A 72,089-nucleotide genomic window follows, 5' to 3' on the forward strand; every position below is an offset into this window, starting at 1 on the left:
TGAGGTGACTTATAAATAAGGCGAAGAAAAATCTTCTCTCTACTTTATAAATCATATAAGAATTCTTTAAATAGAAATGGCTTATTTTTGCTTATAAGAGACACTAATAATCTTTTTGGATGTGGGTGTTTGGAAAGGTCCACAATCACTTAAAAAATACTTTTACATAAATCGAGAAAAAATTAGAGCCAGGAAAATAGACCAGCCTATTTAATCCTGTTTAAGTTGAGAGTCAGGCTTGTAATTTGGGGTATTCAAAGGAAACTTGGACTTAAAAGGGCCAATCCTGTAGGGCTCAAAAATAAAAGGGTCGGCCTGTTTAGGCCTGCCAATAGTAATTTTTTTTCCTTGACCCTAACTTAAATTCCTAACATTTTTTTCTTTTAAAAACAAAAGATCATCTAATTCAAAGTAAAAGAGGAAACAAAATTACAGTTCACTCTTCTCTAGCCCATCTTTCGCCGATGGACGTAATGGTTTTTTCTGTGGCCAAGTCAATGGGTGAATCAATCAATTTGCTTAGCTGAGCTGAGGCAATATGTGAATCAAATGGATGAGCTTTCTCTTGCTTCTTGTATGAGCCTTCTATTATGCTTTAATTTGTAGTTCTTCCTCCGGAATATAGTTTATTCTTGCACTGATTACTAGAAAAATCAAATGGATGAGCTTTTCTCCTGCGTCTTGTTAGAGTACCTAATTAGTGGCGGTATAGAGATCTTTCAATGATTTAAACTCGAGTGGGGGTAGAAGATTGAACCCTGATTTTGTTTGCTATCTTGCTCTGAATCAATCCATCTTTGGCTTTAAAAGGAAAGGGGGGAAAAATTAAATTCAAAGTAATCAAAAAATGACACCAGCTGCTTACGTAATATGCCAAATAGGATTTTATATGCTCAAATTTGAGCTGAGTCATGGCATTAATGGTGAGCACAGAGCTTTTGTTAGCCTGGAATTTGGGTGTGCCATTTTAATTATTTCAGGATATTGGGTGTTGCACAAATAACTTGGGAAAATAACATTAAGGTCTCATAGAAGGAAAATACTGCAGAAAGGTCCCCACAAATCTAGTAACTACTTAGAAGTCCCAAAAGGACTTGGTTGCAATAAGACAATTGTGAAAAGACTATGTTGTCCCTGCTAAAATGAAATCTGATTTTGAACTTATTCCTATTTGTACATTGCTATCTCACTCTCCTCTCAAAAACTGACGCTAAATCAACCCTCATCAAAAGCAAAGAAAACCCTCATCAATATTCACGTTTGCCGTAATCATTGAAGATTGTCCAATTAAGGGCATCATTGAAGCTTTTTTGGTCAAAACAAAGAGGTTGTTGTCAGCATCTTTGTGTTCGTCTGTGTTCTTCATTTATTGCAATTTATTCCTCTTGTTTCTTTGCAAACTTTTTGGGTTAAAATGCTTCATTAGGTTTGGTTGGTGATTTAAGTTAGGGTTTCATTATGGGTGGGTAGGATGATAATGGGTGCTCTATTTTTTGTTACATTATGGGTGATTGCTTTGTTTTAGCATGGTTTAGTGTGAAAGGCTAAAGAAGATGAAAGTTGGCGTGGGTAAAAACCTTTTCTATGAAATGGGATATTATGTTGTCAATATAGGCTGCGAAAGTTGTCAATGGATGCCGCCATAGTTGTCAATAGTGTTGCTTCACTTGTCAATAACAACTAGATGATTGTTGATGTAGGTTTATATTAATGATGGCTAGTATATCTGGGAAGCATTTATTTTCCTTTGTTCATATAGGGGGTAAGTTTATAAATGATGGAGAAGATTATATGAGATATATTGGAGGTAGTACAAGAATAAAAGTATACAAGTACGGCATATCACAAAAGTTTTTGTACATATTTATCAAGAATAATCAACAAAAGATCATTGTGAAGTGCAAGCTTGATGGTGTCTATGGTATATGGGTGCATACTCAATGAGAGTACATCAAGATATTGAGTTTTTAACCATCGGAACATATAGAAGTGAACACATTCATCATGCACAGGACAACTTGCTTGTTTCTCACTCGAGAAGGTCAAATTAGCTTCTTCAATTGTGATTGATGACTTGAGGTACAATATTGACAAGATTCCAAATCCCAATTGAGAACATATGAAATCAGTTATTTTTGTATATGGATATGAAAGGAATATGTTGTAAATGGGTGTGAACAGATTTTTTTGTAAATGAATACATGCCAACAGTTTGTTTAGTAATTACATGCAACCATATGGTTCTTTTAGATGGGTTGTGAAATAGGTGTAGTTTCATGTATAGAAGGTGTAAATGAAAGTTGGCTATAAATTGATGCGTTAGATTCTACTATCATTTGAGTTGTAATTACTGCACCTTGTATTGTCAATATACTTGTTTTGACTTGTCACTAATTGTATTATGACTTGTCAATCAATCTACTGATGTAAGTTATCTACAATGTGAATTCAAGTTACATAATAGGTTTTAGCATCATAAAATGTTTTCAATTACTCGGACATATTACATTTTGGTTATAATGTTATATATAATCATTATTGAAAGTATACCATTACTGATATAAAATTATAAAATGAATTGTCAATAGAGACAATTGCAAATAAAAACCCTACAATATATAAAAATTGCGATTAGAGACCCTAAATTTGGAAAATAGCTTTATATGACCCGATCCCAAATTGCAAATATGAAATGGTGGTGAAATATCCAAAATGCCCTCCTTCTTCTTCTTTTTTTCTCTTTCTTCCTCTCCAGATTTCCTTCTCTTTCCTTATTCTTTTCTCTCTCTCTTCGTTCTTTCTTTCCTCTGATCTTTCCTCTCCAAATTTCCTTCCTTCTCCTCACTCCTTCCCAAAGTATATGGAACTCACAATGTCTTTTGGTAGTCCTCTCTTCATTTTCATCCCCCGTCACTCTTCTTATCTTGCTTAGTGGTCCTTTAATCAACAATAAAACCTCTTCCATTATTCTCTCTGTTGCTGTCGAAGGAGAAGAGGGTTGGGGAGTTTGAGGGAGAGTGACAGTTATTTACAATGCTTGTGATGTTTGCTTACAATGTGTGATGATTGCTTGGGGTACTGAGAATACCTAACAAATCTAGATTTTATTCTTCATTTCTATTTTGATTTTCAGCTTGTGTTCATAATTGAAAATAACAAGTTTGGTAAGTTGTTGAAAATAACGAATTGCTAAATTCTGATACCCACTTCATGAGAAATTCAGTAAGGCGGATGACAAGTTTAGCACGGCAAATAACAACTTCTAGTAAGCAATTCATAGAAATTTGATCTTCTATATTAAAATAACAGAATTTTCAGATTTCTTTGACAGATGATAAGTTCTAATAAGCAAGTCGTGACAAGTTTAGTAAGGCGAATGATGATAAGCAATTCATAAGAATTTGAGATTCTGTGTTAAAATGACAATGTACACAATTTCTGGGGAATGATAAGCTTAATAAGGCGAATGACAACTTCTGATAAACAATTAATAGGAATTTAAATTTATGTGTTAAAATGACAGCATTTTCAGATTTCTTAGCAAGTGACAAGTTCTGATAAGCAATTCATGACAAGTTCAGTAAGGCAAATGACAAGTGTAATAAGACGAATGACAACTTCTAAAAAGCAATTCATAGAAATTGAGTTTTTGTATTAAAATGATAGAATTTCCAAATTCTTTAGCAGATGATAGGTTTTGATAAGCAATTCATGACAAGTTTAGTAAAGCGAATACTAAGTTTAGTAAGGTGAATGACAATTTGTGATAAGCAATTCATAGGACTTTAAGATTATGTGTTAAAATGACAATGTGCACAATTCCTTGGCGAATGACAACTTCTGATAAGCAATTCATAGGAATTTAAATTTATGTGTTTTTGACAGAATTTTTAGATTTCTTTAGTAGATGATAAGTTCTGATAAGCAATTCATGACAAGTTCAGTAAGGCGAATGACAAGTTTACTAAGGCAAATGACACCTTCTGATAAGCTATTCATAGAAATTTGAGTTTCTGTGTTAAAATGATAGAATTTCAGATTTCTTTAGCAGATAATAGGTTTTGATAAGCATTCGTGACAAGTTTAGTAAGGCAAATGACAAGTTTAGTAACGTGAATGACAATTTGTGATAAGCAATTCATGGGAATTTAAAATTCTATGTTAAAATGACAGCAACTAGTTTTTGCAATTAGCCATTTGAATTCAAAAGAGTGGTAGAAAATCATGTTTAAAAAATATTATAAAGCTATCAGTAAAAGATACAACAATCATATTTGCATTCAATATAATTTTATTCCATCCCGTGAAACTTCATACTCAAATTAACAACTATTAACTCCTTACATTTTGAATGATAGCATTTAATTTTCATATGTAAACGATTGAGCTAATGGAATAAAATTATATTGAATGCAAACGTGATTTTCCTATCTTTTGCTGGTAGCTTCATAATATTTTTTTAAACATGATTTTATACCATTCTTTTGAATTCATTTTACCACAATCTTAAATTTCTATGAATTACTTATCATAAGTTGTCATTTGTTTTACTAAACTTGTCATTCACCTTACTGAACTTGTCATGAATTGCTTATTAAAACTTGTTATTTGCTAAAGAAATCTTAAAATTCTATCATTTTAACACATAAATTTAAATTCCTATGAATTGCTTATCAGAAGTTGTCATTCACCTTATTAAACTTGTCATTTGCTAAGGAATTATGCACATTGTCATTTTAACGCAGAATCTTAAACTCTTATGAATTGGTTATGAGAAATTGTTATTCGCCTTACTAAAATTGTCATTCATCTTACTAAACTTGTCATGAATTGCTTATCAGAACTTGTCATCTGCTAAAGAAATATGAAAATTCTATCATTTTAACATAGAAACTCAAATTTCTATGAATTGTTTATCAGATGTTGTCATTCGCCTTGCTAAACTTGTCATTCACCTTATTGAACTTGTCATGAAGTGGGTATCAGAACTTGTCAACTTGTTGTTTTCAACAACTTACCAAACTTGTTATTTTCAATTATAAACACAAGCTGAAAATCAAAATAGAAATAAAGAATAAAAATCCAAATTTGTTGGGCAATGTCTCAGCACCAAGTAAGCACACATTGCAAGCAAACATCACAAGCATTGCAAATGACTGTCACTCTCCCTCAAAACTCCCCTACTCTCCTCTCCTTCCACAGCAATAGAGAGAATGATGGAAGATGTTTCATTGTTGACAAAAGAACAGCCAAGCAAGATAAGAAGAAAGTGACGAGAGATGATAATGAAGAGAGGACTACTGAAGGACATAGTGAGTTCTATATACTCTGGGAAGGAGTAGGGAGAGGGAAGGAAATCTGGAGAGGAAAAGATCCAGAGGAAAGAGAGAGACGAAGAGAGAGAGGAAAAGGATAAGGAAAGAGAAGGAAATCTAGAGAGGAAGAAAGAGAGAAAAAGGAGGGTATTTTGGATATTTCACCATCATTTCATATTTGCAATTTGGGATCGGGTCCTCTGAAGCTATTTTCTAAATTAAGGGTCCCTAATTGTAATTTTATATATTAGGGGGTCTTTATTTGTAATTATCCCTTGTCAATAACTACATCATCGCTTGTTAACGGTGATAGTATCACTTGTCATCGGCTACACTATCACTTGTCAATGTAACTGCAGATATAAGTTTGAGAAAAATGTGATTTCAAGTGACATAGTGTCATTTAATGTTGGCATATCCTCTGGACTAATGTGACATTTGTTAACTTAAAAAAAATTAATAAATCGCAATTACCATTTGATTTGTTAATGGTAGCAATGTGACTTGTCAATAGTGGCACTATAACTTGTCAATGGTGATATTGTGACTTGTCAATTGTCATACTATGGCTTGTTAACTATGAAATCAATAGTATAGAACTTCATCCAGGGACCGCAACGCCTATTACAGAATGTCTCTCCTTTCTTTCTACTTCAGAGGCCGCAGTCAATTGGGTGTTATCGACTTGTTAACAAATGCATTGTGACTTGTTAATTGTGGCATTGTCACTTGTCAAGTTTTGAAAAATTGTTATCCAATTAACATAAATTTTGGTTATACCTTCTGGTTAATATTTTTATTTTAAGTTACATACAACTTAATTGAACATTGTAAATAAATGACACCTTCAATTTGAAAATTTTTAATATCAGTTGTTAATATCCACATGTCATCTTGTTAATAAGGCCATTGTAACTTGTTAAATTTTCTGCTGTTTAATGTCATTTTCAGAATTACTCTGTTAAACATAATTTAATTGAAATTTCAAATAAATAACACCTTCACACTAAGTAATAGGCTGCATGGAATTAGATTATCCATGAATTTGATATAAAACAATAATACTACTTGTGCACTAGTCCATGGATATTAACTACATAACTTACTTGTCAATACAACCATATTAAATTGTCAAAAGTAGCACTATAAATTGTAAGTATAGTCTCATCAACTATTTTTATCATAGCATTTAATGACTTCAATACAAAATGCTACTTTACAAGCATAATCGATATACCTAGCTTCAGTTGCACTCTTCATAACTTGTCCCTTCTTTTATACCTGTTGTTCTTGCACTACCTCCAATATATCTCACATCATCTTCTCCAGCATTTATAAGCTTAGCCCCTATATGAACAAAGCAAAATAAATGCTTCCTAAATGTACTGGCCATCATTAATGTAAAACTGTATCAACAATCATCTAGCTATTATTGACAAGTGAAGCAATACTATTGACAACTATCGCGGCATCCATTCAAAACTTTTGCAGCCTTCATTGACAACACAATATCTCAATTTGTAGAAAAGGTTTCTACCCATACTAACTTTCATCTTCTTCAGCCTTTCATACTAAACCATGCTAAAATAGAGCAAAACCACCCACAATATACCAAAAACAGAGCATCCATCATCATCCTACCCACCCATAATAAAACCCCAACTTAAATCACCAACTCTCCCAATGTAGCATTTTAAACCCAAAAAATTTGCAAAGAAACAAGAGGAATATATTGCTATAAATGAAGAACACGGATGACCACAGAGATGATAACGACAACAGCTTTGTTTCAACCACAAATAGCTTCAATGATGCCCTATACCTGGATGATCTTCAATGATTACGGTGAAGGTGAACAGATTTGAGGCTCCTTGCTTCCAATGAGGGTTGATTTAGCACTAGTTTTTGAGAGGAGTGTGAGATAGCAATGTGCAAATAGGAATAGGGTTCAAAATCATATTTCATTTCAGTAGGGACAACATAGTCTTTTCACAATTTGTCTTATTGCAACCAAATCCCTTTAGGACTCCTAAGTAGTTCCAGCTTTATTTGTAGGGACCTTTTTGCAGTATTTTCTCTTTTGTGGGACCTTAGTGTCATTTTTCCAAATAACTTTAGGACATTGAGCATACCTGAGAAAACAATTCGGGATGTTGGATGCATCTTAACCCTTGATTTTAATCAACTTTGAATTTAGATATTTCAGTTTTTTTGGCCAAATTCAGTTATTTATTTCTTATAAAAAAAAACTAGAGAGAACAAGTCATAATATGTGCATAAACATTTTTTTGTAAAAGAGCTAATTTGAAGAGAAGTCACGCTTTAGACTGGCTTTAAATGATTATTTTCTTTCATAAGTAGACTCATATGCCCTTGTTTGGATTGATTTCATGAAAAAGGATTGGATGTAATCCTAACGTAAAAAAATGATTGAAATGTTTAGTCAGAATTTTACAATGGAAAGGAGGCTACATTTTGACTTTGTGATGCTGCTTCGTTGGCTTAAATAGCTGAATTAGAACTACATTGTTGAGAGTTGAGAGATATAAATATAAAGACCCCAATCAAATGCCAAACACGCTTCTGCTTATTTAATATAGTGCATATAAATATACAATTTTAATTCATCATATATGTGTATAGACAGGATAATTTTATCTTTGTAATCTAATCCGTTTTGTCTCCTAAATGCATGAGGCATTCTTTAAAATATCTCTATTGATTACATATATTAATGAGTTTTCCATACAAGGATAATAATGATCAATTAAAAGGATATTTTAAAGAAATCAACCCTTGCTAATTTATAACTTGTTAACAAAGTTTGTTAATTTTTTTTTGTAATAAATAGATACTGCCTTTCCTAGAGTATCATTACTAATCAAGTGTATTAGTTTTAATATTTGATGAAACCTTAAATATGTGTAACTATTATAAAAACTATCTTGAAGAAAAATGAATAAATATGAGAGACTGTGAATTGGGATCTTATATTTAGACCGAATTAAAAGTTAAACTAACTTCTATATTAAGTATAGTGGATACTATTATCTTTAAAGTTCCATGGAAGGCCTTGCATCAGGATTTTCTTGAGCCCAGCAACCCAATTTGATGCACTTAATCTCTTTATAATGTAAGATCCAAATTCTTTTATATTTGAACCCAAATTTATGAACAACTTTTCTTCCTTCATTGCTTCCAAGACCAAGCCTGCATAACAATTGTGCACCACTATATTTCAATCAGGAGTTATCACCCCTTCATTAACTTACACGATATTGGTAAAATAATCAAATCTTTTTCTCCAGTCTAAAGACTGGGATGATAATTGCGTAAGAAATATTAATATGGGAGAAATACATCATTACAACTTACATACCTCTTCCATCGGCTATCGTGATTGATCACGACCCTTTGTATTCGTTAGATGACTTTTAATGCAGTAATTCCCTCCATAACACGTCATATAAATTTATTAATTTATAAAAATATGACTTTAGAAGAAAACACCTTTTTTTCCATTTTGAAAATATTTTAACAAATTACATATAAATAAATCATGGATTGTAAATATCCATTTAATCATTGTTTTTAATTATGGCCAATAAATATATACCTAAACAGTACAATTTTCTTCCCCTTAATTATTTGATTTGAGTGGGAGAACAGATTTTCATCAGCCTGATTTTTTTTTTTTTTAAGGAGAAACGGAGTTGAACGTTTTCGAAAGAATTTTTTCCCATCTTTCTTTATTAAATTTTTATAACCCCGTTTGTTTTTTTTTTAAAGAAAAATTAATCTAATTAAAATCTCTCCTATCCTCCTCACTAATTCCCGTCAAAGCGAAAAGAGACATTAGTATTATAGACTTACTAATAGTCGCTTCATGATATTAAGTTATTTTTTGCCCATTTCAAGGATAATAGGACTCTAATGTATTACCGAGTTTATTTGACATTTGGACCCCATAAGTCTCCTCTTATTAAACGGCCTTGAGAGAGCGTACGTAGTAATTTAAATTTCAATCACACAACGTAGGCAATAATAGTGGCGGGTGTTATGTGGAAGAAGACAAATTTCTTTCATTAATTCGTTTATACAGAATTTCATATTGGTTTGATTTATTTACCAGCCATGAACTACAATTATTAATTTTTGCCGGCCATTAACTACAATTAAATTGTTCTTTACTTCCTTTATTTCATTATATTTGTCTTTGACCAAAAATTTGTTTTATATTGCATTCTTTTCTAATTCTAAATGAGCATAGAACAGCATTTTGCTTGTTTTACCATTGGAGCAAAATAATGTTTTTAGAGGTATTAAAGCACTGTTAGCAATAAATGAGGGGAAATTTTGGCAAAATGTGTCCTATTTTTACATAGAAAAAATTAATCTATATATATTCTTATAGTTTATTACAATTTTAAATTAGATGCTTATAGTTTATTTTGTTTAAATAATGTAAAAATTATTAATTTTTATTTATAGAATTTCATGGATGCATGAAAATTTGCATTTTTATAAATGAAATTCCAAAATTTATAAGTTAAAATTAGCAAAAAAGAATCTGTGGGTGAAAAAAGAAAAATCAACAAACCGTCCAAATTCCAAATTCCCAAATGTGGAGAGTGGAGACTTGGCCTATGTGGGGGAGAGGACTGTGGAGAGAGAAACATGAGGTTTGTCGAGCGAAGAATGAGGAAGGCGTGGGGATTGTCCAGCGCAATAGGGAGAAGAAAAAAGAAAAATTTCTAATAAAATGATAGTTGAATTTATAAATTTTCAAATGGTCACTTAAACTTATAAAATTTTAAATTACTCATAATAACTAAATTGGAATTTTAAAACGTTGGTCGATTTACAATACTGCCCTTAAAAAAAAAAAAAAACCTCAAGTCACTCCATCAGCTGGTCGGCTGTCAGAATTCCGGCGAATAGCAACTATTTATTAGAATTTTGTTTCAACTCTCATAAGGTGATTAACAATTCCTGTAATGATATTCACAACTTCATTAATGCTATTAACCACCTGCCTTTCAACCTTTTAAACAGAGATTTTTTAAACTTTGAAAGGACCCTTACCTGGAAAAAGCGATCCGGAATAGCTACACCGTGCAACAAGAAATCATCATAGGGGTAAACAAAAAAAAAAAAAAAGCCATTTCGCTAGGAGAGGAGATTCCAAACAGGGACATCTGAGAAGGGGTGGAGCTTTACCTGGTTGATACATTTATATCAGAAAAATTCGCTTCTTCTGACATGATTAACAACTCTTGTAAGAGTATTCACAACTTCAGTAACTATATTAACCACATGTTTTCAAGTTTTTAAACTGAGATTTTTTAATATTCATAATGTTGTGAACAACTCTTATAATAATACTACCTCCGGTCCTTAATATAAGACACTATTTGACTTTTATTTTGCTTCTAAATATAAGACTCCAATCTACTTTGTCTCTCATATTTATACATTTTTTTTTCCAAAGTAGCCCTTCTAATAATGATAGTTCTAGTCAATACACTTGATTAGTAAAGATATTTTAGAAAAAAAAACAACACCTATTTGGGACATATAACTAACTGAACTTACTTTCTTAATCTTCTCAAATTAGTTAACTGGTTCTTATAATGAGGACCGGAGGTAATATTTACAACTCTATTAATACTATTAACCACTTTATATGGTGAGTTTTTAAATTGATATTATTAATTTAATACTTTTAGTTAGTTATTTGTTGATTTCCTTACTATACATTTTCTACACATTGATAGAAACCCTTTACTATTTATAATCAATAGGAATATCTTAAAAAAATTATAAATGTGAAAAATCAAGTGGATTAATGTCCTATATTAAGAATCAAAGTAAACTCTTGCCTGATCTAGCTCCTATAGTTAGAACTAGAATTAGTACTCCTCCGATCATTAATATATGACCCATTTGGACAGTTGATATCCATATTATATATAAGACTCATTTCACATATTTGTTAATTTTTTTAAATTAACCCTATTAATATTTTCTTAACAATCATCAAGTAGAAAAGGGACAGAAAGAATTAAAAAAGATACTAAGAATGTTTTAAAATATATATTATATTAAATAATTTAACTAACATTCTTAATCTACTCAAATTAGTTAATTAGATCTTACATTAAATACCGGCTAAGTATATTATATTGTTATTAGCTGCTTAAAAACTAAAAATATTAAAAGATTAAAATCCTATAAAAGATATTAAATAATATAAACGTTACGAACAATATTTTATAAATAAAAATTAAATTTTTTATTAAAAATAATAATAGAAAAAATTAGAATCAACCTGTGTGGTTTGGAACTTTTTTTTTTTTTTTGGAATTTATGGTAGCCCACTTCTTATGTAGTTTTCGAGGTAAAAAAAATATTATGGTTACCTAATTAAAAATTAAGTGAAACTATAAGAATGACAAAAATGCTGTAGAGATGTAATTAAAATCAATGAAACTATAAGAATCCAATAAAAAATTACAGAAATTTAATTAATAATCAAATGAAAGTATGAAACGATACGACATTGGGACCCCACAAGTCTCTTCTCTCGTTAAGGTTCGTCCTACTTTCTTTTTTTGGTCCCTGAAGTGTTCTGCACACTATAGTAGTAATGGCGTGTGTCACTTGCAGGGAGACAGAGATTGCTCTTATTGGTTAGTTTACGAGCAATTTCATACTATCATAGGAAAGTAAACTGAAAAAGTGTCCTTTGTTTGATAAAAACACGGTTTATCAATAACCATTAACTAGTGACTGATTTAAATGTTTTGGTTGGGCTTTTATAATGAAAAAAGGAAGACTAACACTTTGTAATTTTATTTCTAATATTTAATATAAGAACTAGTTGACTAATTTAAAAAGATTATAAGAAAGCTGAAAATTTACTTAACCATATTATATGATCTTTCTAAAATATTTATGTGTATCATAAAATTATATATGAATTTATAAGTAAAACAAATTAATTTGAAGAAAAACCATAAATATAAATATTTTAAAGCACTAATTTAGCTTCATTAGTCTCCCCAAATTAATCAATTAAGTCTTATATTAATGACTAGATGTTTTAGTACTTAATTATCTTAAATAGCTGCATTAGAATTACATTATTGAACATATGAAATGGGATGTAGAACTCTTGTAATTAGATATGGAACTAACACTACTAGTATAACACACAACACACAACTTTAATTCATTATATATGTGCGTGTATAGACAGGATAATTTTGATTCTTGGTGTATTATTTCCATCTATTCTTACATTTTTAATATTCTCTAACCAATCATTTTTATACCCACGCATCATATTCTTATAATGATATACCAAATAACACAATATAAACCACATTAGATTGCATTATATGAACACTCTATTTTATTCGGACCCCAAAAAATAATAACAAGTCCAATAAATACAATTAACCTTTAAAATTTTGGACACGATACCCCCCCCCCTTTTAAGGGAGGGCTAAGATAAACGCGCAACACATTACATTTCAACATGCTATTAAAGAATGATTTATTTGACGTCAACGTACCCAATTATTCTTATCCATCAACACCTAATAATAATGAGATGTGGACTGTACACAATTCCGTCAGTATTCTTTTTGTCAATGATGGATTATGTTTTCCCCTTGTGTTAATCAATACAAAGCCTGCCCAATAATATGACTATCTGAAGTTAATAACAAAATCATCAATTAAAATTCCAAATTTTTAGCTCCCTTATACTCAAGTTCCTCAATTTCTTAAGCATCCATTAAATGAACACACAGTCTATAGCAACCTTCAAATTTGGAGCCTCAAATGTGGTCAAAGCCTTCAATCTTGTATCAAACTTCACTTCTTCAAAGCCTTAGCAGTGGGCTGAATAGTATCAATACAAAATATATGGTCAAAATATGAATCATTCCGATCAAGAATAAATTAAATTCTCCATTTCATAAGGATAATACATTAAATTCTACGGTGTTGCTGGGAAAATATATTTATATGTAACACACTGGTATTTATATTTTGTCTTTTTCCTTCACAGCTAACATGAATCACGCTATAAATACCTCATCGCTGGTCTCACTTCCATCCAAGCTTATTCGAAGTTTCATCTCTCAGTATCTGAAACTACCAAACATGCAAGTCTATAAGCTATTCAACTTGTTTTCTTATGCCTGGGAAAAGGAAACTCATTTTAGGGCTTGTTTGAAATGACTTATAAATAGTTGTTTAATCATAATTTATATCATTTTAGGGCTTGTTTGTAATGATTTATAAATAGTTTTCTAATCATAATTTATAAGTACTAAACAAACGCAGATCCAAATAGCCTTTACTCAACAACCAACTTGCGTTTCCAAGTAGATGTGTTTTAAATAAGTTTCTCTTTGTATTTATACCCGCATTAAATATGCGTCACATATTGCCTCTGTGGCCTCTGCAATAAAATTCTACTCGTTATTTCTCATGTATTCTCTTTAAAAATAAGAGTATAATTAAAAAAAAAGTATATATCTCAAACATTTATTATTTTTAATTAAATTTAACCAATGTTTTCAACCGTAAGATTTTGATAATTTTTTTTATTATGAGGGACAGGGAGTAAAATTGTAATAGATATATAATAAATTAAGAGTACTTATAAATTTTAAATAGTTATTTAAATTACTAATGTTTTGAATTAAGATAATGTGTGGAATTTATTATTCAACACATCCAACTCAAATGCAAATAAACTTGGGCTGACTATACGAGTCGACTCAAACATAATTGCGGGTTCTATGACCTTGCAGCTCATTTGTGGGTCAAACTTAGTTGGCTTTGGAATGTTCTGAAAATTGCGAAGAATTTTTCTATATTTTTAGCGCTATCCAACCCAACACACGATATCCGTTTTGGTCTTTCATACCAAATCTGTATCTCTGTTTTCTTTTAAAGTTATATTTTAAAATAATCTTTTAGATTAATATTTTAATTAATACTATCTCCAGACCGGGCAGTTGTAACTTTAAATTCTTATTTTTATTTATGTTGAAAAACAGTTTCATAAATCAAACAAGAAGGCAACAGAGTCACGTCAGAGAGTTTCATAACTTAAAAAAACATTTCGTTTGCTTTTTTTTTTAATCTCAACTCAGTATATATATGTTTGGAAGGAGCAGTTTATTAATTTCATCTGGTTTTCAAAAGTGCTTGTAGTTTTTTAATCAGAAGCTTATAATTTCACTTGATTTTAATTAGGTAGTTTTTTTTTTTTTTTATGAAGTACTTATAATTTCACCTCATTTTAATCAAGTCTCCGTGATTACAAGTAGTGAAAGACAATTTAACAAAAATATAATTAAAAATCAGATGAAACTATAAAAATATAATAATAATAAAAATTAGCCGGACCTTATATTAGTTTTTTGCTTCCATACATAATCACACATATACACACTTTATACGACAGGTGGACCCCACAGTCTCTTCTCCGTTTTCATTTTCCAAGTCTCTTCCCTCAATTTTTTAATGCACTTCACCATATTCAGGTTCAAAAATATCTGTAAATTTATATTAAAAGTGCATTCAAATGCTGACGTGGAATATTTTGATGCACTTTTCCGAGATGCAAAAGTATCCATAATCTTTCAAAATGAGAGCAAAAATACCACCACCATTAATCCTTGTTATGTTGGCCGTTAGTTTGATTAAAATGTTGACATGGAAGATGACCCGGCTACAATAATGTCCTTGCTGGAAGGGAAAGGGAGAGATTAAAAATACTACAAAATAATCCACATGCCCACTCAGATTAATTTATTACTTTTTTAAAAATTGAAAAATAAACCTTCCTAAACCTATCAGCAAAAAGACACACCCTTCAGCCGCAACCTCTTATCTTGGTTCTTCTACAACCACGAACCAGATCGATAAGGAGGAGTGGCTTTGACAACCCAGCTACGAGAATTAGTGAACCTGTCGATGCTTGCTTGTGTTCTCTTGGATCGAAGGTTGCAGAAGATGACGAGTTGCTTCCAGGCTAAATCACCATGAATGGTGGCTTCCATGGCCGAAATTGAAGGTGTGCTCGCCCGAGAAGACGAGTAAGGAAAAGACGGAGATGATAGAGAGAACAGGAGGAAGGTAGTCGAAGATGAAGTTCAGCGTTAAACCCAAATCTCTGACAGTGATTGGTGTTGATCTGGGATTAACATCGACGATGAAGGAATTCGGCCTCCGTCTATGACAGTGATTAGTGTTGAACCCAAAATGAGGTTCATCTCAGGTGGGCATTCGACAGCGGGATACGGGATATAGCTTCGATTTCAAGAAGTTGGGCCGAGATAGATGTAGCAATCTCTCCCTCACATGAGTTTGTGTAAATATAGCTTGATTCCTATCTTCTTTAATTGATGGTTCTGCGTTTGATTTTTTTCTTTATTTTGATTTCTGAGTTTTCCAATCTTGTAGATGATTGTTCTTTGAAGATTATGGGTTTTGATTTCTCCCACAATTCATGAGTTCTGTATCACTCCTTCAAGTGCTCAAGTTCATTTCCTGCTTCACAGCTTCAAATAATGTTCGATTGCTTCGGCTTTTGATGAAGAATGATTTTAATGTTTAATATTCGATTGTTGTTTTTAATGAGATCTAGACTTTGGGTGATTGTCTTGCATGATTATTTTCCTCTAGTTTATTTTCTGGGTTGTGATGAACATTCAGAGCGAGAGAGTGAAGGGGATGATGTCGATGTGGAATTATATTTTTAATTTTTAACTTTTCCGTATCTGCTTCCATGTTAAAATTTTAGTCAGACTAATGGTCAAGATAGCAGGAATTAATGGTGATGGTATTTTCCCTCTCATTTTGAAATATTATAGGTATTTTTTAGGATATGTTTATGGGTATTGTGCAACTTGGCCCTTACGTTTATAACTCTTCGTTTCTTTTCATGTTTCTTTTTGGCCAATGGAGTGTTCGTTTCAATCCCACACAATAGGCAATAATAATGCGTGTGTCACCTGCTAGGAGACTGAGATTTCTTTCATTGGTTAGTTTCTTATGAGGAAATTCATACCATAATTTATTTATGTAGTACTCCTCTAGTCCTATTTATAAGATACTTCCAATATGTTTCACATAGACCAAGAAAAACCTAAAACTGCATTAATTCTTTATTAAAATATAACAACTTTCCAACTTTACCCCTATTTAATATAAATACCTTTAAAAAAAAAACTATCTACACTATAATAAATGAAGGACCATATAGTACATTCATGGTAAAATTTAATGAAGTAACTTATAAATAGGACCAAAAAAACTTCTTTCTCTAACCTATAAATAGGACCAAAGCAGTACTGTGTTGCTATTTACTTGTAGGAAAAAAATTATTTTTAAATACAAGCCACTAGTAAAGTGACTAATAAACATTTTTTAATTTTACCCTTATTGACTTAGATGAGAAAAAAAATATAAAACATATTTTTTAAATACCTTTCCTTTAATAAGAGCAAAATGTGAAAAAATTATTAATTTACTATATTTTGTGGTTTGCAAGATTATATTACAAGTGACTTATAAATAAAAATAAAGTGATGTACATAAAACACAGTTTATCAATAACCATTAACTACAATCAAATTGTTGTTTATCACTCCACCCGTTTTATATACTCCTTTGAACCTATTCATAAGACATTTTCAATATGTTTCACATAGACTAAAAATAACATTAAATTGTATTAACCCTGTTAAAATACAATAACTTTTCAACTACACCCTTATTTAATAAACCTATCTATGCTGTAGCAAATAAAAGACAAAATAGGACATTCATGTTAAAAATTTAATGAGACAGGTTATAAATAGGACTAAGAAAAATTTTCTCTTTCTACCTTATAAATCATGTAAGAATTTTTTTAATATAGAAATGACCTATTTTTGCTTATAAGAGACACTAATAATCTTTTTGAATGTGGGTGTTTGGAAAGGTCCACATCACTTAAAAAACACCAATGCATACGTTGAAACAAAATTCATTTCACATACTTACCTTATACACTATAAAATCACTTTTTTTAATTGATTATAAAGATTGCCAATCTCCCTGATAATATCATTTTTTATTTTTGTCCTCATTAATTATTGGTTAGACTCACTACATTAATTATCATACTCATTGATTGCTCATTATGTCTCAGTCACTCACTTTCTTTCCACATGTAAAGTTGCTCTTTGCAAAAGATAAGTTGTATTTTAATTTTAGTGTTAAGGTGCATTCAGTATCCCCAACTATTTTTTCAACTATACTTAATGTCTTAAAGTTATTTATGGTGCATCCAATTTTCTGACGTAATTAAAATAGTGCACTCATACCTGAGGCTAACATAAACGTTATGCTGACTGTTAACCCCATGTCTCAGCATAAATTTGACCATATAACATCCTATTTGGCATCTTACATAAGCAGCAGCTGATGAACTGGTTTTTTGCTTACTCTAAACTTATTTATTTTTCCTTTTCTTTTAAAACAAAAGATCATCTAATTCAGAGTAAAAGAGGAAACAAAATTAGAGTCCATTCTTCTCTACCCCATCTTTCACCAACGGACGTAGAGGTTTTTCCTTTGGCCAAGTCAATGGGTGAATCAATCGATTTGCTCAGCTGAGCTGACGAAATGGGTGAATCAAATGGATGAGCTTTCTCTTGCTTCTTGTATGAGCCTTCTATTGTGCTTTGTAGTTCTCCCTCTAGAATATAGTTTATTCTTGCACTGATTATTAGAAAAAATAAAATGGATGAGCTTTCTCTTGTGTCTTGTTGGAGTACCTGATTAGTGGCGTTGCGGAGATCTTTCAATAATTTAAACTCGAGTGGTAGACGAAAAGATGGGGTAGAAGATTGAACCCTGATTTTGTTTCCTATCTTGCTCTGAATCAATCCATCTCTGGCTTTAAAAAGAAAGGGGAAAAAAATTAAATTCAGAGTAAGCAAAAAATGACATCATCAGCTGCTTATGTAATATGCCCAATAGGATTTTATGTGCTCAAATTTGACCTGAGTCATGGGCCCAATAGGATTTTATGTGCTCAAATTTGAGCTGAGTCATGGGATTAATGGTCAGCACAAAGTTTTTGTTAGCCTGGAATTTGAGTGTGCCATTTTAATTATTTCAGGATATTGGGTAGAGCACAAATAACTTTAAGACACTAGGTATACTTGAGAGAATAGTCTAGAGTGCTGGATACATCTTAATCCGTAATTTTAACCAACTCTGGAATTTAGATAATTCAGTTTTTTGGCCAAATTCAGTTACTTATCTCTTATAAAAAAAACTAGAGATAACTAGTCATAATATGTGTATAAACATGTTTTTTAAAAGAGCTACTTTCAAGAGAAGTCACGCTTTAGACTGGCTTTAAATGATTATTTTCTTTCATAAGTACAATCATATGCCCTTGTTTGTATTGATTTCATGAAAAAGGATTACATGTAATCCTAATTTAAAAAACTGGTTGAAATGTTTAGTTGGACTTTTACAATGGCAAGGAGGCTACATTTTGACTTCGTGATGCTGCTTCATTGCCTTAAATAGCTGAATTAGAACTACATTGTTGAGAGTTGAGACATATAAATATAAAGACCTCAATCAAATGCAAAACACACTTCTGCTTATTTAATACGATACATATCACATCCCCAAAATTTTCATTTGGCAATAAAGGATCAAAAATTAGGATGAGGGTCAATATAGGAACTAGACGGGGAGATGAAACAACTTTTGATATGAAACCCCAAAAAGGTTCGGACTGACATTTTCGTAATTATCAATCTAAGAAGGGCAAAACAGAAAAATTTGAGAAAAATTTCAGAAAATCCCTGAAAAATAAAAAAAAAGTATAGAGTAGAGTTTTTGGAAAGTTGGTTGAAGCCCAAAAGGTGAAATTTCAGTGAAAATGAATTATTATGAAATTTCCCATAAATAGAGGTTTTTGGGAAAATTATTGGGGAAATGAAGGAAAATAATTATTTTAATGAGTTAGAGGCATCAATAAATTTGGGAGATTGATGGAAAATTCATCTCAATGTGTTTTTGAATTTATAAAATTGGTTTTAGGCCTTGAAGGCTCAGGAATTAATTTTAGAGAATTTATTTTCCCTCAGATTTACCGATAAAGGCCTAATCGGAGAAAATTCAAAATAAATACCTAGATGGGGTGAAAAATCATGAAATTTTCCAGATCATGCTCCCATATTAAAAGGTGAATTATCATGGAGAGAAATGAATTTTTAGAGGTTTGGAAAAAATTATGGAATGTTACTAGTAAATAGTAACTGATAAAGTTTCAAATCGGTTTGAGATAATGATTTGGTTTGTGGGCTATATTTTTAGGCCAGCCCAAACCATTTGTGGGACCCAAAATAGACCCATTACAGGCCTAATTTCATACGCTTTCCAGATTCCATCATTTTTATTAAATAAAATGCAAAATTAAGAGATATTTTTGTGGAAAAATCTAGAGAAATGCCACATTGAGTGATCTGAATATTTTGGACACTTAATGGCTGCCACATACACCTCCTTATGTGTCTAATTTCGTCCAAATCAGGGGGCAAGAGCGCAGATGGATTTTTTCTATAAATACCCCTTGAAAATACAAAGAAAAAGCTAGAAAATTGGGGAAAATAAGGGGAAACTCTGCCACTGTTCATCCAGCCACCCTTGCACGAAATTTTGAGGTGTTTTAGGCAAGGAATCATCCAACTTACTTCAAGGAAACACTAAGATATGTCCAAGCATCAATATCTCTAAGTTTTACATTGATTAAACAAGGATTTTTGCTTGGGAAAATACTGGGAAAATGCTGGAAAATTCTGAGAAATTTGGTTGAGATGTGTGGTGCTTAGGAAATGATAGAAACCTTAATAATTAAGTGGAATAAGGAAGACTAAGTGATGTATGGATTGATTTTTGGATGAAAACAAAGTTAGGGTTTAAGGGAAGGAATTTCATTCAGCACTGTTCATGCAGAAGAAATTTGTTTTTTCTTGATTTGATGATTCCAATGGCTTTAAAACATGTTTTTGTGTAGGGATATAATGTTGGAAAGTGTTTAAAATCATTGGAATCAAAAATAGAATTTTTGGAAGCATATAGCCCCCTATTCGGCCAAGAGAAGTTCATGGGGAAGGAGTTTGAATTTAAAAATCTGATTGCACCATTGGATTCCTCATGAAAAATTGTGTAGGATTGAGTCATGAAATGGTTGATTCTAAAAGAGGAATCAATTTGTTAAAAATCAAAGACAAAAGGGGAGAAATTGTTAAGTAATAGTTAAAGTGTTGGAACTAAGTTGTCTTGTGATTAATATGGCATACGTTTATGCTTGGTTTAATATGCATTGAGAGGAGGAATTAAGGAGAAGCATTGCTCCTTGGAGGAATTAGTTGGACAATCTTTGAAAAGGTAGCTTTGAATTATAATTTGATTGTTTATCTTGCTTGTTTGTTGTGATTTGTTGTTGCTTGGATTTGGAGGAATTTTGTGGTGACTTTGATTGTTGATTGACATTGGTTATGCTTTGGCCAAATGCTTTGTAGTATGTCAATGTAGATGATATAATGTTCCTCTCCTTGCATGATATTTAGCATGAATTCCTATGAGTTGGGAATGAATTGGATTGGATGACATATCACAATTTAACTTGCAATGATTTACATGAAATTATAATTCATATGCTACTGAGATTTCTTTGAATCTCATTCCTCCTATGCCATTTTATGCACTAATTAGGAAGTGGACTAGGCATGGATCAAGGCAAGGAATTGGTATTGGGATAGTGGAGCAATATGTAATTAATGTTGTTATGTTATGTTGTGTAAGATATCATTGAACTTTATGTAATGGTTGTATCTAGTTATGGATGATGTTATGATGTGTATTATACTTTATTCTCATGCCCTAATATTGGAATTATGCATGGTACATTATGGAATGGATGTGAAAAAAGGAAAAGGGGAAATAAATTAAAGAAAGTGGCAATTATCGGATAGAAATTCCCTAAAAAGTGTCAAACTTGTGGCACATAAAATAATGAGAAATTGTGGGAATATGAGCGTGAAATTTTACAGTCAAATATTTCTCATTTTTAGCTTTAAAAAAAGTGGTAATTCATCAAATTTGGAGTTGTGTGTTAAGAGTTATGCCCTTCCAAAGTTGGGCAAAAATACTAGAAATTCGAAAATTTACCAAATAAACAGTACATTTTGACAAATTTTCTGGAATTATTATGGATTGAATTGGACTTAATGATTAATTTTCCTTCAGATAAATCTTAGCAAGTTTCATGTGAAAATTGGAACCACTTCGTTTTGATTTTTCTAGATTTAATTATGAATTTTCAAATTTGGCCCATTTTCGGATGAATAATGTATGACAGGATGAACAGTGAAATCCTGAAATTCAAAATTTTCCATCCGGAAACGTTACAAAACGATTTATATTAGTTCCAATTGACATATAATGGATTATAAAGAGAGGTGTGACAATACATATAAATATACAATTTTAATTCATCATATACGTGTATAGACAAGATAATTTTATCTTTCAATTTATTATTTCTATGTATTCACACATTCTTTGTAATCTAATATATTTTATCTCCTAAATTTATAATGCATTCTTTCAAATATCTATATTGATTTCACAAAAAATCCATATAAGGATAGTAATGATCGATTAAAAGGATATTTTAAAGAAATTAACCCATATTTATTACAAATAATTAATTTAATTAATTTTCTTAATCAATTTAAATTAGTTAAATTGCCCTTATATTAGGCGCTTGAGATAGTATTTCCATTGTTTTTATCCTGTGAATTTCATTCCCTTTATTTTTGGGTTAATATAATTTTTAGTCCCTCAAATTTGTCCTCATTTTGGTTTTAGTCCCTCAAACTTCAAACCATAGCTTTTGGTCATTCTAGGGGCAAAATGGTCCATATTTTTATTGAATTATAAGGACCAATGTTTTAAATGAAAATCAATGTGAGAGACTAAAACCTATGATTTGAAATTTAAGGGACTAAAATCAAAATAAAAGCAAATCTAAGAGTCTAAAAATTATATTAACCCTTTATTTTCAATAAAAAAATTCGCTAAACATTCTTTAACTGATAAAGAGAAGTCAATTTCTTGTTTTTTTCAAAGACGATAGGCTCTTGACTCTCTAGTCAATATATATTGAATAAATATCTATTGTCTCACTAGTCAATAGTCAATATATTGAATAAACATGAGATACGCATTAAATTGATTTTCCACACTTGTTTGGACTTCGACTATACACATGTTAACGTTCTTTGGCGGTCGGTCTGTGACAAATTAGATTGAAGTGTGGTTTTCATTCACATATTCTACTAAATATAAGAAACAATAGAAAGACTTTATTGAAAGGGTGTTTGGTTCAATCTAAAAGCACATTTAAAGAGTGTTTTTACGCAAATTGAAACAGAATTTGTTTCGCATACTTCGTATGCCATAAAATTATTTTTGAAATCATGGTTTGTTTTTCACCTAAACACCCTTTCAATTTTAAATATAAGACTATAGTCTATTTTGTTTTGTAAATTTATAATTTTTTTTCAAACCCTCTTTGCACATATCAAAGAGTATTCATTAAGAGGTAGTTTTCAATGCAAATCGAAACATATCTTTATAATAAAAATTTAGTCCTTATATTTTCTTAACTCGAAACAACTCAATTTTTATAATTCTTCCACTAAATAAACTACAAAAACTGAGTTGTCTTAAGTTAAAGTTTATGGACTTGGTTAATGATTGACAGAAAACTTACTTAGAGACTAAAGTTATATGTTCCCTTAAAATTATATTGTTCGCGTAATCAGTAACATTGATTTTCCCAATATAAAATAAGGCTAGGAATGTATTTTACTCTTTCAGTCTCACATTTTATACTTGCCGTTCATCCCACTTAACAAGATATATATTTTCAACTATATATATATATATATATATATATTATTGTTACATCCATCCAAAGAAAACAAGAAAATGGATTTCGTCTTACGTTGGTGCCCCTACCTTGAAGATAAGTCGAAGAACTTTCAAGGTGAAACGCAACCCAAGTACTAACACCATCCAGCTGTAATAACATGTCCTCTCTTCAGTCATCAAGATGGATTCTGCTAACTGCCAAACCAACTTATAGCTAACTGGACGCTGCTTCCCAGTCCATTTACGGCACCCCTATATGAATGTCGTTTTGCCTTGCTTTCTTGATAATGCATTGGTTATGCTTCATCCTTTTCCATAGGAAAAAGAACGAGGCCCACTAAGAGCCAGTCTTTGTGAAACCAACCCGAAAGTCCCCAAAACATTGGAGAAAAATCAAATAGTTTAAAATTCACATTTTTATGTTTTTTTTTAAAAATAAAAATTGGATTTACGGGAATGTTTCTCAGAAATAACGTTAAGAAGAGTACAATATAGTGTAAACAGTACTAAGTCATATCCTTAATATAAGAAATAGTTTGACTTTCAATTTGATCATAAATATGACTCCAATTCACTTTGTTTCTCTTATTTATCTATTTTTTCTATGCACTTCCTATAGTAGTTGTACATGTTAAAATAACCTTGTTAATACACATGATTAGCATGAATATTTTAGGAAAGAGAGTAACTATTTATTATAAATAACTAACCTAATTAATTTTCTTAATCCACTCAAATTAGTTAACTAGTTCTTGTATTAAGGACAAAAAAACTATTATATCTCAATGTGCAATTGTGCGGGGTAGGGTGGCCAAAAAGAAGAAATAAAAGCATTTGTATTAGCTCCGAAACGATACACTACACATTAAACAAACTTTAATGCCCTCACGAGGGCAAGCATTGCATTAGCTATAGCGACCCCAAAATAAACGCATTATTTTATGTGTTTGAGGTGCAATTTTGGCTCAAAAATTTCCGGTTCCTAAGTTTTTTTCGGATTAATGTCATTCGGAAAATGTTAAAAAGGGGGGCAATATCATTTTTAATAATTAAAAATATTAACAGTCAACATTAATTTTTTAATGGTAAATGTTAGATCTTTAACAGCAGGTTAGAGAAAATTGCTCTTTTTTTTTTTTTTAATAATTCTGAGATGATATTGATTCTAGAAAAGTGCAACACCTTACTTTTATATATACTAATAGGATCATTTTAACATCTGTGAATCACTAACATCAGGTTTTCGACCTGGAAAAAAGACAAGAATTTTTTTTTCCTTTAACATTGGAATTCATCAATCAAAAATTTCAAACCTTTAGAATAATTGAAGAGTGATCCACATTCAAGCATGCTTTCAACTTAATCTGTAATCACCTAGAATGATTTCATACTACGCAATCTCATAATATTATATTAAAAATATAGCAACTATCTTGGTTGACAGCATGTCCTTGCACCCCGTAGTGCTCTCCTCTTTATGTAGAGGATGCAAAATAATATTTATGTAAAGCAGCTAAAGTTACTTGCCCATATAACATATATAATAAAATAAATATTAACTTATCAAGATATTTTGCTACATATGTACAAAATATAACAGGCATACTTGCTCTTCAACCAGGTCACTTTCTTCTTAAACAAACTTCTTACCTTCGAGCTACTAGCAATTGCTGTTCATCATGAATGGGAGGGTGAGATTCTAAAGAATCCCCATAGTAGTAATTTCCATCAAACAAATGTGCAGATTATATAAAGCATGCAAAACAAGCCAAAGTGGAACATAATCTTGCAAGCTAATATAGTTAAGCATTTATGCACAATGACAGATAGACAAGCTGAATAAATAATGAACAAATAATTGGCAGATCCTGCCCCATGTCTATTAGCTGCACGTGATCACGGCTAAATAATCCATGCAAGGAATTAAGGATTACATATTCTCATGCTTTAAACAGCAATATGGCACAAACAGACATGCAGTATTCATACACAAGTGTAAGGTAGGAAAGAACTATTACCTAGTCTGCCTCCCTCCAAATCAAACCTTACCATCCTCTTTTCTTTATGCTTCTTGGTGGGCTTAAGCAGATATATAAACCTATCATATTGGTAAGGGTAGATCACTATTTGATTCAACTATAATCCATAAATTAAATAACTCTCTTCAAATCTCAAATCTTTTTTAATCTCTACCCTTACTAGTTGGTCATCCTAGACAATTTTCTGTATCCATAATATAACTTCTGAAAGGTTTTCCTTTCTTTTGTAACTCCAAATAGCTACTATATTTAGTAACTGCTCAAAATACTATCTTCTTGTCTATTACATTTAAGGAAAAACGAGGTGTCTTTCATACCTCAATCAATTTCTAAAGTGAAATTAATTAAAATCCATCTTCACTAATTTTGCACCCATGGCCGAGACACAATATTTGTGTGTGTGTGTGTGTCATCGCACCAATTGATTTTATCTCAATTCCAGTTATCTATTGACCATCTTAAACTTTGGTCTAGTATTCCTCCAACAACCTCTCCAACAACTTCTATCAATTACCAATTTTAACCCACACCTTAGCCGTTAACTGTACCATTGAGAAATTTCCAAATACATACCTTTTAACCATAAAACACACCCAAACCTCACGGTCAATTCCCTACCACTCATACACTTCCCCAACCTCCACTTCTTAATTAATTCTTTCATCATTTAAATCTGAAAATCACTTCCAACCTTGGAAATCACCATTATAGCACCTTAACCCTACAATCCCTTCGTTTTCCATGTCTTAAGCTCATAGGGAAATATTTTTCATAAAATTAATTCATTCACAACTTACTCAACTTTCAATAACTATGTTCCATCTTTAAAATTCCAGATTCGAGACTCACACCCCCAACATCAACAAATCTCAATTCGAATAGCAAGCATAGTTATATTTGTGTACACACACACACACAGAGCACCATCTAAAGCTCTTGTGCATAATATCTAAACTTCCCTCACTTTTGTTACTATAAACCCAACACTATACAACCAAAACAGGGAGCTCCATGCTACTTAATTAAAACAGAGCTTTGGTTCGAAAATCATCACTTCGCAAACCCATTTCACACACGATCTCATATATACATACATATTTATATGTATATTGAAATTTTCCATTTAATTCCTCCAGAACCTGACGCCACCCAAAGCCAAAACAACAACAGTAATGATTCGAATTTAACATGCAGAGGAGATAAGCAACATGCAATACAATATACTCACGCCATTAACTTAACTCATTATCATCCTAAACCAGCGACTATCACCCCTGTTTTCAGCCGACACAAAACAGATCAAGGAATTCACATGCAAGCCATTAACCATACTTCATAATCATCAACCCATTCTCATCTCAAACCGGCGACCATAACCCATCCCGGTTCGGGAATTCATGAAACAGAGACAACAGCAACATGCAAGCTCAAAAACCAGCATCATATATCTCATTCTTGCTATAGGACATGAATTCGCGGATCTTTCTCTCCTTTCCTTAACTCTCTCTCACTACCCCGTCTCTCTCTCTCCTCCATTACAGCCAAACCATGCAGATAACGGAAAGGAATATGGCGGAAGATTGATCAGGAGGCTCACCTTCCTTGATTAATCGGCTTGCATGTAACTCAAACACCTCCGATCACTCCTCCAGCTCCGCCATGCTCTGCTTCTCTCGTGCTCTCTCTGTTTCGTGGGTGAGCAACCGGAAATGAGGGAAATGGACGAGTCTTCAGGGGTTAAAAAAAATGAGGCTGCATGTGTAGTATGTGTGGGAGTAAGGGAAATGGCCATTATGTCCTTCATCTCTTTACTTCCATTTCCATCCTTCCTCCCATTTTTCTGAAATATAAAATATATCCAGAAATTTTTCCACAATGTTTTGTTTGGATTTTCCTTCTCCATTATTTTCTTTGACCCATAACATAATTTCCCTAAGAATTTCGGGTCAAAAGTCAACTCCTAACTATTTTTCTTGAATTTTCCAAGAAAATAGCATTTAATTCCAGCGATTAATCCTTAATTCATTTTAAGGATTTTATGCCTCTAATACCTTCTTTACTATCTCAAATGATTATTCTAAAATTTTCAGATTAAATATAAATCTCTAAGTATTTTTTCATATTTTTCTGACAAAATAAACCATTTTTCTCTTAAAATTATCTATTAAAATTATTTAAGCCATTTTTGGGGAAATAAATTTTTCAAAATATTTCTAAACCCTGCCAATCAATATTCCATAATTTTTCCGGATTTTATGTGGCTATTAAATCATTTTAATAAATTTTCTCTTTTCTGCTCATTCTGAGTCAGAAAATTTGGAGTGTTACAAAAAGAATTTTCAAATATTCACATCCCCCATACTTTTTTTTTTGTGTAAAAAAAAGTTTAGATGAGTTGGGTTCTGAGGTCACTAGGGCCAGTATATGTCTTAAAGGTCAGAAAATACTTACAGAGATACTTACAAATCGCTCATCAATAAGGTCTTCACGTCCATCAATTGGATCAACTCAGAACTTAATCCTTGTAATTTGTTAAGGAAGTTTGTTAAGTTATTTTTTTTGGTAATAAATAAGTACTACTTTTCCTAGAGTATCATTACTAATCAAGTGTATTAGTTTTAACATTTGATGAAACCTTGAATATGTGTAACTACTATAAAGACTATCTTAAAGAAAAATGAATAAATAATAAAATCTTTTTCTTCAATCTAAAGACTGGGATGATAATTGCATAAGAACTATCAAATATGAGAGAAATACATTGTTACAACTTAAATACATCGAGATTCTGACCAAAAAAAAAAAAAAACTTACATACATCAAGAGGCCACTAGCCATTGTGATTGATCACGACTTTGTATTCGTTAGATGACTTTTAATGTTGTAATTCCCTCCATGACACGTCATATAAATTTATTAATTTATAAAATAAGACTTTAGAAGAAAACACATTTTTTTCATTTTGAAATATTTTAAAAAATTGCATATAAATAAATCATGGATTGTAAATATCCATTTAACCATTGTTTTTAATTAAATTATGGCCAATAAATATATACCTAAGCAGTACCATTTTCGTCCCCTTAATTATTTGATTTGAGTGGGAGAATAGATTTTGATCAGCTTGATTTTTTTTCCCTTAAAAAAAAAGAAGGAGAAACGGAGTTGAACGTTTTCAAAAGAATTTTTTCCCGTCTTTCTTTATTAAATTTTTACAACCCCGTTTGTTGTTGTTTTAAAATAAAAATCAATCTTATTAAATCTCTCCTATCCTCCTCACTAATTCCCGTCAAACCGAAAAGAGACATTAGTATTATAGACTTAATAATAGTCGCTTCATGATATTATAAAGTGAAGTTATTTTTTGCCCATTTCAAAGATAATAAGACTCTAATGTATTACCGAGTTTATTTGACATTTGGACCCCATAAGTCTCCTCTTATTAAACGGCCTTGGGAGAGCGTGGTAATTTAAATTTCAATCACACAACGTGGGCAATAATAGTGGCGGGTGTTATGTGGAAGAAGACAAATTTCTTTCATTAATTCGTTTATAAAGAATTTCATATTGGTTTGATTTATTTATCAGTTATGAACTACAATTATTATTTTTTGCCAGCCATTAACTACAATTAAATTGTTCTTTACTTCCTTTATTTCATTATATTTGTCTTTGACGAAAAATTTGTTTTATATTACATTCTTTTCTAATTCTAAAAGAACATAGAACAGCATTTTGCTTGTTTTACCATTGGAGTAAAATAATGTTTTTAGAGGTATTAAAGCACTGTTAGCAATAAATGAGGGGAAATTTTTGCAAAATGTGTCCTATTTTTACATAGAAAAAATTAATCTATATATATTCTTATAGTTTATTACAATTTTAATTTAGATGCTTATAATTTATTTTGTTTAAATAATGTAAAAATTATCAATTTTTATTTATAGAATTTCATGAATGCATGAAAATTTGCATTTTTTAAATGAAATTCCAAAATATATAAGTTAAAATTAACATATCAAAGAATAAGGACTAAATTCAAACAAAATAAACTAAATGGACCTAATTCCAAAATCGAATTTGAGTTAAACCGCAACAATTTACGGATTTATTTCCCCTTGTAGTTGTACAATAGTCTAAAAGTAGTGGTATTTATGTTAAAACAGAAGGAGTGTCAAGTTAGTCTATAGTATATGTACATAAACATTTTATGAACAAAAAAAAGTTCATAGAGAAGTCACGCTTAGGAAAGGCCTTAAAAGTTGAAATTTCTAGATCGATATTACGTGACAGTTGGGACATATATTTTAAAGAACACAAACAAATTAGTTAGCATTCAGACAAAACGTATTAAAAACGGTAAGGGCCATGGAAAAGTATTTAGAGTGAACTGGTATATTATTAAAAAATTATAATTGGATTAAAGAAATCGATAACAATAAGTTTCTTAACATAATTATTTAACATTCGGTATTATTGGATCTGTCCTAACCTAAGCATTGGAGGTCCCTCCCTCTCACTTTCTCTTAGGGTGTGTTTAGAAGGGAGGAGATGGATTTTAATGGAAGGAAGTGAAGGTGAGGAGAGGGAAGGGATTTTAATATTACCTTGTTTGAACTGAGAAGAAGGAAAGGGAGGGGAGAGATTTTAACATTACCTTATTTGGCTCAAGAGGGAGGAGAGGGAATATATTTTTATGTGGACAATTTTACCCTCATTTTATTTAAGTTGTTTTTCAAACTTTTTAAAATGTTTAATAAAATAGAATTATAAATGACATTTAATATATAAAATTATAATTTTATAATTATAAAAAATAAATAAATATAATTATAATAGACATTCAACATCTAACTCTATAAGATAAGAAGTGTTGTTTTCTTTCTAGGAATGTCGTTTTGTGTCGGAAAAAGGTTATTCTTTAACATTGTTATTGGAGTATTTTGCATTTATGTATTATATAAAAAATGCTTTAAAAAATAACAGATTTCGCTATTTACAAATAATAGAAAATAAAGCTTATTTTCCTGTTCATCATCCACACTTCATAGTACCTTTTTTAATAATAGTTAATAAAGAATTTCATTCAGTGCTATAAAAAGAAAAAAAGAATTCATTGAGATGAAAATGGACAAAACTAAACGCAATTTAATAAGATGTGGAAAGAGTGAAGGAGGTTGGGATCGATTAGTTTGGGAACATTAAATATAAGCATGGGTATGTTGGTCAGATAGCACAAAATATTACCTCTCCCCTCTAAATCCCCCCAATTTTGGAGGGGAGAGGAGGGATTTCTCTCCTCCCACAAATATTACAAAGCCAGGGAAGGGGAGCAAAATCCCCTCTTTTTAGGGCTGTTTGTTTTTGTTTTTTGTTTTTTTTTTTTATTCTCAAAATGATTCTATAAAATTGTTTCTAAGAATAAGTTTTGCAGACAAAAAACAAAAAACTTTGTTTGGAAAATAATTTTCAAAAAATCACATTTGAAAAAAAAACTTACACTTTGACAAGTGATAGTTATCACCGGTAATGATAAGTAGTAGATAGTAGAAAAGAAGAGACAAAGATTTCCCTAATTTTTTTAAAAAAAAATAGAAAACACAAAACAAAAACAAACAAAAACATGTAAAAGTTGTTTTGATTTTTCAGTTTTTAAAAGCATATTATTTTTTTTTTTTTTAAAACAATCAACTAAAAACAAATTGCCAAACAAGTTTTCTGTTTTTCTATTTTTAAAAACAAAAAATTGTTTTCAAAACAAGAAACCAAACAAGTCCTTAGAATCTCATCTTCACCATGCATTATATCAAAAATGGATGATTTAGATTCAATATTTTAAAAAATGGATGTCTGCCTTCTCTCTCTTATATATTGTTGTAATAACAGTTTTATAAAATATTATATCTGAACCATTCATTTTTTTTAATCAACTGATAAAGATGGGATTCTCATAAGAAAAAAAAGGAAAGTGGGATTCTAAGAGAATTTCCTTCCAACTGGAAAATATGATATACTTCCTGCGATCCTATTCATAACCTTTCAATTTGGAAAAGGGTATAGCCCATTTTATATGTTTCACTTCATGTTTTTCTTAACATTGCTATCCATAGATTGATTATTTGAAACTTATAATAAGAATCGAAGAAAGTAAAATATAAGTCACAAGTATTTGTCTTTTTCCTTCACAGGAAGGCGGAATTACACTGTAAATAGATCATCGCTAGTCTCACTTCCATCCAAGCTTATTTCAAGTTGACCTCAAAAATCTTTTGGTGAACGTACATTCTAAGGTGCCATCCAATAATCACACATGTAATGCGCTTGATTGATGGCACAACTGCATGATTGGCACAAAAAAAAAATTCTGTTTTTAATCACAGAGTCAACATAAATTATATATACTCCTCTATTAATTGCTATATATGTATATATGCTGGCAAAAAAATTTATTGCTATATATATACACAAGGCATTGTTAACAACACTAATATTCTCCAATTACACATGACCATGTGTTTTTTTTGTTTCATGTGAATTCATAATTAAATGTTAATATTTTAAAAACAGGACATATGGTTATATATAATTGGAGAACTTGATATAATGGATATAAGTAATAACTTGATATAAGTATTGTCTAGAAAGTAAACCGTCCTCATTATTTATTTATGAAGGAACAGTTAACACTAAATCAATCCCAATGTCCTTGAGAATTTGAGGGGAAAGATTCAAAACAACCTCTCTTTACATAGGAGGGAATGTGCATGCCATCACACTTATATTGATTTTGTTTATCAACGAACTAATACAAAACCTCAACTAATTAGTCTCATTTTAATATCTGCAACAGGCATATTAAAATTTCATTAATATATATTAGATCGATACCTGCAAAACTTTCAAAAAAAATTAAATATGTACATAGAACACATTATTCACACACACACACACACACACACACACTCTCTCCCCCCCCCCAAAAACATTCATTCTTATTTTTTTCTTCTATAAATGAAACTGTAAATGTCAAGCAAGTAATAAATACACGGAATTGTTTTTCTTTCGTTAATAACAACAAAGTCAATCTTGAGTTTGGAGCCTCTCTTTTGTAATGCCCCAATTTTTCAAATATTTCTTATGTTTCTATTTATAATTGGATTTTATATAAAATGAGTTACATTTTGATATCTTATGATGATGAAATGATGCAATTTTAATTTTTTTAATAATTTTTCAAAAAAAATAATAATGCATAATTCTAAAGTATTTTTCTTTAAAAAAATCATTAAAAATTAAGAAAAATGCGTCATTCATCAACTTAAGGTATCAAAATGTTACTCAATTCGTATAGAATCTAATAATAAAAAAAATATTGAGAAGGTTGGAGCATTACAAGAGGCGTGAAAGAGACAGCGACATCATCGGCCCCAACCCCAACGTTCTTCCATCAGTCAACACGCATTTGACAATCTAAACACATTAATGAGATATAGACTCAAAAAGAGTTGCATATTTATTACATTAACATATAAAACACTTCCCTGCGTCATACGGAACGTATTAGAAACGGTGCAAAGGCCATGACATGAATGATCCGAAGATCCATATAACACTAATTACGGGACGTGTTAATCGGAATAATTGATGCAAAAATATCTAAAGTTAACTCATACTTGAAGTTTTTCCCTCACAAGTACCTTGTGGAATTACATTATAAATACCTCATCGCTGGTTTCACTTTCATGCAAGCTCTAGCTTATTTGAAGCCTAGTTTCATTTCTCAGTATCTGAAACAACAAACAAGCTAGCTAGCATGGCTTTCTATATTTCTAAAACCTCGTTCCTTCATTTCTTGATCTTGAACTTGATTCTGACATGCCTCTCTTCAGGATTTATCCCTTCAGAGGGAGAAGAAGAGTACGAAACATTCCAACAATGGATGAAGCAGCATGCAAGAATGTACCCGAACTCTGAAGAGAGTGAAAGCAGATACCAAATATTTCGAATGAATCTGAAGCACATCAAAGAGACGAATGCCAAGAGATCCAATTCCTCTGGCGGTGGCTATCGTTTGGGACTCAACAAGTTTGCTGATATGAGTCCTGAGGAGTTCAAGAGAGTGTACCTTCGCCAACTACCTGCGCCGACCACCACCAACCCGGCCACCACCGCCTCAAGGTCCGGCTACGTGAAACAGGACTCCTGCACACCACCTGCCTCTGTGGATTGGAGACAGAAAGGAGCCGTGACTCCTGTTAAAGACCAACAACGTTGTGGTATGGACTTGATGGAACCCTATTATAAGAAATATATCAATTTTCCTTTTGTATGTCTGTAAAGGTTCAATGTGCTGATAGATTAATGTTTTATGGTTCATAGGAAGTTGCTGGGCATTTGGAAGCATCGGGGCCATTGAATCAATACATGCAATACAGACAGGGGAACTTGTATCCCTTTCAGAACAAGAACTTGTAGATTGTGACTCCGTAAGCCATGGTTGTTCAGGTGGGTCCCCCAAGAGTGCTTTTGAATGGGTTATCAGAAATGGTGGTATTAGTAAAGAAGAAGAGTACCCCTATGTAGCTCGAGACGATTCCTGCAAAGCCAACACGGTTTGTTTCATCTCTCTCTCTCTCTCTCTCTATATATATATATATGCATGTATATATTTTTAAGCACAAGTATCCTCTTATTGGTGGCAATCTTGTTTGAGACACTATCGGGCATTAAATGTAGACACCTCTTATAATTTGCCACATTGTGAGAAACTAGCCTTTTTGGCTAGACTCAACCCTGTTGTCCCTCTGTGTGTGTGTGTGTGTGACACAATATAGCTTCTCTGTCTAATTTGAGGATTTCAAAACGTTTCCGAAGCAAAATGAAGACAGTGGCGTGAAAATTACTAATTATGCACAAGTAGATCAATCGGAAGAAGCCCTCTTGTGTGCTGTGGCTCAGCAGCCTATTACAGTATCTTTGGATGCATCAAATCTTCAATTCTATGACAACGTAAGTATTTTCTCTGTCTTCATTCAATCTTCAATATGTTTTTTTTTCCTATTTAATCATTTTATTGAATTAATATTAATTGAGTGTTCTAATATATATAAATAACAAATCTTTCTTTTAGTTCGCCAGAATTTATGTACTTAGTTTAAACTTTCATATGAAACGCACCAAGCTATACGTAACCTCTGAATTTGGGACCATGTACAGATAATATCTATGGCCTTTGAAACTTCACAATAAGCCCTCTTAAACTTTTACATTTATGTATATGACTCATACGATAAATTCTGTACATTACTTAGCCCCACACCTACAACCTAAAGTTTAGAGGGATTATCTACACATTAACCACAGTTTGAGAGGTTATATACACACAAAAATAAAGTTTATTATGGGGATATGTAATTGATAGTTGGAGGTAATCTACATAGACTTAAAAGTCCAAGAGAGTTCTTGTATCGGTTAGCCTTTTTAATTTTACTTTAATAACATTTAAGTTTTTGTATAGTTTAGCATTTTTAATTTTACGTTAATGACATTTATTTTGAATTTTCAGGGGATTTATGCTGGTCAGTATTGCTCAAGGGATTCAAACTATGTGAATCATGCTGTTTTAATTGTGGGATATGGTTCAAAAGATGGGAATGACTATTGGATTGTGAAGAACTCATGGGGAGAAAATTGGGGAATAAATGGATACTTCCATGTTAAGAGGAATACAGATTTTCCAAATGGAGTTTGCGCCATTAATACTATGGCATTCTACCCAACCATATAAGATTAATGTACCGGCTAGCTAGCAAATCTCTGGTCAATTTCTCGTTTTCTTGTTGTCATGAACCGAAATCTATTATAGATTCTAAATAAAAAGTCATGAATTATTAATTATAGTAGATTATTAATGTGTCCTTTTCGGATATATTGTTAGTTATTGATGGAATATCAAACTTTTTTCAATCATTCTTGTGATACGGCCAATAGTTTTGACTACTAATAGTTTTGATCTGTCAAAATTTATTAAAATAACTTATTTATCATTTTGAAATTCAACAGGTGTTTTTTTAATCATTTTTCCTATTAAAAAAAAGCTCATTTGCCTATAGAAATAACGTTAAGAGTACAATATAGTATAAACAGTATATCTCAATATACAATTGTACGATAAAATAGGAATAGTTCTCTCTTGTATGGTGGCCAAGAGGAAGAAATAAAAGCGTTATTCTAGCTATAACGACCACCGAAATAAAAGCATCACGTTATAGACTTAATAATAATGTCTTCATGATATTATTAATTGAAGTTATTTTTTTTCCATTTCAAAGATAACAAGACTCTAATATGTTTCACCATAATTAAGAAAAATCTTAATTTCACTGACTTTACTATAAAATTTAATAATTTGTCAACTTTACACCTATTTAATATATACTTTATACTAGTACTTTAATACCTTGTTCTCATGAATAATAAGTGAAGAACACAATTGTATATTCATATAAACGAATTTAATAATGTAACTTATAAATAAAATAAAAACACACATTTTTTACCTTATAAATATAACTAAAGCGCCCACATTTAGATTAACGAGTTTATTAGACATTTGGACCCTAGAGGTCTTCTCGAATTAACGGTCTTTGGGTGAGCACGTTGCAATTTGAATGTTAGTTTCAAATTTACACCGTAGGCAGTAATGATGGCGGATGTTATGTGGAAGAAGACAAATTTCTTTCATTGATTCGTTTATAAAGAATTTCATATTGGTTTAATTTATTTACCAGCCATGAACTACAATTATTATTTTTTGCCAGCCATTCACTGCAATTAAACTGTTCTTTACCTCCTTTATTTCATTATATTTGTGTTTGACGAAAAACTCTTTTATATTATAAGTTTTCTCCTAATTCTGAAAAAACATATAATATCATTTTTCTTGTTTTACCACTGGAGTGGAATAATGTTTTTAGAAGTATTAAAGTACTGTTAACAACAAATGAGGGGCAAATTTGGCAAAATATATCATATTTTTGCATAAAAAAAAATTGATCTATAAGAATATAGATTCCTCTAGCTTATCTCAATTCTAAATTGGATCGGTATAATTTATTTTGTTTAAAATTGTCCAATGTGATTTGGAGGCTGACAAACTCAATTATTTTTATATATTTTGATATCTTTTATATGGGTTTTGTCAACTTAATTAGTCCCTTTTAGCCTTAATTGATTATTAATTGATTTAATATGTTTTATTTTGAATTATTATTTTTTAGGGGCAAAATTGTATTATTTTGGTTTAATTGTGACTAATTGATTTTTGAGGACAATTAATGCTACCTTATCCTTGAATTTTGTTTGCAGGTTTTTGGAAGATTTAAAAATAAAAAAAAAATTAAAAAAAAAAAAAATAATAAAAATAATTAAAAAAAAGGGATCAAAACGCAACCAACCTAATATCCAATAATCACCTTCAGCTTGGAATGAACCCAGGAGCTGGGGGCGGCAGAGAAAAAAAAAAAAAAAGAGTGGAGCGAGCTAAGGGGAGAAGGACAGGGAGAGACGCGAGGGTGCTTGGCGGTGGAACAGAAACAGCGAACCAGAGGCAACTTCATCACCTTCCTCTGTTTTCTCTGCGATTTATTCCTGGCGGCTCGAACAGATCAGCGACAGCAGCGTGAACAGAGAAGAGCGAACAGCGACGGCGCAGTGGAAGAGCTTGACGGGAGGCAGATACGAGCAGGAGCTTGAACGGCGAAATGATACCTCCAGATTTCATCTTCCATTGGCTCCTTCACTGTTGTTCTGCTATGGTTGTGATTATTGAAGCATACGGTGGAGCTTCAGTAATGCAGGGACTTGGCTAAATCCTTTCCAATTCTCTAGAGCAATGGTTATGGCTTGAACTTAAGCTTCAAAGTGGAGTTTCAACTCTTCTAATCTTTACTTCTTTCATTATAATTGTGATTTCTAGGTCTTAGAATGAATTTTATAATGTTTGAATGTGCTGTGATGGTTTATATTTGTATTGAGATTGGTTGTAGTTGTTGGAATCTTTGATTAGCATTTAACACTATGCTGTGATTAGCTTTAATTTCTTTACATTGTACTGGGTCAGACTATGTTTTGAAATTATTGTGAACATTCAGTGGTAATTCAAGATAGCTTGGTTATTGGACTAAAAATGTTAATTGCTTTTCTTTGATTTTCTTTTTGGCTAATTGTGCTGAAACAGTTTAATTGTGAATAATTAATATGCAAGGTGACTTGGTGTTGATTATTCTAATTAAACCGAGTCTAGGGGGTGGCCCTTAGAGTCTTTTGAATTTAGCTAACCCCAAATTAATTGAAGTAATGATAGCCTTAATCATTATGCTAGAGGGTTGCTTTTCCATTTGCTGTCACTTGTTAATTCTCTTTATTTATTTCATTCATATCTATTTTATAAACTAAAAATCCAAAAATTATTTACTCATTTTACATCCTTTTAAATTTTGCCAATTAGTTAGTTAAAAAGAAAATCAATCCCTTTCCAACTCAATTCTTTGTTTTTGATACTTAGTTGCTTAGGATTTCAAATAAAGGCTCCTCAAAGTGAAACAACCCGAGTTTTGCACTATATTGCATTGCTTGGATTTATTTTTGATTGGGAACCCCAAGGCGAACGACAAAGGCTCTCATCAGAGGCATCCATGCATCCTTAAATGTAAAACCTATTAATTTTAATTTATAGAATTTCATGGGATGTATGAATTTTTTTTCATATTTATTTCACACCATTTTTATCTCGTGCATCTTTATAAATGAAATTCCATAAAACTTACCAGTTAAAATTAACAGATTATAGAATAAGGACTAAATTCAAAAAAAAAAAAAACGAACCTCATTCAAAATTGAGTTAGACTATAACAATTTAAGGATTAATTTTCCAATTATATATTTATTGCCTTTCTTAATTTGTGCGCAATAATCTGAAAGTATTTATGTAATAAAACTGAGGGAATGTCAAATAAGTCTACCATTATGTACCTATTTACTCCTTTGATCTAATTTATAGAGCAGATAGATAAAAAATTTTTTGATCATATTCATAAGTTACTTCGTTACATTTTTAGTAAGAATGTATAGCTAGATAGTTATTTTTTTCTGAAATGGTGTATATATTAAATAGGGATAAAATTTTTAAATTATCATATTTTAATAGAAAGTTCATATAGTTTAAAGTTTTTCTTAGTCTGTTGTGTTTTATAAATAAAACCAGATGAGTATAAATCACTTGTATTTCAAGCTTGCAATGAATACGTTTTGTACTTTCTTTGACCTATTAGCTTTATTTCTCTCTACATTTATTAAGTCAGGTGGGTAAAATTAAAAAAAAACTTATTAATTATCCTACAAGTGATTTATAGTTGTGAACAAACTTTTTTTACACAAGTCATTCATATATATATATATATATGTGAACATTTTATGAACAAAAATTTTTATAGGGAAGTCACGCTAGGAAAAGGCCTTAAACGATTACTTTCTTTCGTAAGTTGAAATTTCAAGACTGACATTATTTTATCCCAATCAATTCCTTTGAAGTTAAAAATAAATTTTGAAAAGGTCAGGTATAGTGACATCAAATAAATCGTCACACAACAGCAAATAATTTAAGGCTTTTTATTTAAAGTTGATGATAGAGACTTGATGAGTTCATAGTAAATCATCACACAACAGCAAACAATCAAAAGTGTATCACATCACAAATTGACAATGGGACGGACTACGTAACAAGTGTACTAGTCTACATGTTTGGGACATAAGCCCAAGCATTGAGAGCGCAAACTCCATGTGGTAAGTTTGTGTTCCTTTTAATAAAGAAGTATCCATTCATTCCCCAATTCTCTCCCTATGAGTTCTTCGCAATTCAATAATCTGTGCCATCTTTTGAGTCACATCCAACAATCAAAACGACATGAGTCACACCGGTTGAATCCTCGGGGCAATTCTCACCGCCATAAATTCCCTAGTCAATTGAACAAACAAGTTAGAAATAACAAGGGGAAACTGAATATTGACGTATGATTCTTACAAATTATACAAGTTGTCAAGATCAGGGGCAGATATCAGTAAACTAATTAAGCACCATAACAAGAACACAATAAGAGGGTGAGCCTTGGAGCAACTTTTGCTACCTTGTATATTGGGAAGCCATTACCAAGATCACAATAAATATTGAATATTGAGAACTGAGATATATAAGACCTACACTCTTATAAAATTGAAGATCTGTTGCATTTCTGTTGCATCGAAAGCCCAAGGTACAGGCTGCTTAGAAGCGGCACACAAGAGAGCATCATCCGATTCTGGTATCTGGCTGTGGCTACTAATTTTAGCCACTTTGTCTCCATCATGCTGCAGAAACATATATAAACCAGAAATTAGAAAACGAGTATGGTATCAAAAGAACTTTTAACTTTCCATAAATAAACACAAAATCTAAGGTATATATGTTGGGATAATGTTTTATGCGAATGAATAGTGTAATTTCCTGTAGGTTTTACATAATATGAGAAAGGCGAACAAACCATGTTGGCTTTGCAAGGACCCTGCTGAAAAACATAAGGATAATCTTCTTCTTTACTAATCCCGCCATTTTGGATGACCCATTCAAAGGCATTATGGGGCCATCCACCTGCACAACCTTGGGTCAAGGTGTCGCAGTCTACGAGTTCTTGCTCAGAAAGGCTAACAAGTTTGCCGGTGGTTATTGCATAAACCGATTCCAAGGCCCCACTGGCTCCAAATGCCCAACAACTTCCTATATATACAAACAATATGGAAACCATCTATAAGTCCAATCTGTTGATCTTTTCGTTATCAGCACCTAGTAAAAATTACATGAATTAATGAAGTTAGTTAAAATTAGTATTTCTGGTAAAATATCATAATTACCTTTAACAAAAATTATGAGTGAGAGGAGTTTGGTTAATTAGTTTAAAAGTTTCATAGTTAGTTAGGGATACTTTAGGTGGAAAAAATTATTATTTTAAACAAAACTTGTTATATTATAAAACATCCTAGAGGTTCACTTCAAATTTAAAAACCATTAGTTTTAGAAACAAGACTGGTGAACTTTGTTGGTCGAAAAGGATCGACTTACCACAACTTTATTGGTGTTTAACTGGAGTCACAACTCCTTGCTTTCTCCAATCCATGGTAGCAGGCGGTGCACATTGAGTCCTTCTGTTGGAAGTAGCCGGGGCTCGAGGAAGCCGGCGTGATGGTGGCCGGCACCTCCAGCGGACGGAGTTAGGTTTGCGTAAACTCCTCAGGACTCATATCAGCAAACTAGTTGAGGCCCAAACGATACCCAGATGGTGACTTGGATCTCTTAGCATTCGTTTCAGTAATATACTTGAGATTCCTTTGGAATATTTGGAATCTAGTGTTGCTCTCTTCAGAGTTTGGGTAGACTCTTCCATGCTCCGCCATCCATTGCTGGAACATTTCAAAGTCTTGTTCAGCCTTTGAAAGGGAAACTGATGATTCACTGGTAGGGAATCCTGAAGAGAGACATATCAGAATAGAACACCAGATCAGGAGAAAAAGGACCTGAGACATGGTAGTGTAGAAAGCCATGCTTTATTTTGCTGTTTCAGTTACTGAGAAATGAAACTTCAAATAAGCTTGCATGGAACTCAATTCATCCACGAGGTATTTATAGTATAATTCTTGGTACTTGTAGAAGAAAACGACCCAAGTTGAAGTCAATACCCCCCCCCCCTCATTTGACTCATGAGTGTTCACATTTTCCCGCTACGAGTTCTTTGATTTTATCATCCACTCGTTACCCATCCTTGACGTAGAAGAACATGTTCCACATCCGTAGTTGGTGCAATGTTAATAATCTTAAGTACCCTGTTTTGAATACGTTTAGTATATAATTTGACATATTTTAGTAATTTTCGTTGCATCAAAAAATCTGTGTCTTGTTCTATGTTACGCAAGTCGCGGAGGCCTCAATGAAAGAAGCTAAGGTCACCGTGACGGCTTAAAGGGAAGAGACTTTTATACTCTAATGAGCTACAGCAGATTTCTGTTAGTACCGTGATTGTTTCTTTATGATGATTGAATCACCAGTTTGATGAGATTTAAACTTGTAATCTTGTGACAGTCAAGTAAATTGGCAATGCGTGGGACGCGGGAAAACCCTAAAGAGGGGATGAACATGATAATGACTCTACTAGGGTTCAAGTGACAAAAATATCCATAAAGTATTTTACAAGGAGTTGCTTTTTTTTTTCCCAGGACAAACTAGCAATATATTCTTTTGTTATTTTCCTCTCCATTTCCCTCCACTTCCCATCCCAATCATAAGATAGCAATTTAACCAGTCCATATTTCATATTTTATGAAATTCAAAATAAAATATTAATTTTTTGAAAACATAAATAAATAAAGTTAAACTACTAATTTTAACTGATAATTTAAAAAAAATTATAATATAAACCCTAGACCGTTCAAATTGTAATCTTAACGATTGAGATAAAAAATGAAGGAAAATGGAAGGGAAAGGAAAAGCTGAGGAATCAGTTATTTGGTTTGGTTAGGTTCACTAACCGAAAAGAATATCTGAAATGTGCATATTTTAAAACACTAAACCGAAACAAACTGAATTAACCGAAATAATTCGGTTTGGTTATTCAGTTTACCCGGTTTTTGGGTCTTTTCCATTGCAATAAACTTTTCTACTTATTTATTATATCAAGAGCCTATATTAAAAATATTACTGGGGATATACTGAAGATGCCATAGCAGCTCAACTAATACTGGGCTTCTGTAGTACTCGAGAAAAGGACAACACAAACAGTAAATATTCTTAGATTAAAAAATCCAAGGATTCCATGTGCAGCTTTATTATTTAAATCCTGGAACAAAATGAAACACACACACACACATATTCAAAACCAGATGTTTCATGGATTTAAGGAGAAATCAATCTTGGGCTTGACTGCGAGGAGATGAATTAAAGAACAAAAGCAATGTGGTAATACATGTAGTTGCCTTTATTCAAACTAATTGGTCTGATTAATTAATCGTGGTAATATCATTCCTTTTTTTTTTCCCCTCTGGAACCCCAAAGGACTAATATGGATTAATATTTCATTGTTCATAGGAAGTTGTTGGGCATTTGCAACCGTCGGAGTACTGAATCACTAAATACAATGAGCACAGGGGAGCTTGTTCCCCTTTCCGAACGATAACTCCTAGATTGCAACCCTGAAAACCATGGTTATGACGGTGGATTTACCAGAATGGCCTTTGAATGGATTATACAAAACGGCGGAATTAGTGAAGAAGCTGATTATCCTTATGTTGCTCAGGAATTTGCAAAACCACCAAGAAGACCCCACCCCAAAAAAAAACTACTCCTTTGGTCCTTTTTGCGACATCCTTTTAACTGAATTACGTTGTTTTAAAAAAAGGGTTAAAAGTATTAAATATGTAAAAGTTAAATTCTTGTTTCAAACAAGCCCTTATTTAAAATGGAAAAATTAGAAAAAGAAATACTAGCAACGAGATAAATGATAAAAGAGAGTGGAGTATAGGAAAAAAAATGACGAGAGAACGGAAAATTGAACAAGAGCACTTTATCAATGCTCTGTTTGGATGAAAAAATGACGGAAAACATATTATGAGAAAAAACTTCTAAAAAGATTAATTTTTTTAATTATTTTAGGAAGTTTTCCTTTCTAGTATTCCTTCCTTATTTTTTTCCTCACTTTTCTCTCCATCCAAATCCAAATATAAAGTTAGAGTATGTTTAGCGGATTTTCTTTTTAAAATAACAGGGTTCAGCTGAGTTTGGCCTAAACAAAAAGGGCTCAGTTGAACATATCTGTGCGAGCTGTAATAATCATATAAACTCTTTTGTTTGACCAGCGAATAATCATACAAATTTATATCGTCTAGAAATTTAATAACGTGATTTTACCTTTTTCTAAATCATTTTCGTATATGGTCTTATACTACAAAAATTAATTTTTTGAAATAATTTCTTGGTATATATATTTACTTTCTAAAAACTTTAGGAGACACTTTTTAAAAAATCATATTTACTTAAAGCATTACATATGATAATTATGGCGTTTATCGATTAAAAAGCAAAAGGTTTATAATTATGATGTTAATGTACAGATTAAATACGACGCTAAACTAATAATTTATTTTCCACATCTACAAAAAATATAACACATGTGGCACTACCCCAAACTGAACTTAATCATTAATTCAACGTGCAATAAAATCAAGGAACCCCTTTAATTTGTTACTACTTAATCTGCTGAGACACTCAAATAATTAGGATGCGGAATATTGCAGAAGTTTTCTATAATGTCCTTTACCATTCCATCAATATACTACTGCCTCGGTTCCTTAGCAGCAGACCCGGGTTACTGATTTGAAAAAAAAGTTAAAAAAAAAAACTAGCTAAATTAGTTTAAAGTACTTATATTTATTATTTTTATCCAAACCAATTTGTCTAGTACATAAACTGACATATAATCTAATGATTTAAACAAATATTTTAGTGAGATCATGTAACATATGTTATAATTAAGCAATTTATTCATCTTACTTTCTCAATCTCTCCAAATTATTCAACTAGATCTTATACTACGGACCAAGATAGTAAAATATAAAATGTCTTACTACTGCTAAGAATTTAAGGCTTTTCATTTAAAGTCGATGATAGAGACTTGACAAGTTCATAGTAAATCATCACACAACAGCAAATAATTAAGTACATCACATAACAAATTGCCAATGGGACGGACTGCATAACAAGTGTTCTAGCCTATATGTTTGGGACATAAGCCCAAGCATTGATAGAGCAAACTCCATGTGGCAAGTTTGTGTTCCTTTTAACAAAGAAGTATCCGTTCATCCCCCAGTTCTCTCCCCATGAGTTCTTCACAATCCAATAATCTGTGCCATCTATTGAATCATATCCAACAATCAAAACGCCATGCGTTACACCGGTTGAATCCTCGGGGCAATGCTAACCACCACAAACTCCCTAGTCAAAGTCAACAAACAAGTTAGAAGTAACAAGGGGAAACCGAAGAATGACGTACGATTCTTACAAATTATACGAGTTGTCAAGATCAAGTACAAATATCAGTAAACTAATTAAGCACCGTAACAAGATCACAATAAAAAGGTGAGCCTTGGAGCAACAGTAATGTTGCTACCATGTGACATAGGTCACTGCTTCGAATTCTAAAAACAGCCTCCCCCTTGTAGGGATAAGGTACAAGATCACAACAAATATTGAATATTGAGAACTGAGATATATAATACTTAAGCTCTCATAAAATTGAAGATCTGTTGCATTGAAAGCGACAGTTATAGGCTGCTCAGAAGTGGCACACAAGAGGGCATCATCCGATTCTAGTATCTGACTATAGCTACTAATTTTGGCGACTTTGTCTCCATCATTGTTAGTAATTAAGCATGTGATAAATATATAATTAGCTGTATATATAAACCTTATGTTTGTTGTAACTTAATCAAGTTGTGTATAACTCATTATAAATATAAATACATGATGGGCCTCCAGTGATACGTCAAGTCATTGAGCCAAAGTACTTCAGAAATCTCTCTCTTTAGTTTTCACTTGGTATCAGAGCCGCCATTTTTTTCTCTTCTTTATGGCATCATCACCGATCCTGAGCACTTCGTCGTCTTCCGCACCATCCATGTCAAAACCCTCCTCCTTTCTTCCTTCCTTTTCATCTTCTTATTCAAGTTCTATTACTCAGCCTTCTCCTATCAAGCTGGATAGGAACAACTATCTGTATTGGTAGTCGATGACTCTTTCTTTACTTTGCGGACAGAGGCTTGATGGTTACATCACCAGCATGAAGACTTGTCCTAATGCATGGCTTACTGATGAAAAGTCACAGATTAATCCATTATATGAAGAATGGGTTGCACATAATCAGACTATACTTGGATGGCTTTTGGCGAGCATGACTCCTGAGATAGGAAGTAAGCTCATTCACTGTAAAACTTCTCCCGAGCTTTGGAAGACCACAAGAGAGTTAATCAGAGTTGATACACGAGCTAAGGTTGTGATGCAGAAATCAGAATTGTAGAGAATCCGAAAGAACTCCATGACAATGGAAGATTATATGAACAGGATTCACCACTTGGCTGGTCAATTAAGCCCTGCTAGAGTTTTAATTCCTGATAATGAATTGATTACGGTTACTTTGTCTGGTTTAGATCTTGAATACAATGCTATTGTATGTAATTTGTCATCTACGAGTGATCTCAACTGGATCACACTACAATTAGAATTACTCACTTTTGAGTGTCACCTTGATCTTTATAGAGGCATGTCTAATCTTTCCCTTTCTACACCTTCTGCAAATTTAGCCAGGACAGAAGAATATGATCAAGGGCATGGCCGAAACACTAGAGGCAGAGGACGATCTAGCAGAGGTCAGAGACCAGTATGTCAAGTCTATGGAAGAACTGGTCATATTGCATCTGATTGTTACTATTGGTTTGACAAGAATGTTAGGCTTCATGATTGAAGGAACTATGGAGCAAACTCTCAATCGGCTGCGTATGTTGCGACTCCGCAAGTTGTTTCTGATCCACTGTGGCTTGTTGATAGTGGAGCTGCGAGTCATGTGGTAAATGATCCAGCTCTTATGCAAAATCAGACTATTATGAATGGTAAGCAATCTATGGTTGGATATGATGGTTCTAGATTGCCTATAATAAGTACTGGATCTTCTTATCTACCTTCATCACCGCCTGATAGATATCTTACTCTATGTGCCGGGTTCTCAGCATAATTTGTTGAGCGTGGCTCAGTTAACTACAGATAATGATGTTACTGTGAAATTTGATCGAAATGGGTGCTACGTGAAGGATCAGGAGTCCAAGGAGATTCTGCAGCAAGGAATGCATAAGGGAGGGACATATGAGATGCAGAGAGCACGAAAAGTAGTCACTAAAGATACAAATTTAAAAGATTTAGTTTCAGTTGGAAATGTTTTTACTGCCAAAAGTGTTAGAGAAAACAAGAAAATTGTTTTAGCTCAGATTTGGCATCAAAGATTAGGACACCCCTCCTATAATGTACTGAGCAAAGCATTATCATTTTGTAATATCAAGATAAATAAAGATGATTGCAATTTTTGTGATGCATGTCATCAATATGGCAAATCTTATTTATTGCCTTTCCAGCGCTCTCTATCTCATGCTAAAAATGTCATGGATCTTATTTATACAGATAAATGGGGACCAGCCCCTACTCTGAGCACTTACTGGTTTCAGATATTACATCCATTTTATTGATGATTTTAGTCATTTCACGTGGCTCTATCCTCTCAGACAGAAATCTGTTGCCTTGAATGCTTTTATTCAGTTTAAGCAGATTGTTGAAAATAAATTTGATAGAAAAATTAAAACAATCCAAAGTGATTAGGGTGGAGAGTATAGAAGCTTCACTAATATGATGTCAGAAAATGGTATTGAGTTCAGGCATTCATGTCCACATACATCTAGCCAAAATGGTAGAGCTGAAAGAAAGCACCGGCATATTGTGGAGACAAGTCTAAGTCTTCCTGTTCAGGCTTCTATGCCACTTCATTACTGGTATATGTTTATTTGATAAATAGAATGCCTACTGAAGTTCTTGCTGAAAAATCACCATATCGGGTACTTTTTCATACTGTTCCTGATTTTAAGTTCCTAAAGGTTTTTGGAAGTGCTTGTTTTCCATGTCTCTGGCCATATAGCACTCATAAGCTGCAACACCATACCACTGAGTGTGTATTTCTTGGGTATAGTAGTGGTCACAAGGGCTACAAGTGCCTAAGTTCTACTGGTCGTATTTTTATTTCCAGACATGTGGTGTTCAATGAACTTGAATTTCCATTTAAAAATGGTCTTCTGAACAGACAACAAACAGAATCTTAGATGATTGTTGATGCATCCTTGTTTTGGCTGCCTAAAATTAGACTTGCTCAATATATTTATACTCCTATGCAAACTACTGATGTTCTCAATCTCCTTCAATACCAGTTCCTATGTCACCACTTTCTCCAAATAATGATGTGCTATCTATTGCAAGTGCAGAATCATTTGAGAACTCATCTGCTATAGCTCCGATACAGAGTAACACTCGTCAAATGGTGACTAGAAGCAAAGAGGGAATATTTAAACCAAGATACCCATTTGTTGAAATTTCTCAACAAGTGCTTGAGGTTGAATCTGAACCAGCAACAGTATCACAAGCCATCTCTGATCCAAAGTGGTTGCATCAATGAAAGATGACTATGATGCCTTAATAAAGAACAAGACCTGGAAGTTGATACCCTATATAGGGAAGGAAAGCATAGTTGAATGTAAGTGGGTCTTTCGAAACGAGTTTCATGCTGATGGAACTTTACAAAAGAGGAAGTCCAGGCTAGTAGCAAAAGGTTTCCAACTAAGTCCAGGGGTAGATTACTACGAGACATTTAGTCTAGTTGTCAAAGCTTCCATAGTTAGGCTAATCCTAACAATTGCTATAGCAAGAGGGTGGTGTATAAATCAAATAGATATAATAATGCTTTCCTGAATGGTACATTGACAGAAACTGTGTATATGAGACAACCTGAATGGTTTATTGATCCTACCAAGCCTCAGCACATATGTAAACTTGAAAAGGAGCTTTATGGATTCAAACAAGCACCAAGGGCTTGGTTTGACAAGCTAAAAAACAAAAACTCTGTTGAGTTGGGGTTTTCAAAACACAAAATGTGATACTTCCCTGTTCTAGTTTAAGAATTCAAGAATCATTTTGCTGGTTTTGGTTTATGTAGATGACGTAATTGTGAGAGGGAATGATTCTACAACAAAGGTCAAATGGTTCATAAATGAGTTGAATGTCAAGTTTGCCTTAAAAGATATGGGAGTCCTTCGCTATTTTCTTGGGGTAGAGGTGAAAAGATATGAAACAGTAATGTTTCTAAGCCAAACAAAGTATGTTGCTGATATACTTAAAAAATTTAGCATGTTACATGCTACTCCCTGTACAACTCCAATGGTCTCAGGTCGTTCACTCTCTGCTAATGATGGAGAAATGTTAAAGGATCCCTCTATCTATAGGAGTGAAATTGGAGCTCTCCAGTATCTTACACAAACTAGACCAGATATAGCCTTTTTTGTGAACAAGACAAGTCAATATCTACATAGTCCCAGGACAGCTCACTAGCAGGCTGTTAAAAGGTTGTTTTGATACATTAAAGGAACATCTACTTTTGGCATTCATATTAGAGGTAGCAAAGATCTTAATTTTACAGGCTATTCAGATGCTGACTGGGCAGCATGTCCTGATGATAGAAGATCAGTTGGAGGTTACTGTGTTTTCTTTGGAAATACACTTTTCTCATGGAATTCTAGGAAGCAGCGTGTAGTGTTGAAGTTTAACTTCCCTTAATTGTCGCTTTGGGGTTACTCCAAAAATTAACCGAATTAATGTAATATAGTGCACAATCCGGCTCGTATTCACTTTGAGGAGCTGAAAACGAAATTAAATCTTAGTAAATAAATGCAAGTAACCTAAACTATAAAAAGGATTTTTAATTTGAGTTTGAAAAATTGCTAACTAAATGCCTTGAATTAAATTGAAATTAAAATACTTTTTTTTTGTTATTTTCTTTTATATAAAAGATTATTGAAATAACTGAAGATGAAAGAAATGAAAATGAGACACACAAATAACACTGATGATAATTAATCCTCTAATTCAACAATGTAGGCAATCATCACTCTAAAAGATGTGGGAGTTAAAAACAATGAATTAAGAATTATAATTAAGCTTTTAATCCAACAATCGAGCCACCTCGAGTTGCCACAAAATATTTTTCTAAAATCCCAACTTACTAACTGCAACCAGAATAGTAAAATGGGATTAAGGATGCCAAAAACCAATGCTTAATTAGAACTCTTAAATCCAAAATAACAGAATTAAAGCTAGCAAGAGACAATATGATCCAAAATTCTAAGCCATCTTAGAAAATCACAATATATTAACTCCAAAATCAATATAAATGTCATAACCACAACATCATAATTGAAATCAAAGCTATAAACAACCCAATGTCAAATGCTAAACAGTAATCCAGCCACAAAAATCTCCACAGATAATCAGATTTAACAATACAAAATTTTCTAATAATCAGAATAACTATCCTAAGACCTAGGAATTGTTAAACAATTATTAGACAGGAAATTAAAGCAACTAAAACTCTCCCTTGATGATCTAAGCTCCTGCCATTGTTGTTGAATTAGAGGATTAATAAAGCTAGCCACGGACTGCCATAAAAAATACTGCCTCCAATAGTCTACTATGTCCTGCCATGAAGAACAAGGAAGAAGCGGCTGTGAAAACTATAATTCGATGACTCGCTCTGCCTCCCGTGGGTTCCCTCCAGCCGCGCCTCGCGTCCCTGTTTCTTTCTTGCGTCTTCGCCTCCGCGTATGTGTGTGTCTCCGTTCTCCTCTGTTCGGCGTGCTCTGCTCTTGCCTTCCGTGTATTCCCTCCAGTCGCCTCGCGTGTGTGTGTGTTTCTTTGTGTGCCGCCTGCTCTGTTTTTGTATCGTGTCTTCGGCGTCTTCTCTTGCTTTTCTGCCGCCCCCAGCGTGTGTGTGAGTGATTATTATTATTAGGTTGGGGGAGGGCAAAACGTTCCGTTTTGCTCTCCCCTTTTATTATTGTTATATATATTTTTTTTATTTTTCTTTTCTTCTTTTTTTTTTAATTCTTCCAAAAACCTGCAAACAAAATTTAAAAGTAAGGTAGCATTAATTGTTCTAAAAAAAACAATTACTCACAATTAAACCAAAATATGACAATTTTGCCCCTATAAAATAATAATTCAAAATAAAATAAAATAAATCAATTAAGGCAAAAAGAGACCAATTAAGCTGACAAAACTCATATAAAAGATAACAAAATATATAAAAATAATTGAGTTTGTCAAGTGTCAAGATTAAGCATAGAGTCAGAATATCGTGCTCTTACTGATCTAGCCTGTGAATTAGCTTGGCTTCAGTCATTGCTTAGTGAATTACAGTTCCCTCTCACTCGAACACCTTAAGTATGGTGTGATAATACTAGTGCATAGGCTTTGGCAAGCAATCATGTTTTTCATGCTAGAACAAAACACATAGAGCTTGATGCTCACTTCGTGAGAGATGCAGGTGCTAGCAGGACGCACTAATATTGGTCATGTACCTACTGAAGATCAATTAGCTGATTGTATGACAAAAGCTTTATGGCATACACGTTTTTGGACTCGAAGAACCAAGCTTGGCATTACTTCAACTCCTGCCTAGCTTGAGGGGGGATGTTAGTAATCAAGCATGTGATAAATATATAATTAGTTGTATAACAGTTTGTAGGATATGCCAGCTGTAAACCTTGTGTTTGTTGCAACTTAATCAAGTTGTGTTTATCTCATTATAAATATAAATACATGATGGGCCTCCAGTGATACGTCAAGTCACTGAGCCAAAGTACTTCAGAAATCTCTATCTTACTTTAGTTTTCACTATCATGCTGCAGAAACATGTATAAACCAGAAATTAGAAAACGAATATGATATCAAAAGTACTTTTAACGTATCATAAGTGAACACAAAATCTAAGGCATGTTGCGAAAATGTTTTATGCCTATTGAATAGTGTAATTTCCTGTAAGTTTTACATAGTGTGAGAAAGGCATAAAAAACCATGTTCGCTTTGCAAGGACCCTGCTGAGCAACATAAGGATAATCTTCTTCTTTACTAATCCCGCCATCTTGGATGACCCATTCAAAGGCATTAGGGGGCCATCCACCTGCAAAACCACGGCTCGAGGGGTCGCTGTCTATGAGTTCTTGTTGAGAAAGGCTAACAAGTTTGGCAGTGGTTATTGCATTAATCGATTCCATGGCTCCAGTGGCTGCAAATGCCCAACAACTTCCTATATAGACAAACAATAATGAAACAATATCTCAGTCCAATCTGTTGATCTTTTGATTATAAACACCTAGGAGCAACTTTACATGAATTGATGAAGTTAGTTAAAATTAGTTATTTCTGGTAAAATATCATAATTACCTTTAACAAAAATTATGAGTTAGAGGAGTTTGGTTAATTAGTTTGAAAGTTTTATAGCTAGTTAGGGATACTTTAGGTGGAAAAAATTATTATTTTAAACTAAACCTGTTACGTTACAAAGCATGCTAGAGGTTCACTTCAAATTTAAAAACCATTAGTTTTAGAAACAAGACTAGTGAACTTTGTTGGTAAAAAAGGTGCAACTTCCCACAACTTTCTTGGTGTCTAACTGGAATCACAACTCCTTGGTTACTCCAATCCATGGTAGCAGGCGGTGCACATGAGTCCTTCTGTTGGACATAGCCGGAGCTCGAGGAAGCCGGCCCGATGGTGGCCGGCACCTACAGTGGACGGAGGTAGGTTTGCGTAAACTCCTCAGGACTCATATCAGCAAACTTGTTGAGGTCCAAACGATACCCAGATGGCGACTTGGATCTCTTAGCATTCGTTTCAGTAATATACTTGAGATTCCTTTGGAATATTTGGAATCTAGTGTTGCTCTCTTCAGAATTTGGGTAGACTCTTCCATTCTCCGCCGTCCATTGCTGGAACATTTCCAAGTCTTGTTCACCCTTTGAAGGGGAAGCTGATGATTCGCTGGGAGGGAATCCTGAAGAGAGACAGATCAGAATAGAACACCAGATCAAGGGAAAAAGGAACTGAGACATACTAGTGTAGAAAGATATACTTATTTTGCTGTTTCAGTTACTGAGAAATGACTTCAAAACAAGCTTACATGGAAGGAATTCATCCTCGAGGTATTTATGGTATAAGTCTTGTAGAAGAAAACGACACAAGTGGAAGTCAATATTTTCTTTTCCCATTTGACTCATGATATTTGTTCACATTTTCCCGCTACTAGTCCTTTGATTTTATCATCAACTCGTTACCCGTCCTTGACCGGACCGTGTTTCCCTGCTCAGCGAGAGATGAGCAGCGATGGCTCATCTCCCAATACGCACCGCTTTATAAAGTAAAGAGTATAACCTATATATTCCCAATCCATGTGGCTTCTGCTGTGCTCTTAGGGAAAAATTTTGCCGTGCCAGCAATCACAAGAGAAAGAGAATTGACACACTTGGAGCCATTGAGAATTGGAAAAAAAACTGAATTTCGGTGCAGAAAAAATTTCAGATTGAAGTTATCTAATTTCAGATCTTTGCAAGAAGAAGGCATCAAAGGTTTTTTATCTTCCATCCTTTTTGCGTTCTCTGACAATCCTATTAATATATATTTTCATATATATTAAAATGGGTCATATGCAGGTTATTATTATTATTATATACTCCTCTGGTTCTATTTATAAGGCACTTTTGGCATATTTCATACAGACCAAGAAAAACCTTAAAATGCATTAACTCTCTATTAAAATATCACCACTTTTCAACTTTATCCCTGTTTAATATAGACATCTTTAAAAAAAAATAACTATCTACAATCTATATTATACTACCTCCGGTCCTTAATATAAGACCCCGTTTGACTTTTTGTTTGGTCCTAATTATAAGACCCCAATCCATTTTGTCTCTCACATTTATGCATTTTTTCCCAAGATAGTCCTTTTAATAATGATAGTTCTAGCCAATACACTTAATTAATAAGCATATTTTAGGAATAAAAACACTTATTTATTACAAATAACTAACTTAACTTACTTCTTTAATCTCCTCAAATAAGTCAACTGGGTCTTATAATTAGAACCGGAGGTAGTAATAAATAAAGGACAAAAAGTACATTTATACTAAAAATTTAATGAAGTGATTTATAAATAGGATAAAAAAAACTTATCTCTTTGCTCTATAAATGGAACCAAAAGAGTATTATATATAACTGAAATTTAAAGTGGGTTTAGGTGGTTTTGTTTTCTCAACGATATTAAAGAATAGAAGCAAAGAATATATCCAGAGTAAAATTCCCAAGGTAGCAACGCAGTATTATTTGGGAGGTTTCTAAGTTATCAGTACAATTTAGGTTGAAATAATATTCGCCTAGGATCACAGCAGTGACCGCACAAGCAACATGGTTTGGGAATATATAGGTCATACTCTTTCCTTAATAAAACGGTGCGTATTGGGAGATGAGCCATCGGTGCTCATCTCCCGCTGAGCAGGGAAACACGTTCCTCCTTGACCTAGAAGAACATGATCCACAGCCGTAATTGGTGCAATGTAAATGATCTTAATTATCCCGTTTTGAATACTTTTAGTATACAATTTGACATGTTTGAGCAATTTTCGTTGCATCAAAAAATCAGTGTCTTATTCTATGTTACACAAGTCGCGGAGGCCTCAATTAAAGAAGCTAAGGTCACCGTGATGGCTTAAAGAGAAGATTTTTGTTAGTACCGTGATTGTTTCTTTATGATGATTGAATCATCAGTTTGATGCGATTTAAACATGTAACCTCGTGACATTCAAGTAAATTGGCAATGCGTGGGACGCGGAGTAACCCAAAGGAGGGGATAAACACGATAATGACTCTAGTAATGAATTTATGATACAAAAATACTAGGGTTCAAGTGACAAAAATATCCCAAGGTCAAAAAAGTGACAAAAATATCCATAAATTATTTTACAAGGAGTTTCTTTTTTTTTTTTTAGGCCAAACTAGCAATATATTTTTTTTCCTTAGTTTCCGCTCCATTTTCCTCCGCTTCCCATCCCAATCATAAGATAGCAATTTAAACAGTTCAGATTTCATGTTTTATGAAATTTAAAATAAAATGTTAATTTTTTAAAAAAATTAAGTAAAGTTATACTACTAAATGTAACAATGATAATTTAAAACAACAATAAAAAAATATCATAATATAAAATCTAGGCAATTCAAATTGTAATCTTAACGATTGAGATAAAAAGTGAAGGAAAATGGAGGGGAAAGAAAAAGCTGAGCAACCCATTATTTGGTTTGGTTAGGTCCACTAACCGAAAAGAATAACCAAAATGTCCATATTTTAAACACTACACCAAAACTGGACATTAGTCAGTTCAGTTATTCAGTTTACTCGGTTTTTGGGTCTTTTCTATTGTAATAAACTTTTCTACTTATTCATTATGTCAAGAGCCTACATTAAAAATATTTCTGGGGATATACTGAAGATGCCATAGCAGCTCGACTGATACTGGGCTTCGCTATTGCTCGAGAAAAGGACAACACAAACGGTAAATATCTCCCCTATAAAAGGAAAAATCGCAATTAAAAACCCTAAAATTTGAAAAACACAGTTAGGGACCCATGACAACTTCACTATGGCTTTTGACAATAATAATATGTCATGAAATTGTCACGAATCCTTATCTGTGTTTTTCAAATTTCAGGGTCTTTTTTTGCGATTTTTCCTATAAAAATCCAAGGATTCCATGTGCAGCTTTATTATTTAAATCCTGGAACAAAATGAAATACACACACACATGTATATATATCCAAAGCCAGATATTTCACGGATTTAAGGAGAAATCAATCTTGGGCTTGACTGCGAGGAGATGGAGTGGGGATTGGGATGTGGTGAGGAATTTATGACATAATTTGGTTACTCGGTTATAATCGAAATTCATTTAGCACACTGAATTGAACATCGAAAACCAAAAAAATTTGAAACAAAAACTTCAAAAAAAAAAAAAGCCGAACACTGAATTAATCAAACCGATAAAACCAAATTAAGTTCAGTTTGGTTTGCTTTTGTTCCCCCCTAAAAAATAGACCCTTTCCCTTTGAGTCCCTCCCTTGTGCCTTGCACAACTCCCTCCCCAAAGCCCATCATGATACTAAATTTATTGTCATTGGTCCTATTTATAAGGTATAAGTAGTACTCTTTTTGTCCTACTCATACGTCACATTGTTAATTTTTTTTTTTTATGTTGGCAAAAAAGTCATTAAATTCTTAATATACTATTTTACTCTTCATGTATTATGTTGTGCATATTACCTTCTTTTTTTTTTGTTCAAAAGGTTAATATTAAATAAGGATGGAAACCACTTGCATTAGCAGCAGAATTTCCTTGAAGCTTCAACCTTGTGTGCATGCTCTGAGGTTTTTTCAAAGCAGACCTCTAGATCACAACAAGCATTATCTCACTAGATGGGGTTGGTGAGGTGATCTGTAGTTTCAGCAATGACAAAAGGTCACAATTGAGGAATTGCAAATTGCAATTGCTGTACTAAGGTGCCCAATGCACACGTGATTTTTGATAGTACGAGGGGTGTCCCCCTAAAGAACACTTCAAGTGAAATTGCTATGTTTTAAAAACTTTTGATGCCCGACCTGAATTGTGAATAACATGCCTCGTGCTCCGCTGAGCCATCATCATCAAGGTGTCAGTTGGGCTCAATTTACAAAGAGAAACGTATCAATAAGCTAGATCCATGCTTTGAGTTGTTTCATACCATAAATAAATCCGAATACTCGGTGTTTTGGCAATTCCTCCCATGTGTTGTTTCATCTCAACATATAATTAACAGTGTCAGTGTTCACCGACAGCCGATGAGTTTGGGGCTGGAACGGGCGCGGATTGTTCAAGGATATTTCATCATTTCTAAATATCAAAGATTTGAAACTTTGGCCTATTTTTTAGAGCTGATTGATATTTTCATAAAATTAAGGATGCCAGCGATTCCTCCTAGAACACTTTCCGCATATTTCTGTCACTTTAAACTCAATATTTTATTATTTTATAAATCTACTATTAGAGTCATCATAATCATGTTTACCCGCCCCCTCTTTTGGGCTTCTCCGCGTCCCACACGCATCGCCAGATTGGATTGAACTGTTGATTTCATTGTTCTAAGCAATAATAGTGGCGTGTGTAACGTTGAAGACGACAAAGATTTCTTTGGTCAGCTTATAGGAAATTTTGTCCCACAAATACATGCCTCAGGTCTTTAATATAAGAGCTACTTAACTAAACTGAATAGATTAAGCAAATTAGTTAAATTAGTTATTTGTAGCAAACATGATTGGCTACTCATGAATAGAACCCCTTGGTATGTATAATTAACAAATTTGGAGCAACAAAATAAATTAGAGTCTTATATTTAGAATCAAATGTAATTTTTAACTAGCTCTTATATTATGGTCAGGAGGTAATATTTGTTGTTTAGTTGTAATAAGAACGCGGGAGTATTAAGGATGCCGTAAGGAGGACACAGGAGAGAAAAAGCGTTGACATATAAAGTTGCCTGATATATGGGTTGTCTTTTTTTCAAAGCTGACAGACTCCTGACTCTAGAGAATAAACAATAGCCTTGATTCTTCGTCAACTTCCAAAATTATTGACCAATATGTGATCCGATCATCAAAATGGCCAGTAATATTGAAACAATCACGGCGCTGAGATGCGCACACACATATATGTGCTTTATACAAGTCGTCTTCCCCCCCCCCCCCAAAGTCTCTTCTCTTTAATTGAGGCTTCCGCGACTTGCGTAACATGGAATAAGACACAGAATTTTTTTCATCAGTTTATCTGTAACAATTAACTAAAAACTGTTTGCTTTTTCATTCGACGAAAATTGTTAAAACATGTCAAAATCTATGCACCAATCAATTCCATGCTAAACTTGAGATTATTAACATTGCACCAATTACGGACGTCGAACATGTTCTTCTACGTCAAGGGTGGGTAACGTGTTGATGATAAAATCAAAGGAATAGTAGCGGGAAAATGTGAACAAATATCATGAGTCAAATGAAAAAAAAATGTTGACTTCAATTTATGTTGTTTTCTTCTACAAGTAACAAGAATTATACTATAAATACCTCGTGGATGAATTCAATTCCATGCAAGCTTATTTGAAGTTTCATTTCTCAGTAACTGAAAGAGCAAAATAAGCATGGCTTTCTACCCTAGTTTGTTCCAGTTCCTTTTCCCCTTGATCTGGTGTTCCATTCTGATATATCTCTCTTCAGGATTCCCCACTGAAGAATCCGTTCTCCCTTCAAAAGGAGAACAAGAGTTTGGAATATTCCGACAATGGATGAAGGAGTATGGGAAAAAAATACCCAAACTCTGAAACCGCCGAAACCAGATACCAGATATTCCGCAAGAATCTCAAGTATATCGAAGAGACAAATGCCAAGAGATCTGGGTATCGTTTGGGACTCAACCATTTTGCTGATATCAGTTCTGAGGAGTTTAAGAGAGTATACCTCCGTCCTCTACCGACACCGAACACGAACAACTCTGCCGCCGCGAGGTCCGATTTTGTACTGCAAGTGGACTCCTGTACACCGCCTGCTTCTGTGGATTGGAGACTGACAAACTCAATTATTTTTATATATTTTGGTATCTTTTATATGAGTTTTGTCAGCTTAATTGGTCCCTTTTTTACCTTAATTGATTTAATTTATTTTATTTTGAATTATTATTTTATAGGGGCAAAATTGTCATATTTTAGTTTAATTGTGACTAATTGATTTTTGAGGACAATTAATGCTACCTTATCTTTGAATTTTGCTTACAGGTTTTTGGAAGATTTTGAAAAAAAAAAAAAGAAAGAAAAAAGAGAAAAAAGAAAAAAAAAAGAAAAGAAAAAAAATAAAAAAATAATTTAAAAAAAAGGGAGCAAAACGTTGCGTTTTGCTCCCCCACTAATAACCTATTATAATCATCTTCAATAGGCGGGACGCAAGGCAAGGGAGGCGAGAGAGGAAACACACACACGCGACGAGACGAACACACGAGCTGGCGGCGGAAAACGAATAGAAAAAACAAACCAGCCGCGTGAAGGAGAGGATTGAGCGTGAGCTTCCACGGCAAAATCACATCCCAGCATTCATCTTCTTTGTTCTTCATGGCTGAACCGAATTGGTTTGTTGGAGCTGTGGTTGTGATGGTTAAGAGTAGCTAAATCCTCCAATTCTCTAGAACAGTGTTTATGGCTTGAACTTGGAGCTTCAAAGGGGAGTTTCAACTCTTCTAATCTTTACTTCTTTCATTATAATTGTGATTTCTAGGTCTTAGAATGAATTTTATAATGTTTGAATGGGCTGTGATGATTTATATTTGTATTGAGATTGGTTGTAGTTGTTGGAATCTTTGATTAGCATTTAACATTATGCTGTGATTAGCTTTAATTTCTTTACATTGTACTGGGTCAGACTATGTTTTGAAATTATTGTGAACATTTAGTGGTAATTCAAGGTGGCTTGGTTATCGGACTAAAAATGTTAATTGCTTTTCTTTGATTTTCTTTTTGGCTAATTGTACTGAAACAGTTTAATTGCGAATAATTAATATGCAAGGTGGCTTGGTGTTGATTATTCTAATTAAACCGAGTCTAGGGGGTGGCCCTTAGAGTCTTTTGAATTTAGCTAACTCCCAAATTAATTGAAGTAATGATAGCCTTAATCATTGTGCTAGAGGATTGCTCTTCCATTTGCTGTCACTTGTTAATTCTCTTTATTCATTTAATTCATATCCATTTTATAAACTAAAAATCCAAAAATTATTTACTCATTTTGCATCCTTTTAAATTTTGCCAATTAGTTAATTAAAAAGAAAATCAATCACTTTCCAAGTCAATTCTTTATTTTTGATACTTAGTTGCTTAGGATTTCAAATAAAGGCTCCTCAAAGTGAAACGACCCGAGTTTTATACTATATTGCATTACTTGGATTTATTTTTGATTGGGAACCCCAAGACAAACGACAAAGGCTCTCATCAGAGACAGAGAGGAGTGGTGACTCCAGTTAAAAGCCAAAAGAGATGTGGTAAGTTGCCTTAGCTCAGATTAATTGGTCGCATTAATTTTCTCTGGAACCTGAATGGACCAATAATGGATTAATATCTGATGGTTCATAGGAAGTTGCTGGGCGTTTGGAACCATCGGAGCTATTGAGTCAATAAACGCAATACGCACAGGGGAACTTGTTTCTCTCTCAGAGCAAGAACTCGTAGATTGCGACTCTGTAAGCGATGGTTGTTCAGGTGGATACACCAAAAGTGCCTTTGAATGGGTTATAAAAAATGGTGGAATTAGTGAAGGAGATGATTATCCTTATACAGCTCGAAATGGTATTTGCAAAGCTAGCAAGGTTCGTTTACTCTCCCTCTCTCTCTGTGCCATTATAACATTGATGATATCTTCTGTGCGTCTAAGATATTTGAGATTTCTTATATGTGTTTGTTAAGCAAAATGGAGGCAAAGTGGTGAAAATTAATAGCTATGGGAAGGTGCCTAAATCAGATGCGGCTCTCTTATGTGCCGCTGCTCGGCAGCTTGTTACGGTGTCGTTGGATGCAACATTTCTTCAACACTATCGGGATGTAAGTCTGTTTTTTTTTTTTTTTACCCCCCTCTCCTCACCCAATCTTTAGTCTGTGTTGCTTATTTGGTTTTATTATTGGAAAAATCCCAATTAAATCCAACGGAAATACTTAAATTCAAATTTAGGCCTATCCTCTTAACAAATTCCTAATCAAAACATGAGAGCTAATTAGAGATTACTAAATTTTGTTAAATGACGATAATGCCGCTTTTTATTTAAAAATGAAAATTGATTATATTATCTCTCTAAAGTGGTTCATTATCTCTTATGATTAATATTTAGATAAAATAAATAAATAATTTTTTAGTGGTGAAATTTTGCATATATGACTAAAAACCTTCAAAATATTTTCATAAAAAATTTCAAATTATAATATAAGTAGTCCTTAAATAAATATTTTTTCTTTTCAAGTTGCAAACATTTATTTTAATATTTTAAAATATTTTAATTATAATCAATATGTAATGTTAATTTGAAATAATTTGAGTTTTTCGTTGGATCCAACATTGCTTAAATAAATAAAACTTACGTAAATTATGCAACACCTTACCTCTATACATACTAACAGGGTCCATTTAACATCTGTGAATCACTAGACGCCAGTGTTCTATTATAAAAACGACAGAAATTTTTTTTTTAAAAGAAAACATTGATGAGTGATTCACACACCTGAACCCTGCTCCTGCAGTTCATACGAAAGACGCATAGATTTAAAATAATACTACATTTATATAAGTAGTTATACTGATCATTCAAGACAATGACCTTTACCTGGGTACCAGAAGTGCATACCTCCTTATGGAGGATACAAAATAGTATAAATACTAGCAAGTAAAGGTTACTTGCTCATAAACATCTGATAAGTCAGATAATTAACTATCAAAATAATTATACTATATGTACAAAAGTAGCAGGCATTCCTGCTCTTCATACAATCCCACCTTCAGCTCTTATAACTTCTTTACCCTTGGAACTGCTTGCCCTAGTTGTATAATATAGGAAGGGAGGGTGAGATTCGAACGAATCCCCATAGTAGTAATTTCCATCAAACAAATGTGCATATCACAAAAACATGCAAAACAAGCTAAAGTGGAACATAACCTTACAAGCTAATGCAATTAAGCATTTATGCGCAATGATAGATAGACAAGATGATTAAATAATGCGCAAATACTTGGCAGATACTGCCCCATGTTTATCAGCTACACGTGATCACGGCTAAATAATCCATGCAAGGAAATAAAGATTACATGTTCTCATGCTTTAAACAGCAATATGGCACAAATAGACATGCAGTAATCATACACAAGTGTAAGGTAGGAAAGAACTACTACCTGAACCTTCCGCTTCAAAATCAAACCTTACTTGCTTCCTTTCTCTTAGCTTCTTCGGTGGGCTTTTGCAGCTATCAAAACCTATTAGTAAGGGTAGGTTAATGCTTAATCCAACATAATTTTTAATTTAAATAACTCTCTTTAAATTGCAATCTCTTTCAATCTCTACCCTTACTTAATAGTTGGTCATCCTGGACAATTTTTCTTATTTAAACTTTTCTCTTTGGAGGGTTTCCTTTCTTATCTCAACCCAAACAGTTACTTTACTTAGTAACTGGTCATCTTGGTCAAAAATACTATTTCTATTTATTATATAAAATGCAAAATTAAGAGATATTTTTGTGGAAAAATCTAGAGAAATGCCACATTGAGTGATCTGAATATTTTGGACACTTAATGGCTGCCACATACACCTCCTTATGTGTCTAATTTCGTCCAAATCAGGGGGCAAGAGGGCAGATGGAATTTTTCTATAAATACCCCTTAAAAATACAAAGAAAAAGCTAGAAAATTGGGGAAAATAAGGGGAAACTCTGCCACTGTTCATCCAGCCACCCTTGCATGAAATTTTGAGGTGTTTTAGGCAAGGAATCATCCAACTTACTTCAAGGAAACACTAAGATATGTCCAAGCATCAATATCTCTAAGTTTTACATTGATTAAACAAGGATTTTTGCTTGGGAAAATACTGGAAAAATGCTGGAAAATTCTGAGAAATTTGGTTGAGATGTGTGGTGCTTAGGAAATTATAGAAACCTTAATAATTAAGTGGAATAAGGAAGATTAAGTGATGTATGGATTGATTTTTGGATGAAAACAAAGTTAGGGTTTAAGGGAAGGAATTTCATTCAGCACTGTTCATGCAGAAGAAATTTGTTTTTTCTTGATTTGATGATTCCAATGGCTTTAAAACATGTTTTTGTGTAGGGATATAATGTTGAAAAGTGTTTAAAATCATTGGAATCAAAAATAGAATTTTGGAAGCATATAGCCCCCTATTCGGCCAAGAGAAGTTCATGGGGAAGGAGTTTGAATTTAAAAAATCTGATTGCACCATTGGATTCCTCATAAAAAATTGTGTAGGATTGAGTCATGAAATGGTTGATTCTAAAAGAGGAATCAATTTGTTAAAAATCAAAGACAAAAGGGGAGAAATTGTTAAGTAATAGTTAAAGTGTTGGAACTAAGTTGTCTTGTGATTAATATGGCATACGTTTATGCTTGGTTTAATATGCATTGAGAGGAGGAATTAAGGAGAAGCATTGCTCCTTGGAGGAATTAGTTGGACAATCTTTGAAAAGGTAGCTTTGAATTATAATTTGATTGTTTATCTTGCTTGTTTGTTGTGATTTGTTGTTGCTTGGATTTGGAGGAATTTTGTGGTGACTTTGATTGTTGATTGACATTGGTTATGCTTTGGCCAAATGCTTCGTAGTATGTCAATGTAGATGATATAATGTTCCTCTCCTTTCATGATATTTAGCATGAATTCCTATGAGTTGGGAATGAATTGGATTGGATGACATATCACAATCTAACTTGCAATGATTTACATGAAATTATAATTCATATGCTACTGAGATTTCTTTGAAATCTCATTCCTCCTATGCCATTTTATGCACTAATTAGGAAGTGGACTAGGCATGGATCAAGGCAAGGAATTGGTATTGGGATAGTGGAGCAATATGTAATTAATGTTGTTATGTTATGTTGTGTAAGGTATCATTGAACTTTATGTAATGGTTGTATCTAGTTATGGATGATGTTATGATGTGTATTATACTTTATTCTCATGCCCTAATATTGGAATTATGCATGGTACATTATGGAATGGATGTGAAAAAAGGAAAAGGGGAAATAAATTAAAGAAAGTGGCAATTAGCGGATAGAAATTCCCTAAAAAGTGTCAAACTTGTGGCACATAAAATAATGAGAAATTGTGGGAATATGAGCGTGAAATTTTACAGTCAAATATTTCTCATTTTTAGCTTTAAAACAAGTGGTAATTCATCAAATTTGGAGTTGTGTGCTAAGAGTTATGCCCTTCCAAAGTTGGGCAAAAATACTAGAAATTCGAAAATTTACCAAATAAACAGTACATTTTGACGAATTTTCTGGAATTATTATGGATTGAATTGGACTTAATGATTAATTTTCCTTCAGATAAATCTTAGCAAGTTTCATGTGAAAATTGGAACCACTTTGTTTTGATTTTTCTAGATTTAATTATGAATTTTCAAATTTGGCCCATTTTCGGATGAATAATGTATGGACAGGATGAACAGTAAAATCCTGAAATTCAAAATTTTCCATCTGGAAACGTTACAAAACGATTTATATTAGTTCCAATTGACATATAATGGATTATAAAGAGAGGTGTGACAATACATATAAATATACAATTTTAATTCATCATATACGTGTATAGACAAGATAATTTTATCTTTCAATTTATTATTTCTATGTATTCACACATTCTTTGTAATCTAATATTATTTATCTCCTAAATTTATAATGCATTCTTTCAAATATCTATATTGATTTCACAAAAAATCCATATAAGGATAGTAATGATCGATTAAAAGGATATTTTAAAGAAATTAACCCATATTTATTACAAATAATTAACTTAATTAATTTTCTTAATCAATTTAAATTAGTTAAATTGCCCTTATATTAGGCGCTTGAGATAGTATTTCCATTGTTTTTATCCTGTGAATTTCATTCCCTTTATTTTTGGGTTAATATAATTTTTAGTCCCTCAAATTTGTCCTCATTTTGGTTTTAGTCCCTCAAACTTCAAACCATAGCTTTTGGTCATTCTAGGGGCAAAATGGTCCATATTTTTATTGAATTATAAGGACCAATGGTTTAAATGAAAATCAATGTGAGAGACTAAAACCTATGATTTGAAATTTAAGGGACTAAAATCAAAATAAAAGCAAATCTAAGAGTCTAAAAATTATATTAACCCTTTATTTTCAATAAAAAAATTCGCTAAACATTCTTTAACTGATAAAGAGAAGTCAATTTCTTGTTTTTTTCAAAGACGATAGGCTCTTGACTCTCTAGTCAATATATATTGAATAAATATCTATTGTCTCACTAGTCAATAGTCAATATATTGAATAAACATGAGATACGCATTAAATTGATTTTCCACACTTGTTTGGACTTCGACTATACACATGTTAACGTTCTTTGGCGGTCGGTCTGTGACAAATTAGATTGAAGTGTGGTTTTCATTCACATATTCTACTAAATATAAGAAACAATAGAAAGACTTTATTGAAAGGGTGTTTGGTTCAATCTAAAAGCACATTTAAAGAGTGTTTTTACGCAAATTGAAACAGAATTTGTTTCGCATACTTCGTATGCCATAAAATTATTTTTGAAATCATGGTTTGTTTTTCACCTAAACACCTTTTCAATTTTAAATATAAGACTATAGTCTATTTTGTTTTGTAAATTTATAATTTTTTTTCAAACCCTCTTTGCACATATCAAAGAGTATTCATTAAGAGGTAGTTTTCAATGCAAATCGAAACATATCTTTATAATAAAAATTTAGTCCTTATATTTTCTTAACTCGAAACAACTCAATTTTTATAATTCTTCCACTAAATAAACTACAAAAACTGAGTTGTCTTAAGTTAAAGTTTATGGACTTGGTTAATGATTGACAGAAAACTTACTTAGAGACTAAAGTTATATGTTCCCTTAAAATTATATTGTTCGCGTAATCAGTAACATTGATTTTCCCAATATAAAATAAGGCTAGGAATGTATTTTACTCTTTCAGTCTCACATTTTATACTTGCCGTTCATCCCACTTAACAAGATATATATTTTCAACTATATATATATATATATATATTGTTACATCCATCCAAAGAAAACAAGAAAATGGATTTCGTCTTACGTTGGTGCCCCTACCTTGAAGATAAGTCGAAGAACTTTCAAGGTGAAACGCAACCCAAGTACTAACACCATCCAGCTGTAATAACATGTCCTCTCTTCAGTCATCAAGATGGATTCTGCTAACTGCCAAACCAACTTATAGCTAACTGGACGCTGCTTCCCAGTCCATTTACGGCACCCCTATATGAATGTCGTTTTGCCTTGCTTTCTTGATAATGCATTGGTTATGCTTCATCCTTTTCCATAGGAAAAAGAACGAGGCCCACTAAGAGCCAGTCTTTGTGAAACCAACCCGAAAGTCCCCAAAACATTGGAGAAAAATCAAATAGTTTAAAATTCACATTTTTATGTTTTTTTTAAAATAAAAATTGGATTTACGGGAATGTTTCTCAGAAATAACGTTAAGAAGAGTACAATATAGTGTAAACAGTACTAAGTCATATCCTTAATATAAGAAATAGTTTGACTTTCAATTTGATCATAAATATGACTCCAATTCACTTTGTTTCTCTTATTTATCTATTTTTTCTATGCACTTCCTATAGTAGTTGTACATGTTAAAATAACCTTGTTAATACACATGATTAGCATGAATATTTTAGGAAAGAGAGTAACTATTTATTATAAATAACTAACCTAATTAATTTTCTTAATCCACTCAAATTAGTTAACTAGTTCTTGTATTAAGGACAAAAAAACTATTATATCTCAATGTGCAATTGTGCGGGGTAGGGTGGCCAAAAAGAAGAAATAAAAGCATTTGTATTAGCTCCGAAACGATACACTACACATTAAACAAACTTTAATGCCCTCACGAGGGCAAGCATTGCATTAGCTATAGCGACCCCAAAATAAACGCATTATTTTATGTGTTTGAGGTGCAATTTTGGCTCAAAAATTTCCGGTTCCTAAGTTTTTTTCGGATAAATGTCATTCGGAAAATGTTAAAAAGGGGGGCAATATCATTTTTAATAATTAAAAATATTAACAGTCAACATTAATTTTTTAATGGTAAATGTTAGATCTTTAACAGCAGGTTAGAGAAAATTGCTCTTTTTTTTTTTAATAATTCTGAGATGATATTGATTCTAGAAAAGTGCAACACCTTACTTTTATATATACTAATAGGATCATTTTAACATCTGTGAATCACTAACGTCAGGTTTTCGACCTGGAAAAAAGACAAGGATTTTTTTTTTCCTTTAACATTGGAATTCATCAATCAAAAATTTCAAACCTTTAGAATAATTGAAGAGTGATCCACATTCAACCATGCTTTCAACTTAATCTGTAATCACCTAGAATGATTTCATACTATGCAATCTCATAATATTATATTAAAAATATAGCAACTATCTTGGTTGACAGCATGTCCTTGCACCCCGTAGTGCTCTCCTCTTTATGTAGAGGATGCAAAATAATATTTATGTAAAGCAGGTAAAGTTACTTGCCCATATAACATATATAATAAAATAAATATTAACTTATCAAGATATTTTGCTACATATGTACAAATATAACAGGCATACTTGCTCTTCAACCAGGTCACTTTCTTCTTAAACAAACTTCTTACCTTCGAGCTACTAGCATTGCTGTTCATCATGAATGGGAGGGTGAGATTCTAAAGAATCCCCATAGTAGTAATTTCCATCAAACAAATGTGCAGATTATATAAAGCATGCAAAACAAGCCAAAGTGGAACATAATCTTGCAAGCTAATATAGTTAAGCATTTATGCACAATGACAGATAGACAAGCTGAATAAATAATGAACAAATAATTGGCAGATCCTGCCCCATGTCTATTAGCTGCACGTGATCACGGCTAAATAATCCATGCAAGGAATTAAAGATTACATATTCTCATGCTTTAAACAGCAATATGGCACAAACAGACATGCAGTATTCATACACAAGTGTAAGGTAGGAAAGAACTATTACCCAGTCTGCCTCCCTCCAAATCAAACCTTACCATCCTCTTTTCTTTATGCTTCTTGGTGGGCTTAAGCAGATATATAAACCTATCATATTGGTAAGGGTAGATCAATATTTGATTCAACTATAATCCATAAATTAAATAACTCTCTTCAAATCTCGAATCTTTTTTAATCTCTACCCTTACTAGTTGGTCATCCTAGACAATTTTCTGTATCCATAATATAACTTCTGAAAGGTTTTCCTTTCTTTTGTAACTCCAAATAGCTACTATATTTAGTAACTGCTCAAAATACTATCTTCTTGTCTATTACATTTAAGGAAAAACGAGGTGTCTTTCATACCTCAATCAATTTCTAAAGTGAAATTAATTAAAATCCATCTTCACTAATTTTGCACCCATGGCCGAGACACAATATTTGTGTGTGTGTGTGTGTGTCATCGCACCAATTGATTTTATCTCAATTCCAGTTATCTATTGACCATCTTAAACTTTGGTCTAGTATTCCTCCAACAACCTCTCCAACAACTTCTATCAATTACCAATTTTAACCCACACCTTAGCCATTAACTGTACCATTGAGAAATTTCCAAATACATACCTTTTAACCATAAAACACACCCAACCTCACGGTCAATTCCCTACCACTCATACACTTCCCCAACCTCCACTTCTTAATTAATTCTTTCATCATTTAAATCTGAAAATCACTTCCAACCTTGGAAATCACCATTACAGCACCTTAACCCTACAATCCCTTCGTTTTCCATGTCTTAAGCTCATAGGGAAATATTTTTCATAAAATTAATTCATTCACAACTTACTCAACTTTCAATAACTATGTTCCATCTTTAAAATTCCAGATTCGAGACTCACACCCCCAACATCAACAAATCTCAATTCGAATAGCAAGCATAGTTATATTTGTGTACACACACACACACAGAGCACCATCTAAAGCTCTTGTGCATAATATCTAAACTTCCCTCACTTTTGTTACTATAAACCCAACACTATACAACCAAAACAGGGAGCTCCATGCTACTTAATTAAAACAGAGCTTTGGTTCGAAAATCATCACTTCGCAAACCCATTTCACACACGATCTCATATATACATACATATTTATATGTATATTGAAATTTTCCATTTAATTCCTCCAGAACCTGACGCCACCCAAAGCCAAAACAACAACAGTAATGATTCGAATTTAACATGCAGAGGAGATAAGCAACATGCAATACAATATACTCACGCCATTAACTTAACTCATTATCATCCTAAACCAGCGACTATCACCCCTGTTTTCAGCCGACACAAAACAGATCAAGGAATTCACATGCAAGCCATTAACCATACTTCATAATCATCAACCCATTCTCATCTCAAACCGGCGACCATAACCCATCCCGGTTCGGGAATTCATGAAACAGAGACAACAGCAACATGCAAGCTCAAAAACCAGCATCATATATCTCATTCTTGCTATAGGACATGAATTCGCGGATCTTTCTCTCCTTTCCTTAACTCTCTCTCACTACCCCGTCTCTCTCTCTCCTCCATTACAGCCAAACCATGCAGATAACGGAAAGGAATATGGCGGAAGATTGATCAGGAGGCTCACCTTCCTTGATTAATCGGCTTGCATGTAACTCAAACACCTCCGATCACCTCCAGCTCCGCCATGCTCTGCTTCTCTCGTGCTCTCTCTGTTTCGTGGGTGAGCAACCGGAAATGAGGGAAATGGACGAGTCTTCAGGGTTAAAAAAAAATGAGGCTGCATGTGTAGTATGTGTGGGAGTAAGGGAAATGGCCATTATGTCCTTCATCTCTTTACTTCTTCCATTTCCATCCTTCCTCCCATTTTTCTGAAATATAAAATATATCCAGAAATTTTTCCACAATGTTTTGTTTGGATTTTCCTTCTCCATTATTTTCTTTGACCCATAACATAATTTCCTCTAAAAATTTCGGGTCAAAAGTCAACTCCTAACTATTTTTCTTGAATTTTCCAAGAAAATAGCATTTAATTCCAGCGATTATCCTTAATTCATTTTAAGGATTTTATGCCTCTAATACCTTCTTTACTATCTCAAATGATTATTCTAAAATTTTCAGATTAAATATTAATCTCTAAGTATTTTTTCATATTTTTCTGACAAAATAAACCATTTTTCTCTTAAAATTATCTATTAAAATTATTTAAGCCATTTTTGGGGAAAATTTTTCAAAATATTTCTAAACCCTGCCAATCAATATTCCATAATTTTTCCGGATTTTATGTGGCTATTAATCATTTTAATAAATTTTCTCTTTTCTGCTCATTCTGAGTCAGAAAATTTGGAGTGTTACAAAAAGAATTTTCAAATATTCACATCCCCCATACTTTTTTTTTTGTGTAAAAAAAAGTTTAGATGAGTTGGGTTCTGAGGTCACTAGGGCCAGTATATGTCTTAAAGGTCAGAAAATACTTACAGAGATACTTACAAATCGCTCATCAATAAGGTCTTCACGTCCATCAATTGGATCAACTCAGAACTTAATCCTTGTAATTTGTTAAGGAAGTTTGTTAAGTTATTTTTTTTGGTAATAAATAAGTACTACTTTTCCTAGAGTATCATTACTAATCAAGTGTATTAGTTTTAACATTTGATGAAACCTTGAATATGTGTAACTACTATAAAGACTATCTTAAAGAAAAATGAATAAATAATAAAATCTTTTTCTTCAATCTAAAGACTGGGATGATAATTGCATAAAAACTATCAAATATGAGAGAAATACATTGTTACAACTTAAATACATCGAGATTCTGACCAAAAAAAAAAAAAACTTACATACATCAAGAGGCCACTAGCCATTGTGATTGATCACGACTTTGTATTCGTTAGATGACTTTTAATGTTGTAATTCCCTCCATGACACGTCATATAAATTTATTAATTTATAAAAATAAGACTTTAGAAGAAAACACATTTTTTTCATTTTGAAATATTTTAAAAAATTGCATATAAATAAATCATGGATTGTAAATATCCATTTAACCATTGTTTTTAATTAAATTATGGCCAATAAATATATACCTAAGCAGTACCATTTTCGTCCCCTTAATTATTTGATTTGAGTGGGAGAATAGATTTTGATCAGCTTGATTTTTTTTCCTTAAAAAAAAAAAGGAGAAACGGAGTTGAACGTTTTCAAAAGAATTTTTTCCCGTCTTTCTTTATTAAATTTTTACAACCCCGTTTGTTGTTGTTTTAAAATAAAAATCAATCTTATTATAATCTCTCCTATCCTCCTCACTAATTCCCGTCAAACCGAAAAGAGACATTAGTATTATAGACTTAATAATAGTCGCTTCATGATATTATAAAGTGAAGTTATTTTTTGCCCATTTCAAAGATAATAAGACTCTAATGTATTACCGAGTTTATTTGACATTTGGACCCCATAAGTCTCCTCTTATTAAACGGCCTTGGGAGAGCGTGGTAATTTAAATTTCAATCACACGTGGGCAATAATAGTGGCGGGTGTTATGTGGAAGAGACAAATTTCTTTCATTAATTCGTTTATAAAGAATTTCATATTGGTTTGATTTATTTATCAGTTATGAACTACAATTATTATTTTTTGCCAGCCATTAACTACAATTAAATTGTTCTTTACTTCCTTTATTTCATTATATTTGTCTTTGACGAAAAATTTGTTTTATATTACATTCTTTTCTAATTCTAAAAGAACATAGAACAGCATTTTGCTTGTTTTACCATTGGAGTAAAATAATGTTTTTAGAGGTATTAAAGCACTGTTAGCAATAAATGAGGGGAAATTTTTGGCAAAATGTGTCCTATTTTTACATAGAAAAAATTAATCTATATATATTCTTATAGTTTATTACAATTTAATTTAGATGCTTATAATTTATTTTGTTTAAATAATGTAAAATTATCAATTTTTATTTATAGAATTTCATGAATGCATGAAAATTTGCATTTTTTAAATGAAATTCCAAAATATATAAGTTAAAATTAACATATCAAAGAATAAGGACTAAATTCAAACAAAATAAACTAAATGGACCTAATTCCAAATCGAATTTGAGTTAACCGCAACAATTTACGGATTTATTTCCCCTTGTAGTTGTACAATAGTCTAAAAGTAGTGGTATTTATGTTAAAACAGAAGGAGTGTCAAGTTAGTCTATAGTATATGTACATAAACATTTTATGAACAAAAAAAGTTCATAGAGAAGTCACGCTTAGGAAAGGCCTTAAAAGTTGAAATTTCTAGATCGATATTACGTGACAGTTGGGACATATATTTTAAAGAACACAAACAAATTAGTTAGCATTCAGACAAAACGTATTAAAAACGGTAAGGGCCATGGAAAAGTATTTAGAGTGAACTGGTATATTATTAAAAAATTATAATTGATTTAAGACATCGATAACATAAGTTTTCTTAACATAATTATTTAACATTCGGTATTATTGGATCTGTCCTAACCTAAGCATTGGAGGTCCCTCCCTCTCACTTTCTCTTAGGGTGTGTTTAGAAGAAGAGGGGAGATGGATTTTAATGGAAGGAAGTGAAGGTGAGGAGAGGGAAGGGATTTTAATATTACCTTGTTTGAACTGAGAAGAAGGAAAGGGAGGGGAGAGATTTTAACATTACCTTATTTGGCTCAAGAGGGGAGGAGAGGGAATATATTTTTATGTGGACAATTTACCCTCATTTTATTTAAGTTGTTTTTCAAACTTTTTAAAATGTTTATAAAATAGAATTATAAATGACATTTAATATATAAAATTATAATTTTATAATTATAAAAATAATAAATATAATTATAATAGACATTCAACATCTAACTCTATAAGATAAGAAGTGTTGTTTTCTTTCTAGGAATGTCGTTTTGTGTCGGAAAAAGGTTATTCTTTAACATTGTTATTGGAGTATTTTGCATTTATGTATTATATAAAAAATGCTTTAAAAAATAACAGATTTCGCTATTTACAAATAATAGAAAATAAAGCTTATTTTCCTGTTCATCATCCACACTTCATAGTACCTTTTTTAAT

At 32.5% G+C, this 72,089-nt stretch overlaps 3 protein-coding genes across 3 annotated transcripts; 2 read left to right on the forward strand and 1 right to left on the reverse strand.

Annotated features, from left to right (window-relative positions):
- Positions 1-33,198: 33,198 nt before the first annotated feature.
- Positions 33,199-35,359, forward strand: LOC114738709 (ervatamin-B-like). The gene is made up of 4 exons (XM_028926773.1): positions 33,199-33,672; positions 33,776-34,008; positions 34,271-34,405; positions 34,962-35,359. The coding sequence occupies exons 1-4, from the start codon at positions 33,210-33,212 to the stop codon at positions 35,181-35,183; spliced, it is 1,053 nt and encodes a 350-aa protein (XP_028782606.1). The 5' UTR covers positions 33,199-33,209; the 3' UTR covers positions 35,184-35,359.
- Positions 35,360-39,311: 3,952 nt separating this feature from the next.
- LOC114738711 (P34 probable thiol protease-like) lies at positions 39,312-41,026 on the reverse strand. Its single transcript, XM_028926775.1, has 4 exons — positions 40,753-41,026; positions 39,973-40,205; positions 39,710-39,799; positions 39,312-39,410 (listed from the first exon to the last, which is right to left on the reverse strand). The coding sequence occupies exons 1-4, from the start codon at positions 41,024-41,026 to the stop codon at positions 39,312-39,314; spliced, it is 696 nt and encodes a 231-aa protein (XP_028782608.1).
- A 6,706-nt stretch (positions 41,027-47,732) lies between these two features.
- LOC114738710 (uncharacterized mitochondrial protein AtMg00810-like) lies at positions 47,733-48,890 on the forward strand. Its single transcript, XM_028926774.1, has 3 exons — positions 47,733-47,814; positions 48,274-48,630; positions 48,754-48,890. Exons 1-3 carry the CDS (start codon positions 47,733-47,735, stop codon positions 48,888-48,890), a joined length of 576 nt encoding a protein of 191 aa, XP_028782607.1.
- The last annotated feature ends 23,199 nt before the right edge of the window (positions 48,891-72,089 follow it).

The sequence above is a fragment of the Neltuma alba genome, unplaced genomic scaffold, assembly GCF_004799145.2.
Source record: "Neltuma alba isolate B1F8T4 unplaced genomic scaffold, ASM479914v2 tig00013660_pilon, whole genome shotgun sequence".
Classification (NCBI taxonomy): Eukaryota; Viridiplantae; Streptophyta; class Magnoliopsida; order Fabales; family Fabaceae; genus Neltuma; species Neltuma alba.

Coding starts and splice junctions, on each gene's coding strand:
- LOC114738710 (XM_028926774.1), top strand. CDS start 47,733: ATGAAAGATGACTATGATGCCTTAATAAAGAACAAGACCTGGAAGTTG. Junction 47,815..48,273: donor GAAGGAAAGCATAGTTGAAT/GTAAGTGGGTCT, acceptor TGGTTTATGTAG/ATGACGTAATTGTGAGAGGG. Junction 48,631..48,753: donor CTTTTTTGTGAACAAGACAA/GTCAATATCTAC, acceptor TTAATTTTACAG/GCTATTCAGATGCTGACTGG.
- LOC114738709 (XM_028926773.1), top strand. CDS start 33,210: ATGGCTTTCTATATTTCTAAAACCTCGTTCCTTCATTTCTTGATCTTG. Junction 33,673..33,775: donor TAAAGACCAACAACGTTGTG/GTATGGACTTGA, acceptor TATGGTTCATAG/GAAGTTGCTGGGCATTTGGA. Junction 34,406..34,961: donor ATCTTCAATTCTATGACAAC/GTAAGTATTTTC, acceptor TTGAATTTTCAG/GGGATTTATGCTGGTCAGTA.
- LOC114738711 (XM_028926775.1), bottom strand. CDS start 41,026: ATGGCTTTCTACACTACCATGTCTCAGGTCCTTTTTCTCCTGATCTGG. Junction 39,800..39,972: donor GTCCTTGCAAAGCCAACATG/GTTTGTTCGCCT, acceptor ATGTTTCTGCAG/CATGATGGAGACAAAGTGGC. Junction 39,411..39,709: donor GTGCCGCTTCTAAGCAGCCT/GTACCTTGGGCT, acceptor TCAATTGACTAG/GGAATTTATGGCGGTGAGAA.